At 36.6% G+C, this 72089-nt stretch overlaps 3 protein-coding genes and 1 pseudogene across 3 annotated transcripts; 1 reads left to right on the forward strand and 3 right to left on the reverse strand.

Annotated features, from left to right (window-relative positions):
• Nucleotides 1-5376: 5376 nt before the first annotated feature.
• On the reverse strand, nt 5377-6330 carry LOC131837121 (olfactory receptor 11G2-like). Its single transcript, XM_059183380.1, has one exon. It carries the CDS (start codon nt 6328-6330, stop codon nt 5377-5379), a length of 954 nt encoding a protein of 317 aa, XP_059039363.1.
• A 13712-nt stretch (nt 6331-20042) lies between these two features.
• LOC131837122 (olfactory receptor 11H6-like) lies at nt 20043-20972 on the reverse strand. Its single transcript, XM_059183381.1, has one exon. It carries the CDS (start codon nt 20808-20810, stop codon nt 20043-20045), a length of 768 nt encoding a protein of 255 aa, XP_059039364.1. The 5' UTR covers nt 20811-20972.
• Nucleotides 20973-34033: 13061 nt separating this feature from the next.
• Nucleotides 34034-41417, reverse strand: LOC131837123 (olfactory receptor 11H12-like). Its single transcript, XM_059183382.1, is given in 5 exon segments — nt 34034-34191; nt 34194-34304; nt 34307-34333; nt 34336-34577; nt 40414-41417. Coding segments are annotated over 5 exon segments (1515 nt in total). The 5' UTR covers nt 41391-41417.
• Nucleotides 41418-58954: 17537 nt separating this feature from the next.
• LOC131835249 (olfactory receptor 4Q3-like) lies at nt 58955-59877 on the forward strand (annotated as a pseudogene).
• Nucleotides 59878-72089: the final 12212 nt, after the last annotated feature.

A 72089-nucleotide genomic window follows, 5' to 3' on the forward strand; every position in this document is an offset into this window, starting at 1 on the left:
ATATACTGAAAAAGAAATTCGAACATAATTAACATAAAGTGTTATAGTAGTTTCAGGTATATAGTATAGTGATTCAAAAGTTCTATACATGATTCAGGGGTTATCATGATAAATGTACTCTTAATCCCCTTCACCTATTTTACAGATCTCCTCACTTACCTCTCCTTTGGCAACCACCAGTTCTCTATATTTAAGAATCTTTTTGCTTAGCGAAATAAGTCAAGCAGAGAAAGACAACTATCATATGATCTCCCTGATATGAGGAAGTGGTGATACAACATGGAGGCTTAAGTGGGTAGAAGAAGAATAAATGAAACAAGATGGGATTGGGAGGGAGACAAACCATAAGTGACTCTTAATCTCACAAAACAAACTGAGGGTTGCCGGGGGGAGGGGGTTTGGGAGAAGGGGGTGGGATTATGGACATTGGGGAGGGTATGTGATTTGGTGAGTGCTGTGAAGTGTGTAAACCTGGTGATTCACAGACCTGTACCCCTGGGGATAAAAATATATGTTTATCAAAAATAAAAAATTAAAAAAAAAAAACAGAAAAAAAAAAGAATCTTTTTGTTGTTGTTGTTATTTTTCTTTGTTCATTTGTTTGTTTCTTATATTTCACCCGTGAGTGAAATAATATGGTATTTGTCTTTCTCTGACTGACTTATTTTAGTTAGTATTATATTCTCTAGATCCATCCATGTTGTTGCAAACAGCAAGATTTCATTTTTTTTGTAACTGAGCAATATTTCATTGTGTATATGAATGCCACATCCTTTTATCCATTCACCTATGGATGGACACTTGGATTGCTTCCATATTTGGGCTCTTGTAAATAATGCTGCAGTGAACCTAGGGGTGCATATATCATTTCCAATGAGAGATTTCATTTTCTTTGGGTAAATACCTAGTATTGGAATTACTGGATCATATGGTAATTCTATCTTTAATTTTTTGAGAACCTCCATACCATTTTCAGCAGTGTCTGTGCCAGTTTGTATTCCCAGCAATAGTGCATGAGTGTTTCTTTTTCTCATATCCTTGCCAAAACTAGTTTCTTTTGTTTCTGATTTTAGCTATTCTGACAAGTGTGAAGCTTATCTAAATAGTTTTAAGGATCCTTATGCTATTAAATAAGTCACACAGTGCTAACATTAAAACCACAGATGGTACCAGAAGCTGTTGTTTACCTAGATTTATCCCAAGGTGAATTATGCCCTGAGTAATGTCCTAGACCTTATGTTTAGCTATTATTTACCTATATTCTAGGTAGATAAACACTTTAAATTCCTAATTCTTGTCTTGTATACTCTGAAAAATCATTACTATCCAGTTAAGGCTATTTCCTTAGTATATGTGCTGCTAAAGTGAGCAGTAGTCTGTTTCCTTAAAGACACATGTTGCACTCTGACAAGGTAGACTTCCTTCAAATTTGAATCTTCTTTATCAATTAGTATGTCTCAGTGGAGAATTACTGGCATACGGCGTTAATGCCCAAAGTGATCTATGATCTCTATTACATGTGTGCCAGTTGCTTCAATTTAGAAATGTAAACTAGACTTCTGTCTTCTTTTTAGAGATTGAATTACAAATAGAGACACTAAGGGGCTTTGGTACTAAAATTTCACTTACTTGATATTAACTCCAAAGCAAAATTGGATCCATTGCTGAAACGTATTCTTTTTTTTTTTTTTTTTTTTTTTTTTTTTTTTTTTTTTTTTTTATTTTTTATTTTTTATAAACATATATTTTTTATATACATATATTTTTATCCCCAGGTCTGTGAATCACCAGGTTTACACACTTCACAGCACTCACCAAATCACATACCCTCCCCAATGTCCATAATCCCACCCCCTTCTCCCCAACCCCCTCCCCCCGGCAACCCTCAGTTTGTTTTGTGAGATTAAGAGTCACTTATGGTTTGTCTCCCTCCCAATCCCATCTTGTTTCATTTATTCTTCTACCCACTTAAGCCTCCATGTTGCATCACCACTTCCTCATATCAGGGAGATCATATGATAGTTGTCTTTCTCTGCTTGACTTATTTCGCTAAGCATGATACGCTCTAGTTCCATCCATGTTGTTGCAAATGGCAAGATTTCATTTCTTTTGATGGCTGCATAGTATTCCATTGTGTATATATACCACATCTTCTTGATCCATTCATCTGTTGATGGACATCTAGGTTCTTTCCATAGTTTGGCTATTGTGGACATTGCTGCTATAAACATTCGGGTGCATGTGTCCCTTTGGATCACTACATTTGTATCTTTAGGGTAAATACCCAATAGTGCAATTGCTGGGTCATAGGGCAGTTCTATTTTCAACATTTTGAGGAACCTCCATGCTGTTTTCCAGAGTGGCTGCACCAGCTTGCATTCCCACCAACAGTGTAGGAGGGTTCCCCTTTCTCCGCATCCTCGCCAGCATCTGTCATTTCCTGACTTGTTGATTTTAGCCATTCTGACTGGTGTGAGGTGATATCTCATTGTGGTTTTGATTTGTATTTCCCTGATGCCAAGTGATATGGAGCACTTTTTCATGTGTCTGTTATACAAACTATTATAAGAACATACTATGAGCAACTCTACGGCAATAAATTTGACAATCTGGAAGAAATGGATGCATTCCTAGAAACATATAAACTACCACAACTGAACCATGAAGAAATAGAAAGCCTGAACAGACCCATAACCAGTAAGGAGATTGAAACAGTCATTAAAAATCTCCAAACAAACAAAAGCCCAGGGCCAGACGGCTTCCCGGGGGAATTCTACCAAACATTTAAAGAAGAACTAATTCCTATTCTCCTGAAACTGTTCCAAAAAATAGAAATGGAAGGAAAACTTCCAAACTCATTTTATGAGGCCAGCATCACCTTGATCCCAAAACCAGACAAGGATCCCACCAAAAAAGAGAGCTATAGACCGATATCCTTGATGAACACAGATGCGAAAATACTCAACAAAATACTAGCCAATCGGATTCAACAGTACATTAAAAAGATTATTCACCACGACCAAGTGGGATTTATTCCAGGGCTGCAAGGTTGGTTCAACATCCGCAAATCAGTCAATGTGATACAACACATCAATAAAAGTAAGAACAAGAACCATATGATACTCTCAATAGATGCTGAAAAAGCATTTGACAAAGTACAACATCCCTTCCTGATCAAAACTCTTCAAAGTGTAGGGATAGAGGGCACATACCTCAATATCATCAAAGCCATCTATGAAAAACCCACCGCAAATATCATTCTCAATGGAGAAAAACTGAAAGCTTTTCCGCTAAGGTCAGGAACACGGCAGGGATGTCCATTATCACCACTGCTATTCAACATCGTACTAGAGGTCCTAGCCTCAGCAATCAGACAACAAAAGGAAATTAAAGGCATCCAAATCGGCAAAGAAGAAGTCAAATTATCACTCTTCGCAGATGATATGATACTATATGTGGAAAACCCAAAAGACTCCACTCCAAAACTGCTAGAACTTATACAGGAATTCAGTAAAGTGTCAGGATATAAAATCAATGCACAGAAATCAGTTGCATTTCTCTACACCAACAGCAAGACAGAAGAAAGAGATATTAAGGAGTCAATCCCATTTACAATTGCATCCAAAACCATAAGATACCTAGGAATAAACCTAACCAAAGAGACACAGAATCTATACTCAGAAAACTATAAAGTACTCATGAAAGAAATTGAGGAAGACACAAAGAAATGGAAAAATGTTCCATGCTCCTGGATTGGAAGAATAAATATTGTGAAAATGTCTATGCTACCTAAAGCAATCTACACATTTAATGCAATTCCTATCAAAGTACCATCCATCTTTTTCAAAGAAATGGAACAAATAATTCTAAAATTTATATGGAACCAGAAAAGACCTCGAATAGCCAAAGGGATATTGAAAAAGAAAGCCAACGTTGGTGGCATCACAATTCCGGACTTCAAGCTCTATTACAAAGCTGTCATCATCAAGACAGCATGGTACTGGCACAAAAACAGACACATAGATCAATGGAACAGAATAGAGAGCCCAGAAATAGACCCTCAACTCTATGGTCAACTAATCTTCGACAAAGCAGGAAAGAATGTCCAATGGAAAAAAGACAGCCTTTTCAATAAATGGTGCTGGGAAAATTGGACAGCCACATGCAGAAAAATGAAATTGGACCATTTCCTTACACCACACACGAAAATAGACTCAAAATGGATGAAGGACCTCAATGTACGAAAGGAATCCATCAAAATCCTTGAGGAGAACACGGGCAGCAACCTCTTCGACCTCTGCCGCAGCAACATCTTCCTAGGAACAACGCAAAAGGCAAGGGAAGCAAGGGAAAAAATGAACTACTGGGATTTCATCAAGATCAAAAGCTTTTGCACAGCAAAGGAAACAGTTAACAAAATCAAAAGACAACTGACAGAATGGGAGAAGATATTTGCAAACGACATATCAGATAAAGGACTAGTGTCCAGAATCTATAAAGAACTTAGCAAACTCAACACCCAAAGAACAAATAATCCAATCAAGAAATGGGCAGAAGACATGAACAGACATTTCTGCAAAGAAGACATCCAGATGGCCAACAGACACATGAAAAAGTGCTCCATATCACTTGGCATCAGGGAAATACAAATCAAAACCACAATGAGATATCACCTCACACCAGTCAGAATGGCTAAAATCAACAAGTCAGGAAATGACAGATGCTGGCGAGGATGCGGAGAAAGGGGAACCCTCCTACACTGTTGGTGGGAATGCAAGCTGGTGCAGCCACTCTGGAAAACAGCATGGAGGTTCCTCAAAATGTTGAAAATAGAACTGCCCTATGACCCAGCAATTGCACTATTGGGTATTTACCCTAAAGATACAAATGTAGTGATCCAAAGGGACACATGCACCCGAATGTTTATAGCAGCAATGTCCACAATAGCCAAACTATGGAAAGAACCTAGATGTCCATCAACAGATGAATGGATCAAGAAGATGTGGTATATATACACAATGGAATACTATGCAGCCATCAAAAGAAATGAAATCTTGCCATTTGCAACAACATGGATGGAGCTGAAACGTATTCTTAAATAAAACTACTGCATCTTGTGGTGAGTGGTATTTGAGATAATAATGGGTCTTCATTGTGTAAACCTGGTGATTCACAGACCTGTAATCCTGGGGCTAATAATACATTATATGTTTATAAAAAATTTAAAAATTTAAAAAAATGGGTCTTTGTTATAGTAGTTTCTTAATAAAAGTTAATGAATTTAAAAGTAAAAAAAACTTAATGAATTTGTAGACAAATATATTACTCAGTTTTATTAAGGTAAGTTGCACTTGAGAGATGGAATTCAACTATTGCTTAGATTTTATGAATACCATGTTCAGTCTTAAAGATTCTTTTCAGAGCAGTCTTCATCTCCTTGTTCCTGAGGCTATATATTAGAGGATTGCAGAAGGGTGTTATCACAGAATAAAATAAGGTGATAAATTTTTGAATTTTCACTGGGTGTCGTGATCCAGGACTTACATACATTACCATGATGGAGCCATAAAACAGGGTGACAACTGCCAGATGAGAGGCACATGTGGAGAAAGCCTTATGTTTGCTTGCTGCTGAGGGCATTCGTAGCACAGCCACAATCACCAGAGCATAGGAGCAAAGAATAAAGAGAAAGGTGCCAATCATGAAAATAACATTGAAAGTAGAGTAAATGAACTGAGTGGTGGTGTCTTCAGAACAGGACAGCAACATCAATGGGACAGGATCACACACAAAATGGTTGATGGTATTTGGGCCACAGTAAGGCAACTGTGAAATGAGAACAACTGGGGTTAGGAAGAGGATGAACCCACATGACCATCCAAAGATGACAAGGCCAGTGTACAGCTGTTTAGTCATGATGCGTGGGTAATATAGAGGACGGCAGATGGCAAGGTACCTGTCAAAGGCCATGATGCAAAGGAAGAAGCCCTCATCACACCCAAATGAGAAGAAGAAGTAGAACTGTGTGAAACAGCTCACAAAGGAGATAGACTTGCTTGTGGACAGGAAATTGGCCAACATATTAGGGACAGTCGTGGTGACATAACATATTTCCAGGAGAGAGAAATTCCCCAAGAAGATGTACATGGGGGTATGAAGACGCCGGTCCCACCGCACAGCACAGACAATGGCTGCATTCCCCATCAGAGTCAGGGTGTAGACTACTGAGAAGAGTGCAAAGTAGAGGAGCTGCATTTCTGGGCTTGAAGGAAAGCCCATGAGGATGAAGTGGCTGACAGAGTTGGTGGTTTCTGTGCTGGACACATTCATTGGTCTGGAAGACATGGGAGGTGACTTGGTTATTGCACCTTAATGGGTTATGCTGGTTCTTCCTAAAAACACCAAAATTCTCTATCTTTTATTTGAAAAAGTAGTAAACAATAGTAAACAGACTTTTGTTTAAACAACAAAACTGTGGCTTTCATGACTTAGCCCCTGAGCATATATTATTTTAAAAAGTCACAATAATAGAAAAGAAGGAAAACATGAATTGGATGCTAGCAATTCACACTTTGTGATTCTGATAGATTACTTGTTTTCTACTCTTTTACCTATTTACCTGCACTATCAGTACTACATTTCTGTTCATTTGAAGTTCTTTCAACAGTCTATGAGTACTTGATTTTTTAAGATTAATAAATGACTTAATAATAAAAAACTAAATCAAGATGCTTTAAGAATCTATATAAATGTAGTACAATGATAGGATATAAACAGATATTTTTCACCTTCAGTTCCCCCAGGTTACTCATGGTGTTTTAAAGTGACAATAAAAAATACCTCTATCATTCTGGGATTTATGCTTTTTGTTAATGCCAGTTTCTGGATTCATATCATTTTGTATAAATGATAGACAACTGAATGCACTGTACACTATGAGAAAAAGTTCTATACCTTTGCCTCCAAATTGCTCTGGCTACTTTAATAGACTTCCATGTGCATATGTGAACCAGAAATGCCCATTATGGCAATTGACCTGAGGGAAAGCAGCTAGTCTGTCACTGTGACCATGTTAATTGTGCCTATACTTATACAGTACAACCCATGGTCAAGGTAGCTGCAAGAAAAATGGGAAAATAGGTTTTAAGTTTTTTTTTTTTTTAAGATTTCATTTATTTATTTGACCGAGAGAGAGAGATCACAGGTAGGCAGAGAGGCAGGCAGAGAGAGGGGGAAGCAGGCTCCCTGCTGAGCAGAGAGCCCAATGCGGGGCTCTATCCCAGGACCCTGAGATCAGACCTGAGCTGAAGGCAGAGGCTTAACCCACTGAGCCACACAAGCACCCCAGATTTTAAGTTTTTGTGAGGATTTCCATAGTCAGTATTTTTCCTCTACAGCCCTTTTCCACAAGTTTCTTTTTCTCTTTTAGATAGACCTTTGGTATCATTTTACATTTCACTAAGTGCCATCTAGGCCTTTCTTATCTGGGCAAATCTGAAACAAGGAGCTTCTTCCTTCTCTCTCTGGCTACTTCCATTTCATGTAGTTGTTATTAAATTGAAATTTAGGGGGCACCTGGGTTGCTCAGTAGGTTAGGCCTCTGCCTTTGGCTTGGGTCATGGTCCCGGGGTCCCGGGATCAAGCCCTGCATTGGGCTCTCTGCTCAGCGGGGAGCCTGCTTCTCCCTCTCTCTCTGCCTGCCTCTCTGCCTACATGTGTCTACTTGTGATTTCTCTCTAAAAAAAGAAAAAAAAATACATTGAAACTCAGGTCTGTTTCCTCTGACCTTTTATATGAAGTGAAATATTTTCATTCAGAATATTTATTAAGCTTCTTCATTGTGTTAAGTGGTCTTTTGAGTGCTAGAGAAGCACCTGTGTGAATATGACAGATCTTGCACTATGGATCTTATAATCAGAGATTAACAAACTTTTAATACATTTTTGCTGAATTTTTGTTTTCCACTCCTGGAAGTATTTTTGCATTTTATCAGGAACATTTAATAAATCAAAGAAGACTTTTCAAAGTGGAAATCCAAGACTTTAAGTCAGAGAAGCCCTGGGCCAATTTATATAAAAGTCAGACCACATAGATGGCTAACCCTTTCATTTTACCTTTGAGACAGAGTTTAGATTGGAAGGACTAGTTATAGATTCTCATTGCCCTGAGGTTGTGCAATGGTTGTAGAAGCTCAGGTCAGCCTAATCCTTGGGTCTTGGGTTTTCTGAAAACAGTTCATTAATGTTTTTAAAGAAAGAATTCGTTCATTCACACAGAGATTTTGAGAAATCATATCCCCTAATACCTTTTTAAAAGAAGTATTTTGGAGTGTAGTTGACATACAATGTTATATTAACTTCAGGTGTACAATATAGTGATTTAATGCTTTTATACATATTGCAATTCTCACCATGCTAAGTGTAGTTACCATTTGTTACCAAGTATGTTATTAAAATATTATTGATTATATTTCCTATGTTATAACTTTTTAATATTCCACTGTATTGTCCTTTTGTCTTTAGACATTTTTGTGGTCCTCTTTACTCAGGACCCAATGTCAGCCTTTTCAGTTAAATTGTTTTATTTAAAGAAAGGTCATTGACATAGGATTTGTTTCAAATCATTATTGATACTCACTCTTCTTGTTTTAGAATTGGGGATAGTAATTGTCCAATGCCAGAGTTTAGGGTACAACTTATATGTACAACAAAATAACAGTAAAATGCAACATGCTGAAAACTTTGTACTTCAAAAAGAATCCATATTAAACCAGGGATCATTAGTGTAATGGAACTGAAAAGTAATATATGGGCTTGGGAGAGAAGATATCTTTGGAAAGAGAGATTTGCCATATTTACCCACCAAGCAATAAAAGCTTCAAAATGAATCCTTCTGCAGCAAACTGTCAGTTAACATACATCTTCACTAGAAATCCTAAGCTACTTTGTATGTATTTTTCTATTAATTTTTTAGAGTAATATATATAAACTGAGAAATATTCTCCAGAATCCAGGGAAACAAGGAAATTAGTATTTTAGGACTTTATTTATATGTTAGCATTTCATTCTAGTGAAATATTTTCATTTTTTTCAAAGATAAGAAAACACTTTCTTTCTGAATTTTGCAAGAAATTCAAGCACACGTGGCTCACATGTTATACAGTTTCTACTTACTCCTTGTATGAATGCCGAGAAGAGGGTCAGAGACCAGACATAAAATATTACTTCACAGAGCAACAGGCATGTAAAGGAGTTCCAAGAAATTGGATGATCCAGTTTGTAATCTCTCATGGATTTCAAAGAGTGAACTGTACAAGGTATTTTTTCTCTAGTTTCAAAGCACATTTTTATGGTCAAAATGAAAGCTCAAATGACGGTGTTATATATGTCTACTTTTTTTTTTTTTTTTTTTTTTTTTTGCCTCATGACCTTTTGGGATTTGAGATTTATCCTCTTGAGGATTTGGTTGTATTTTTTCAAAATAGATAATTTTTGAATTTTCATTATAATCAAACACCTATTCTTAGTATTCCATAGGGAATAGTGAATCTATAGAAGTTGAGTCTATCTTTTCTTTCTTCTCTAGTAGCCATGTATTGTTGAAGGCTTTTGGGGAATAATTAAGTCATAATAGCTACAACTGGGAGCTCTATCATTGGGTTCCCTTTATCTATTTTGAAGAAGAAGGAATCATTCTTTGACCATCAAATATCTGTACTTGGGGTAGTTTTGTCACAGATATCTGAGGTACATTTTATGTATAGCAGAAAGAATTGGCAGCTTAAACTTTTGGGAACAAGGGCTAGAATGGTGATTGTCAGGGACCAGGAGAGGAAGGAAATGGGGTGATGTTGGTCAAAGGGTACAAAATTACAGCTATAAGATATCTATCTATCTATCTAATCTATATATATATTTTTTTTCTACATATAATATAGATATATAAGTTCTAATGCACAGTGTGGTGATTATAGTTAACAACTATGTGTTATATACTTGAAAGTCACTAAGGAAGTAGATTTTGAGTGTTCTCACCACCAAAAGAAAAAAAAAGGTAAGTATGTGAAGTGAAGTGATAGAAGTATTAACTAACTGTATTGTAATTATTTCACAATATACACATGTATCAAATCATCATGTTCTAATGTTATACACCTTAAACTTATATAATGTTATATGTCAATTATATCTTAGGCTGGAAATAAGTGGCAGCTCAAGAAATTTAATTAGCATTCTGTTATTTCACAAATATTTATTGAATACTTGCCATATGCTGATCACTATTTAAGATCCCAGGAATATTGTATGAAACAACCCTAGGACCCCTGTCTTCACAGTACATATTTTCTTTTGGAGGTAGCAGTAAATAAGTAACATAAATAAGATAATTATGAAGTATTATTAGGAAATATTATGGATAAATAAATAAAGTAGGGGGTGGGGAGGGAATACTAGAATAGGGAGATTTTGTGATTTTAGGGTAGTAAGGAAATCCTCATAGAGAAGGTAACATTTATTATTTTTTACCTTTTAAAAGATTTATTTATTTATTTATTTATTTATAATTTATTTATTTGAGAGAGGGATCTCAAATAAATAAGTAAATCTTTTAAAAGAGAGAGAGAGTAAGAGTATGAGGGAGGGAGGGATAGAGGGAGAAGCAGACTTGCTCAGCAAGGAACCTGACACAGGACTCAATCCCAGGAGCCTGAGATCATGACCTAGGCAGGTGTTTAACCAACTGAGCATCCAGGCATCCTGAGAAGGTAACATTTAAACAGTGTCTTGAAGTGAGAGAACAAACTGTATAGCTATCTGTGGTATTGCATTTCTGGCAAAAAGGTCAATCACAAGAACCAGAGGCAGAAGAAAGGGTAATATGTTGGGGAAAGAGGAAAGGGGCCAGCCAGAATGGCAGTGGAGAAAGGAGCAGGACAAGATGGTAGAAATATAACAAGGTAAATGTACCTATGAGCTATTGTAAAGACTTCAGCTTTCACTGTTTAGAAAGGGTTAGTGGAGGTGTTTGGCAGAGAATAAAATGATCTGGCTTGAGGCTTTTTTTTTTTTTAAATTTTAAAACTTGGTACCTAAAAATATGCATATTGTAATTGTACAGCTCTCTGAATTACTAAAAACCCACAAATCCACTTAACCACCACCTGAGTAAAAGAACATTACCTTGCATCTCAGAAGCTTCATTGTCACCTTTCCTGATAGTACTTTCTCCAGAATAACCTCTATCTCTATTTTAAATACCATCAATTTGCCTGTTTGGGGATTTGGGATTTTCTCTCTTGATGGTTTAACAGTATTTGTTCAAAAGAGGAGATAATTTTCAAAATTTTACTTAGTTATAATCAAACACCAAGTTTTTAATTTGTTTTTGAAATGTGCATAAATGAAATCATGCAGCATCTATTTTGTGTCTGGAATCCTTAACTCATAATTAAATTTGTGAGATTTATCTGTAATGTTTAATCTAACTGTCGTTCATTTAATTTTATTGCTATATATTATTCCTTTATATGATTATACCACATTTCCACCTTATTGTTGTTGGGACATTCAGTTAGAGGGTAGTATGAGTAATGCTGCAATGAATAGTATTCTACATATCTCTTGGTGTATGCTTACAGAAATTTATGATATATCTATGTGTGTGTGTGTATAATATATATATATATATATATATATATATATATATATATATATATATATGAAATTTCTGGATTCCAGGAAATGCATTTATTCAGCTATAACAGATAATGTCAAAGAGTATTCCAAAAATGGTTGCCCAAATGTATATTCTCACGAGTAATATGTGCTCATCCTCATTATTCTGTGTTTTTTGTTTTGCTTTGTTTTTGTTAGTCTTTGATTATGTCAGTTTTTTGAAAAAAATATTTAGGCAAACACATCCCATGTTATATTTGGGTATAGTCTTTTTTTAATAATAACTTTTCAAGAGTCTTGCCTACTTTAAACTATTGGGAATTTGTTTTTACTTCAAAGGCTTAAAGATACTTTCTGAAAACAAGACTTTAATCAGTTAGATGTATTCCAAATATTTTCTCCCATTTAACTGGCTTATTTTCCAGTCTCATAATTTCTTTTTAATAAACAGAAATTCGTTTTTTAAAAATTTGAATTCCAGTGTAGTTAGCAAAGTGTTTATATTCATTTTGGTTGTACAACATAGTGATTCAACAATTGCATGTATTACTCAGTTCTCATCAAGAGAAGTGTACTCTTTAATCACCATCACCTATTTGGCCCATCGTTCTATCCACCTCCTTCCTGGTAGCCATCTGTTTTTCTCTATAGTTAAGAATCTGGTTTATGATTTGTCTCTACTTCTCCCCTACTTTGTTTTGTTTCTTAAATTCCACATATGAGTGGAATCATATGGTATTGTCTTTCTCTGACTGTCTTACTAATGAATAGAAGTTCTTACTTTTAATGCATCTAATTTATTAATCAAGTTTCTTTATAGCTAATTCTTTTTGCTTATTTTAAAGTTATGAAAGTATTCTCCTTTATTTTTTAGAAGTGTTAATATCTTACTTTCAAATTTAAAATCTGCAATTATCCTAGTCATAATTTCTTTGTATGAAGTGACATATATAGCTTAGATTTCATTTTTCCACTTGAAAGTCCATTGACCTAGACATTTTTTTGTTGTTAAACCTGTATTCTACACCTGCTCTGTAGTCCTATTTTTATCATAAATTAAGTGGCCCTATATATGCATGGGTTGGTTTCTGGATTCTCTATTTAATTTCATCTGTCCTTTTATAGTTTTCTTTTAAAGGTTTTATTTATTTATTTGAGAGAGAGTGTGAATGAGAGAGAGCATGAGTTGGGGAGGAGCAGAAGTGTCACGGCCTGTGCGACAAATCAACCAGGGTCGAGAGGGTAAGAGGATGATGAAAAGAAATTAAGAGACAAAGAGATGGGGGCAGGAGGAGCACCAAGGAGGATGTCCAATAGTGCCAATTTTATTCAAGGCTGTGAGGCATTATATAACTAACAGAAACAATCATAAGGAAAGTATCTATTTTTAGCTGATTACTAAAGAGTTTGCAACATGCACAGAAAATCCTTCAAGCTTTCCCATTATCTATTTTCCAAACACCAATAGCAGACCTTCTAGCAACAGATGTACTGACTTCAAGGCCACTCAAGACATAGTTGTGCAAGCACAGCACAGCCTTATAGTGGTGTAGTCTATAGCCCGCGCAAGGACAGCAAGGACCAGCCAAGAATTTCTGACCCCGGCCAAATCGTCTCTATCTGACTAGCAAACGTGTGGGAAGTCATGTAGGCAAGCGCACAACACATAGCACAGACCCTTTCTCAGTGCTACTCGACTTTATCGACCTAAGCCTTTTGTTCGGCTATTCAGCCTTTAGAGGAGGCACAAGTCAGGGCCTGGTTTGGTCCTCGTCTCAAGCCTTACCGTGGCCTCCCACACAGAAGGAGAGGGAGAATGATGCGGGTCTGGATCCTGGGACTCCCGGATTATGACCTGAGCAGAAGGCAGATGCTTAACCAACTGATCCACCCAGGCACACTTCATCTGTCTCAATTATTTAACTAATTTTAAAATTTGAATTCAACTAGCCAACATGTAGTACATCATTAGCTTCAGAGGTAGAGTTCAGTAACTCATCAGTTGCATACAACACCCAGTGCTCATCCCATCACACACCCTCCTTAATGCCCATTACCCTATTACCCATCCCCCTCCACCAACCTCTCCAACAACCCTCAGTTTGTTTCCTATAGTTAAGAGACTCTCAAATGGTTTTTCTCCCTCTCTGATGATTCCCATTCATTTTTTGCTCACTTCCCCAAGATCCTCTGCACTGTTTCTTATATTCCATATATGAGTGAAGCCATATGATAGTTGTTTTTCTCTGATTTCGCTCAGCACAATACCCTTCAGTTCCATCTACATTGATGTAAATGGTAAGTGTTCATCCCTTCAGATGTCTGAGTAATATTCCATTGTGTGTGTATGTATATACACATTCTATATTTTGTATAAATTTTATATAACTAAATATTTTAAATTAAACCAATTATCAATGAAAAATGAAACCAATGAAAAACCCTCTGACACAAAATTTTTTGAAAATATGTTCTTTTGAAATTTCTATATTTAGTCATGGCAGTAAAATAATTCTATCAAATTACAGCACTTAAAGGGCAATGCAACTCCCATTGAAAGTGTTCTAAGATGGAGGCATAATACTCCATAGTGTATATGGACCACATCTTCCTTATCCATTTGTCTGTTGAAGGGCATCTTGGTTCTTTCCACAGTTTGGCAACTGTGGCCACTGCTGCTATAAACATTGGGGTACAGATGGCCCTTCTTTTCACTACATCTGTATCTTTGGGGTAAATACCCAGTAGTGCAATTGCAGGGTCATAGGGAAGTTCTATTTTTAATTTCTTGAGGAATCTCCACACAGTTCTCCAAAGAGGCTGCCCCAACTTGCATTCCCACCAACAGTGTAAGAGGGTTCTCCTTTCTCCACATCCTCTCCAACACACATTGTTTCCTGTCTTGTTATTTTGGCCATTCTAACTGGTGTAAGGTGATATCTCAATGTGGTTTTAATTTGAATCTCCCTGATGGCTAGTGATGATGAAAATTTTTTCATGTGTCTGATAGCCATTTGTATGTCTTCATTGGAAAAGTGTTCCTATCTTCTGCCCATTTTTTTGATATGATTATCTGTTTTGTGTGTGTTGAGTTTGAGAAGTTCTTTGTGGTCCATATACACTATGGAGTATTATGCCTCCATCAGAAAGTATGAATATCCAACTTTTGTAGCAACATGGATGGGACTGAATTGTGCTGAATTATGCTGAATGAAATCAGTCAAGCAGAGTCAATTATCATATGGTTTCACTTATTTGTGGAGCTTAACAAATAGCATGGAGGACATGGGGAGATGGAGAGGAGAAGGGAGTTAAGGGAAATTAGGGGAGGTGAACCACGAGAGACTATGGACTCTGAAAATCAATCTGAGGGTTTTGAAGGGGCAGGGGGTGGGAGGTTGGAGGAACCAGGTGGTGGGTATTAAGGAGGACACGTATTGCACAGAGCACTGGGTCGTGCAAAAACAATGAATACTGTTACGCTGAAAAGAAATTAAAAAAAAAAAGTGTTCTAAGAATAATTTAAGTTTCAAGCAGTGCATACATTTCTTATGTTTGTTAACTTAATGTCTTTATCACTTAAAACCACAAAGAAATACATTATATAATTACAGAAATGATATACCCCACAAAATGCTTTTGAAAAAAAATATATATCTCACATCACATCTTCTTTATCCATTACATTCTTTATATATTCCATTCTTTATCCATTCCACAGCTATTGTGGAAATTGCTGCTATAAACTTTGAGGTGCAGGTGTCCCTTCAGAACAATACAATTTGTATCTTTGGGGTATATACTTGGTAGTGCAATCATCTCTCTTTTTATACTTATTGTACCAGCAGTACATTTTCTTAATTTTCATAGCTTTATAATAAGTTTTGATATCTAGTGAGAAGAGTCCTCCAAATTTATTTCTCTTCAAATTCTTTTTGGTAGTCTTTGCCCATTGCCTTTTCACATAAATTTAGGATCCTCTTGTCAATTTGCACAGAAATTATTGCTGAAATTCTGAATGAAATTGCTCTGAATGAGAAGATTTACTGTCACCTACACAATTACTCTTATAATCCATGGACTTGGCATATCTTCCTATTAACTCATGTCTTCTTGAATTTCTTTGAATAAAGTTTTATAGTTTTTTATAAAGAAGGCTTGCTAAATATATATATTTTTATTTTTTTCTACTGAGCCCTTCTCCCATTGTTTCTCACTGTTATAATTTAGAGAGACAGGGTTGGCGGAAAAATTGTAACATGAAAATCTGCAGCCAATTGCAAGGATGTTTGTGAAGTTTGTGGACAGGCTTGTTGACCTCATTCCAAACTTGGCAGTTTGAATTCAATTTCTTACCACCTCCCCAATTATTGCAGCTGGGGATCCCTTTACTAGATAAAGCAGTAAAGTCAGAGCAGTCTAGGCTTCTTTAAGGCTGTCTTGAAATACAGAATCCCTAGAGCTTCTGGATGCTTTAGTTTCCTTTTTCTGGTTCCTTTCAATTTGCCCTTACTTTCCTTTTCCTCCAGTTTTATTGAGAAATAATTGACATACATAACTATAAGTTTAAGGTGTGCAGCATGGTAGTTTGATTTACATGTGTTGTGAAATGATTACCACAATAGATTTAGTTAACCTCCATCATCCCATATAGATACAATGAAAAGAAAATTTCATTTCTCTTTCATGAAAGTGAGAAAATTTCTCTTTGAGATGACAACTCTTAGAATCTATTCTCTTGGGGCGCCTGGGTGGCTCAGTGGGTTAAGCCTCTGCCTTCCGCTCAGGTCATGATCCCAGGGGCCTGGGATCGAGTCCCGCATTGGGCTCTCTGCTCAGGAGGGAGCCTGCTTCTCCTCATCTCTCTCTCTGTCTGTCTCTCTACCTATTTGTGATCTCTCTCTGTCAAATAAATAAATAAAATCTTAAAAAAAAAAAGAATCTATTTTCTTGACAACGTTAAGTCTCAAAGCTCTGTATTTTGCACTTCTTTTTTTTTTTTTTTTTTTCCCAAACCTGGGATCAATACTTAGCACATAGGAGACACTCAGTAAATATTTGGAGGATGAGTATATCAAAAAATGAATAAATGAGTGAAGGAATGTTTCAAAGCAGGGAAAGAAAAATGTGGGAAAGAGAAAACACATCATAGTACAATATCCAAATAATTGATACTGACAATTTAATTTTAGCACCACTGAGTGTGTTTGGTATGGGGAAATAATGTACATTTGTCAGTAGTAAGCCCATGGCCTGGGAGAGTTCCTGTATGAATAATGTGAACAGAATTTTGTTTCCAGGGTAGGATGTGGTTTCAGGATTGATAAAACCATTCATTTGAACCTATGATCTTAAAAACAGTCTAAAGCACATTGCATTGGGGATGAAATTCAAGGGGGAAATTCAGAAAATATCCTGGGTATATTGATAGAGAGGCCCGAAAGGATATGGGGGAAAACTAAAGACAGAACTACTGAAGAAATTAAGCTTATCAGAGTATACAGATCAGGTCATTTTCCCACACACAGGGCAGATAATTAGAACCCTGGGAAGGAAGGGTGCCTGGGTGGCTTAGTTGGTTAAGCACGTGCCTTTGGCTTAGGTCATGATCTCAGGGCCCCAGGATCAAGCTTGGGCTTCCTGCTCAGTGGCGAGTCTGCTTCTCCCTCTCCCTCTTCCTTTCCATGCCTCTCATGCTCTGTCTGTCTCTCTCTCTCTAAAATAAATAAATAAAATCTTAAAAAAAAAGAACACTGTTCTTTTGTTTTAGGGAGACAACTTTGAAGGCCTGAGACTCACTTGCCTAAATCTCTCCAAAAATATCTCTTTTCATGCACTCTTATCCTGGATGAAGCACCTTTAATAGCTTTTGCACTTATATAAAGATTTTCTTTTTATTATTTTAAGTTGCATACCACATAGGAAATTTGCTCTTGGTTTGATTATGAGGCATATACACTGTGCTAGAAAATTATATACAATTAAAATCACTATTTCAGAAAAATCTAAGAAAAAGTTGTCAAATATGATAAAATATAGAAAAATTATTAATGGCACTATGAGTCCCTCTAAATCAAATTGTTATTAATCTTTGTTGCATTTTCCCATTTTTCCCATTCCTAATTTATTTCTAATAATACTATAGCAATTTTTTGCCTATCTTTATAAAAAATTTTAAAAATTGGTTTATTTTTATTTTATTAAAGTATAGTTGACACACTGTGTTACATTAGTTTCAGGTGTGTAACATAGTGATTCAGTGACTCTATACATTATGATGTGCTTACCACAAGTGTACCTACCATCAGATACCATACAACACTATTGCAATTCTATAGGCTTTATTCTCTATGATGTAATTTTATCCCTGTGACTTATTCATTCCATAATTGGAAACCTGTATCTCCCACTTCCCTTCATCAATTTTGCATGTCCACTTACTGCTTTTTCCTTTGGCAAGTGGAATTACTGGATCTTTGGTATTTCTATTTTTAAATTTTTTGAGGAACATCCATACTCTTTTCCATAGTGGCTATATCAATTACATTTCCTATCAGTGGTGCACAAGGCTTCTTTTTTCCCCCTCATCTTTGCCAACACTTGTTATTTCTTGTCTATTTGATTTTTACATCACTGTGACAGATGTGAGGTGACATATCTCATCATAGTTTTGATTTTCGTTTCCTTGATGATGAGTGATGGTGACATCTTTTCACATATCTTTTGGCCATTTGTATGTCTTCTTTGGAAAAATATCTATTCAGGTCCTCTGCCCATTTTTAAAATCAGATTGGTTGTTTGTGTATGTTTAATTCTTTAAGTTCTTTATGTATTTTGGATATTAAACCCTTCCTGGATATATCATTCAAAAATATCTTCTCTCATTCACTAGGTTGTCTTTTCCCCTTGCTGATGGCTTCCTTTGCTGTGTGTAAGTTTTTTATGTTGGTATTGGCCCCGTACTTTCTTTTTGCCTTTGTTTCCCTTGCCTGTGGGGGACCTATCTAGAAGATATGTTGCTAAGGCTAACATCAAAGAATTACTGCCTATGTTTTCTTCTAGGAGTTTTATGGCTTCAGGTCTCTCATTTATGTCTTTAATCCATCTCGAGTATTTTTGTGTATGGTGTAAGAAAGTAGTCCAGTTTCATTCTTTTGCATGTGGCTGTCCAGTTTTCCCAACACGATTTGTTGAAGAGTAGCCACAGTATCTTCTTTCTTTCTTTTTTAAAAAATACTATCTTATTTCTATCCTCAGACTCATACACACTATCATTGCTGCATGGTTAGTATTAATTCTAATACTAAAAATGAGAAAAACCCTTTAAAATCATAAAGCACTTAAAATATGAATCATTAGAAAAATTAAAATTATGAATCATTATTTTTCATTAAGTTTTTTCCAAGTAATCTTGTTTCCTGGTCTCATCTCTTGTTTCAATACATTTATTCTTTTGTATTGAGTGATACTGGGGGTAGTACGATAAGGAATACGATAAGTTATAAGAACCTATAACAACCCAAAAAGTAAACAATTGGGGAAAAAACCCTTATTTTCACAAAATCCTATTTAAGAATTAGATTTGCTGAGGAGAAAATTTTTGGCAAGCCCACTTTGAGGAACAACTGAAAATTACAAGGGGCTTCATGTGTAAAATAATTATTCTGAATAGAAAGAGAAAGATGTTCTGGTTGTTCTGGTAGGTGGTGGGGAAGACGATGAGGAAAAGAAAAAGAGGCAGACCAGGTATAATATGAAAGATTGACTGGGTGTTCAGCAGTGGCCTTTCCTGTAACTCTCCCTAACCCCAACCTCTAGTCAGGTTAATAAACCCACACAAAACTGGATTTTCTTTGTTTTTAGATAAAATGTTGAAGGGGTGAGTCTCACATGCAGATTGATGTAATCAAAACAAGACACAAGGTAGATTCAGGAGTGGGAGAAAAGAAGCACACATGAACATGTTTGTATGATATGTAGGGAGATAGCCGTGGGTACTTTAAACAGGTGATCACTGAGAAACTGGGGATCAGAGACAAATTTACCTATATATGTAAAAGATAGAAGCTGACAAGGTGATATCTGGGTTATATATGGTTTTTCTGCAGAGGTCTGAGAATGTTTCACATTTTCCTATTTGCATATAAGACACACAGGAGTACTAATATAATAAAGTCTAGTACAAATGATTTATGCAAGTTCTTATAAGATCTTATTTGTATTTGCCTCATTGATATACATTTCTAAAAATATTCCAGGGAATATGGGAGACATATTTGCCTCTCAAATTTGCTTAAGACCATTAACCTCCTGTAATTTTATATCACTATATGTCCTATACATATATGGATTCTAGTTCTTGAGAGGCTATCTTTGACCAAATCTCATAATCTGAAACAGTTTTCTCAGGGCCTTCTTCATCTCCTTATTCCGGAGGCTATAGATCAAGGGGTTGAAAAATGGAGTCATCACAGAATAAAATAAAGTCACAATTTTCTGGATCCCTGCTGGATTTCCTGCTGTTGGGCTCACGTACATCACCATGATAGAGCCATAGAATAGGGACACCACAGCAAGATGGGAGCCACACGTGGAGAAGGCCTTATGCCGACCTTCTGCTGAGGGGACCCTCAGCACAGATCTGATCACCAGAGTATAGGAGTTGGTAATGAAGAGGAAGGTGGAGAAAATGAGGACTGAGTTAAAAATGGCACAGATGATCTCAGTAGCAGGAGCTGGCACACAGGACAGCTTCATAAGGGGCCCTGGGTCACATAAAAAATGATCAATTATATTGGGACCACAAAAAGGAAGTTGGGAGATGAGGTAAACTGGGAGGAGAAAACAGGAGAAGCCACACACCCAGCACCCAGCTCCTATTCTGATGCAGCGCTGAACAGTCATTACTGTGGGATAGTGCAGGGGCCTGCAGATAGCAAGGTACCTGTCAAAGGCCATGGCAGACAAGAAGAAGGTCTCAGTGGTACCCATGGAGAAGAAGAAGTAGAACTGGAGGAAGCAGCCATAGAAGGAGATGGTGCTGGTTTCAGAGAGCAAGTTGGCTAGCATATTGGGGACAGTAGAAGTGACATACCAGATCTCCAGGAAGGAAAAATTGGCCAGCAGGATGTACATGGGGGTGTGGAGATGGTTGTCCCACCACACTGCAGAGATAATGCATAGGTTTCCAGTTAGTGTCAGGACATAGATTGCAAAGAAGAATGAGAAGAGGAGGATCTGAATCTCCCAGGAACAAGGGAATCCAAGAAGAATGAATTCACTCACAGGGTCTGAGTGGTTATTTTCAACTGGGTTTTTCATTTTTTTTTCTCTTCAAACTGCAATAGTAAGACATCACCATGTAACAAATGACTACATCTTGAGATGTTTTTCAGTTTTCTTTACGATTCAATTGACAGCACAGTTTTAGATTACTTGAAGATATTGGGAGGAAATAAGGAACTTGGGGCTGTGGGTGCTTGTTACAGCTTTACCATCATGATTACCATACTCATCATGGGCCATTAAACCCCTGCCTTTTTATGTGTCCTCAGCACTGCATAAAATTAAGATAGATGCTTCTTGTCATTCAGAGGCTTTCAACCAAGTTCAGAAACATCAACTTAGAGTCAACCAGTGCTATCAGTGAGGCCACCTGTGACCTCTTATTTTTGAAGATCTCCTGAAATCACACAATTTAAAATGTTACTTCCTCTCAGGGTTTGGTGATAGGCACAATTCTTCAAAGTATTCTTTATTTTTAGATTTGTTCCTTTTACAGTTAAAAATTTGTTTCTGAAGAGGAGTAAGCTTCTTGTTCTGTCACCTTGAATGAACATTTTAAATAAAATTGGTATGAATAAATGAGGTTTTTAAAATATTTTTTTGCATTTATTTTTTCATGTTCTTTTTAAATTTATTTTTTATTTATTTTCAGCATAACAGTATTCATTATTTTTGCACCACACCCAGTGCTCCATGCAATCCGTGCCCTCTCTAATAACTACCACTTTGTTCCTCCAACTTCCCACTGTTGTTCCCGCCACTTCAAACCCATCAGATTGTTTTTCAGAGTCCATAGTCTCTCAGGGTTCACCTCCCCTTCCAATTTCCCCCAACTCCCTTCTCCTCTCTAACTCCCCATGTCCTCCGTGCTATTTGTTATGCTCCACAAATAAGTGAAACCATATGATAATTGACTCTCTCTGCTTGACTTATTTCACTCAGCATAATCTCTTCCAGTTCCATCCATGTTGCTACAAAAGTTGGGTATTCATCCTTTCTGATGGAGACATAATACTCCATAGTGTATACGGACCACATCTTCCTTATCCATTCGTCCGTTGAAGGGCATCTTGGTTCTTTCCACAGTTTGGCGACCATGGCCATTGCTGCTACAAACATTGGGGTACAGATGACCCTTCTTTTCACTACATCTGTATCTTTGGGGTAAATACCCAGTAGTGCAATGACAGGGTCATAGGGAAGTTCTATTTTTAATTTCTTGAGGAATCTCCACACTGTTCTCCAAAGAGGCTGCACCAACTTGCATTCCCACTAACAGTGTAAGAGGGTTCCCCTTTCTCCACATCCCCTTCAACACATGTTGTTTCCTGACTTGCTAATTTTGGCCATTCTAACTGTAAGGTGATATCTCAATGTGGTTTTAATTTGAATCTCCCTGATGGCTAGTGATGGTGAACATTTTTTCATGTGTCTGATAGCCATTTGTATGTCTTCATTGGAGAAGTGTCCATGTCTTCTGCCCATTTTTTTTTTTTTTTTGATATGATTATCTGTTTTGTGTGTTGAGTTTGAGGAGTTCTTTATAGATCCTGGATATCAACCTTTTGTCTGTACTGTCATTTGCAAATATCTTCTCCTATTTTCTTTTTTATTTTTTTAAAGACTTTATTTGAAAGAGAGCAAGTAAGAGAGATCACAGAGGGAGAGGGAGAAGCAGACTCGCCACTGAGCAGAGAGTCTGATGCAATGCTTGATCTCAGGAGCCTGGGATCATGACCTCAGCCAAAGGCAGACACTTAACTAACTGAGCCATCCAGGTGTCCCTAATCGAATGAGGTTTAGACTAAACACTAACGATCTCTTTTAACTGAGATTTACCCTAACTAGAGTACACAGGCTTCAGTCTTCAGTTGAAATTTATCACATGCAGGGAAAGTACCTCATGATAGTATTCTATATATATTTTGTCATGTAAAGTAAAAATAACTATGGTATTATATCACTGAAAGCATGTGAGACTTGAATTATATTAATTGGAGATCTGTGCATAGACTAGTCATTCTCATTTCTCTCTATATATTATCTCAAGCTTCTATGTCAGAGTTTCTCCTGACTGACTTGATCTGTACATGTTTTCCCAGGACCTAATGCCTGATATTTTTCCTTCTTCACTGATCCTCACCTAATCCCTGATATTTTTCCTTCTTCACTGATCCTCTCTCTGCATGTGACCTGCCAGTTAGCCCCTTGATATAAAAGCCAACCATCTATGCAAGATAAAGCCATATTTTTCTCTCCCTAGCTGTGAAGTTTCTTTCATAACCTGGATTTATCTGCTCAATTTCTTTCTCAGCATCTCCATTTGATATCTAATGAAACATGCTTATGATTAAACTTTTTTTTGATTTCTCTCTCCTCAAACTGGCCAATCCTTCCTTTACTGCCATACCACTAAATTGCACCACCAATCACTCAGCTGTTCAGGCTATACACTTTGGCCACATCTTTACCACTCCTCTCAATACGCTACATCAACAAGTGTTCTAGGCCTCAAAACATTCAGAATCTGAACAATTTTTAGCGTTCCTATCAGCTTTCACCCGGTGGATGTTATTCCCATTTTGACCACTACAAAAGCCTTTTAAATTGCCTGTTTCCATTTTTAAATGCCTAGAGACTTACCCATATAGTAGCTAGATGACAGTTTTTAGAAAATCTGACCATGTCAACTACTAGCTTTCAATCTTTTATATATACTTTAAACCCTCCAGTTCCTGGGGCGCCTGGGTGGCTCAGTGGGTTAAGTTGCTCCCTTTGGCTCAGGTCATGATCTCAGGGTCCTGGGATGAATTTCCACATCGGGCTCTCTGCTCGGCAGGGAGCCCAGTTCCCTCTCTCTCTCTCTCTGCCTGCCTCTCTGCCTACTTGTGGTCTCTGTCAAATAAATAAATAAAATATAAAAAAAAAAACCATCAAAAACCAAAAAGCAAAAAAAAAAGTTTCTTACCATAGCTAGGAAGGCCAATGAGGCCTTCTTCCATGTCCTCATTTCCTACCACTCTTCTCCCGACTGGGCTCACTCCAGCTGTGCTGATTCTTGACTATGCCAGGGGTGGCCCATATACAGGCCTGGATTACCCTCACTCTATCCCTCTCTCCACCTGGCCAGTATTCACATGTCTTAATCTATTACTTTATTCAGATTTCTAGTAAAAATCAGAAACTCACAGAGGCCTTTCCCTACTTTACCCATCTTTGCTACTCTGTTTCCCAATCCCACTTTAGTTTTCTTCAAAGTGCCTATAGCTACCTGGCATTGAATTATATACTTAGTGTGTATTTTCTGTCTCAACAGTCTGAATGTAAGAGAAAGACAGACATTATTTTGCTCACCAATGTATTTGTAGAATCTAGGACACTATCTGGTATATTATAAGTGCTTACTAAATATTTGTTATCTCAATTAATGAACATGCAATAATAGTAACCAGTTAGTGAAATAATTGCTTGTAGCCAGAGGAAAAAAGAGTGGAAAAAATGCAAAGAGTGGAAACTCCACTTTGCTAAAAACAAAAGCAAGGCAATAAAGATTTTGTTTTTTATAGGGATACACCATTAGTCCCGGAAAACAGGAGAATATCCATGGCAGGAACATGCTCAATACAATACTGTTTATTTTTTATTTTTTATAAACATATATTTTTTATATACATATATTTTTATCCCCAGGTCTGTGAATCCATCATTTCATCTTTCTTTTTGTCTCTTTCATCCATGATGCTTTGTGCTGTGATCTTTCTTACCGTCACTAAGTTATAATCTGCTCTAAAGTTGTGTGTGTGTGTGTGTACACTGTTTCTTGCTGTCTTCTGTTTCTAATTGTCCATATCTTTATTAAATGGCTTTTATAATTGTTCTCTCTTATTTTTTTTTTTTTTAATTTTTTTTTTTAATTTTTTATTTTTTATAAACATATATTTTTTATATACATATATTTTTATCCCCAGGTCTGTGAATCACCGGGTTTACACACTTCACAGCACTCACCAAATCACATACCCTCCCCAATGTCCATAATCCCACCCCCTTCTCCCCAACCCCTTCCCCCCCGGCAACCCTCAGTTTGTTTTGTGAGATTAAGAGTCACTTATGGTTTGTCTCCCTCCCAATCCCATCTTGTTTCATTTATTCTTCTACCCACTTAAGCCTCCGAAATAAGTCTCTCTTATTTTAAATAGATAAGTGAACTGTTTTAGGTTATTCCCTCTTGAAGAAAATATGTTTATAGTCAATAGCGGATATATTTTCTCTATGTAGTTAGTCAATATCCTTTAACAGAAAAATGTCCTCCTCTTACTACCGAATGTTTTTTTCTACCCCATATTCAGGGTCAGAAAATCTGGTATATGGGATTTGAATAAGTAATAAGGTATAGAATGATGAAGTTGTCATTCCACAATTTATTCTTGGTGCATATGTTTGGGAGTTCAGCTAACATTTCAATTTAAGTAAAATACTATTATTTTTATTAAATATATTTATTAATATATTTATAAATAAAATACATATGACAATGTTTATTTAGAACAGTTCTCATGTTGTAGGCTATGTTATATATTTGAGAATAAAACCAATTTCCATTAGGAGGAAACTATTTTAACTTACATTTTCATATGGAAAAAATACAATAAAGGGTTAGAGGAAAGTAAAAAAGACATTACCAAGAAAATCTGAGCTGTACCTTACCTAATGCTATTATGTGAGGATTGTAGAATCCAATAGAGGCCAGACATCCAAGTATAGGTTTCTCTCTCCTGGAGTCAGCCTTGATCTCCTTGTCCTCTCATTTCAGCAGGAAAAAATGTGTAGCCATGTCAAACAAGTTGTGCTCCAATTCACGCTTCTGTAAGGGGTTGCGTGTTGGAAGAGTAATATTATCAAGAATAGAAATTATTTGAAGCCCACACAATGAGTATATTGGCCTTTCATGCTGGTTACATGAAGTTATACAGGGCACCATAGTTTCTCCTGATTTGGGAACAACTGATTACAGCCCTGCCTCTAAAAGAGGGTATGTACCAAACACACTCTGAATCATGATTTTTCTGTTCTTGACAGTCCATTTTGGAAGTGTGGTGATCCAGAGCACTCTATGACTACACAGGTCTTACTGCTGAGCTCCAGTCCCTTGTATGCTTTTAAATAAATGTGTCAAGTTTTGCTTCTGACCCTCCTGGATTATCTGACTTTTCCCAATGGCCTCATCTAGGAATAACAATGAGAAAGTTTTGGCTAGATCTCAGAAAGTATTTCTTTAACTGAGGCTTAAATTGGTCCAGCCTCTAGGGGAAAAGGGAAAGATGGTGAGTCCTGGATCTAAGCTGAAGAATAAGTTGGTTTTAAGCCTTGGATCAGAATGTTACATATAACCAAAAGCATCTGCATATATTTTTTATAGTAATGCAGCTGTGTTTTCCCATAAAAGAGACGACCTGGATTTAGGATGAAAATGTAAGAGCAAAGGGTTCTATAAAGCCAAAGGATATAAAGACAGAGTTTAATTATAGTAAAGAATTTACAAAACCCTTCAAAGTCTTATTTGATCTATTCCTTTCTCTCTATAATTGAGTACATATACAAGCTGGGAATGCTGGGATTTTTAGATCAGTAACAACTGTTCCACTATTACTTGACTGTTAAGTATTGTCCTACTGGTCTAAAGTCTCACTTTAGCCTGGGTAAAGTAAATTAAAAATTTACATCAACATTACATCAACATTATAATTGCTACAACTAATATTGTGACTTTGGAATGTATAATGGAGGTAATACTCTAATCCTGTTTGACTCTGCAGAGGTCAGATAAAGAGTCCTTCATAAATTCTTGTCCCATAATTTAAGAAGCACATGGGCAAATGGCGGTGATTTTGAAGGAAGCAATCAGAAGGGCTTGGAATTATGAAAAATGAGTAACAGTGGAAGGAGATTGCATATTTAAATTGGAAGACAAAGACTGTATCAGAAAAAAAGAGAAGGTGATCATTTAACACAGCAATTCAGTTTGTCCCATTTGTCTCCAAAATACAGAATTAAAAATAATAGTTAAAAGTTATAGGGAGATACATTACAATTGAATATGGAGAATAGCTTTCTAACAGAGAAACCTGTCAAGTAGGGGTGCCTGGGTGGCTCAGTGGGTTAAGCCTCTGCCTTCGGCTCAGGTCATGATCCCATGGTCCTGGGATCGAGTCCCGCATCAGGCTCTCTGCTCAGCGGGGAGCCTGCTTCCCCCTCTCTCTCTGCCTGCCTCTCTGCCTACTTGTGATCTCTGTCTGTCAAATAAATAAATAAAATCTTAAAAAAAAAAAAAAGAAACCTGTCCAGTGATGGACCAAGCTACTTCAGAAGAATACTTTCTATCATGGATTTTGTGAGATGTAGGCTGAGAAAGATGTAGGGATTTAAGTAAGCATCAAAAGCGATTTTTTTTTTTTCAATTCTGAAGCTCTGTGATAAGCATTTAAGATATGTCAAGGAAAAAAAGAACTTGCCCAGGTAACCTCAATGACATAAAAAAAGGTATAATGGGAAGTACTAAGGTTAGTGAGAACTTGAAGTTTTCATTAACACTGGTAAATATGAATAGTATTTTCTAAAGGTCATAAGTCAACAATAGACAAAGGGGGCAAAAAAGGGAATTCTGGACTGTATTGTAGTCAGTAAGACCCCAGAGTTATGTTGTGAAACTACAAATAATCCAATTCTATTAATTGAAGAAATTGTTATTTTTTTTCCTGGAAAAAAAAAATGTGTGTAGGACACTTACTCTCTGAGCAAAAATTTGAATTGTTCTTTAGTTTGGCCAAAGGCTATTCTGCCAGAATTGTGTAGGGGGAGGTGGTTCTGGTGGTTCTGAAGTAAAAGATATGACCATGAGGTGGCAGTAGCTTCAACAACTTTTATCTGGGGACACTGCTTAGAATATCTTGCTGGGGAAATCCCTCACCTTTCAGGAGACATTTCAGAGGTTATAGGCTTACAGGCCAGTACTCAGAAGGGAAGGAGGACTAAGGGCTAACACCCAGGAAAAAGAAGGGGATCAGAGAGTAAGCTTACTTGACAAGGTGCTATGAGTTAGCTTGGAGAGGGGGGAGGACTCTATGTCAGAAAGTTCCAAAGGGCAGCAATAACTTGGGGGTTTTTATCTACCTATAGCAGGCAGAAGTTATCTTATTGATGGCTAGCAGATATTGGGCACAGTTTCCTGGGATATGCAAGGTGGGCGGGCTCTGGATAGCTAAAAATCTATATCTTTGGGCTATATGTAAAATAATTAGGTATGTAAAAATTTTAGTACCTGTGGGCTTTGAGCTACCAGGTAACGAAGTAAACAATGTAGGGGCCAAGGTACGGAAGCCAACATTGGCTCATTTATATAACAGATGGGCTTTGAAATAGATTGTGATGGCTTTTTACTCTATTTTCTGTGTTTATTCAGACTTCAGAATTCATGCTTTCTCTACATGCTTTCATGTATACATGTACACACATATATGTATATACACACATGCATACCACTTCTTCTTTATCCATTCATCTATGGGTAGACACTTGGGTTCCTTCTGTATCTTGGCTAGTATACATAATGCTGCAATTAACATAGGTGTGTGTATATCTTTTTGAAATAGTGTTTTTGTTTTCTTTATTGGTAGAATTACTGGGTCATATGGTAGTTCTATCTTTATTTTTTTGAGGGACCTCTACAGTGTTTTTCACAATGACTCTACCGATTTACATTCCCACCAGTTTACATTCCCACAAAGAACAAGAATGTGTTCTTTCCCCCCCGACATCCTCACTAATGCTTATTTCTTATTTTTTGATGCTAGTCATTCTAACAGGTGACATTTCATTGTGCTTTTCATTTGCATTATCTTGATGATTAGTGATGTTGAGCATCTTTTCATGTCTCTGTTGGTCATCTATGTGTCTTCTTTAGAAAAATGTATATTCAGGTCTTCTACCCATTTTTAAATCTGATTGTATGGGGGGTTTTTTGGTGTTGAATTATGTAAGTTCTCTATATATTTTGGACATTAACCTCTTATCAGATATATCATTTGCAAATGTCTTCTCCCATTCAGTAGTTTGCTTTTTTGATTTGTGGATGATTTTCTGTGCATAAGCTTTTTATTTTGATGTAGTCCCAATAATTTATTTTTGCCTCTGTTTCACTTGCCTGAGGAGACCTATCTAGAAAAATTTGGCTAAAGCTGATGTCAAAGAAACTACTGCCTATACTTTCTTCTAGAAGTCTTATGATTTTAGGTCTCACATTTAGGTTTTTAAACCATTTTGACTTTATTTTTATGTATGGTATAAGAAAGTGTTCCAATGTCATTCTTTCCCATGTAACTGTCAAGTTTTCTCAGCATCATCTTTTTGAGGAAACTGTCTTTTCCTTATTGTATATTCTTACCTCATGGGTGAATTGACCATATTATCATGAGTTTATTTCTAGGCTCTCTATTCTGTTCTGTTGATTTATGTGCCTATTTTTGTGGCAGTACCATATTATTTTGATTACTAATACATTTTAGTTTATCTTGAAATCTGGACTTATAATGCCTTTAGCTTTGTTCTTCTTTTTTAAGATTGCTTTGGCTGGGGAACTTAAAATTTAATGCAAATTTTCTGAGAATTTATTTTCTTTAGAAAAAATATTGGAACTAGATCATATGTATGTGTATTCTTAAGAGGTTTGGCACACACTTGTCTATTTTAACTTTGTAGCAAGGTAAATTGTCATGGGTTGGAGATAACTGGAAGACAGCACTGGTCTGTGATTCAGAAGACCTTGGGCCAAACTTTATGATATACTAGCTGTGCCAGGGTGATAAACCATTTAACATTTATGTGCTTAGATTCCCCATGTAATCTTGTCAGAGCCTCATGAGTTAGGGAAACTCTTTGAATGTTTTGACCTCAGATGAATTGCAAACATGGTTTCAGTGTAGTTTCAGAGAACTAACAAAGATCTCATAGATTCTTGCCCCATTCTGCTAAAATAAAGTAGATTTTTTTAAAAAAAGCAAACAAGTAAAAACATCACTTTCAGCAGGCAGGATAAATTCATTATGAAAAATGCAGTTGTAATTCTAGAAAACATTTTTGTGTATTCTTTTTTAAAGGATGTCTTGTGGGTACCTGGGTGGCTCAGTGGGTTAAGCATCTGCCTATAGCTCAGGTCATAACCCCAGAGTCCTGGGAGCGAGTCCAATATCAGGCTTCCTGCTCAGTGGAGAGTCTGCTTCTCTGCCTCTCCCCTGGGCCATGCTCTCTCATTCACTTTCTCAAATAAATAAAATTTTAAAAATGAAAGGATGCCTAGTGTTGAGAGGACCAGTAGGAATCAGAATTGTTTTCTGAATGAATACCTTGTTTCCAAGTCTTTTTTAAATTTTTTAAAATTCAATAGCCAACATATAGTACATCATGAGTTTTTGATGAGTTTCAGTGATTCATTAGTTGCATATGAAACCCGGTGCTCATCACATTACGTGCCCTCCTTAATGCCCATCACCCAGTTACCCCATCCCTCCACCCACCTCCCTTTCTGCAAGTGTCAGTTTGTTTTCCAGAGTCTAGAATCTTATGTGGTTTGTCTCTCTCTCTGATTTCTTCAGTTTTTGTCCTCTGAACTATTTCTTATACATTCCACATGAGTGAAACCATCTAATTGTCTTTCTCTTATTGACTTCTTTCATTTAGCATAATACCGTCCAGTTCCATCCATGTCAGTGTAAATGGTAAAAATCCATCCTCTCTGATGGCTGAATAATATTCCATTGTATATACGAACTGCATCTTCTTTATCCATTCATCTATTGAAGGACATCTTTGTTCCTTCCACAGTTTGACTATTGTGAACATTGCTGCTACAAACATTGGGGTGCACATGCTGCTTCTTTTTACTACATCTGTATATTTGGTGTAAATACCCAGTAGTGCAATTGCTGGTTCATAGAGTAGCTCTATTTTTAACTTTTTGAGGAACCTCCATACTGTTTTCCAGAGTGGCTGTACCAGTTGCATTCCCAACAGTGGAAGAGGATTCCCCTTTCTCCACATCCTCACCAACACTTGTTCCTTGTTTTATTAATTTTAGCCATTATAACTGGTGTAAGGTGGTATCTCATTTTGGTTTTGCTTGTGTTTCCCTGATGACAAGTGATGTGGAACATTTTCTCACGTGTCTGTTGGCCATTTGTATGACTTCTTTAGAGAAGTACCCCTTTATGTCTTCTGCCCATTCTTGACTGGATAGTTTGTTTTTTGGGTGTTGAGTTTGAGAAGTTATACATCTTGGATGCCAGCCCTTTACTGTTATGTCACTTGCAAGTATCTTCTCCATCTTGTGGGTTGCCTTTGTTTTGTTGAGTGTTTTCTTTGCTGTACAGAATGTTATTGTCTTGATGAAGACCCAAAAGTTCATTTTTGTTTTTGCTTCCCTTGTCTTTAGAGACATGTCTTGCAACAAGTTCTGTGACTGAGGTCAAAGAGGTTACTGCCCGTGTTCTCCTTTATGATTTTTTTTAAAAATTTACTTTTAGCATAACAGTATTAATTGTTTTTGTACCACACCCAGTGCTCCATGCAATCTGTGCCCTCTATAATACCCACCACCTGGTACCCTGACCTCCCACCCCCCGCCCCTTCAAAATCCTCAGATTGTTTTTCAGAGTCTATAGTTTCTCATGGTTCACCTCCCCTTCCAATTTCCCCCAACTCCATTCTCTTTTCTATCTCCCCATGTTCTCCATGCTATTTGTTATACTCCACAAATAAGTGAAACCATATGATAATTGACTCTCTCTGCTTGACTTATTTCACTCAGCATAATCTCTTCCAGTCCTGTCCATGTTGCTACAAAAGTTGGGTATTCGTCCTTTCTGATGGAGACATAATACTCCATAGTGTATATGGACCACATCTTCCTTATCCATTCATCCGTTGAAGGGCATCTTGGTTCTTTCCACAGTTTGGCGACCATGGCCATTGCTGCTATAAACATTGGGGTACAGATGGTCCTTCTTTTCACTACATCTGTATCTTTGGGGTAAATCCCCAGTAGTGCAATTGCAGGGTCATAGGGAAGTTCTATTTTTAATTTCTTGAGGAATCTCCACACTGTTTTCCAAAGAGGCTGCACCAACTTGCATTCCCACCAACAGTGGAAGAGGGTTCCCCTTTCTCCACATCCTCTCCAACACATGTTGTTTCCTGTCTTGCTAATTTTAGCCATTTTAATTGGTATAATGTGGTATCTCAAAGTGGTTTTAATTTGAATCTCCCTGATGGCTAGTGATGATGAATATTTTTTCATGTGTCTGATAGCCATTTGCATGTCTTCATTGGAGAAGTGTCTGTTGATATCTTCTGCCCATTTTTTGATATGATTATCTGTTTTGTGTGTGTTGAGTTTGAGAAGTTCTTTATAGATCCTGGATATCAACCTTTTGTCTGTACTGTCATTTGCAAATATCTTCTCCCATTCCGTGGGTTGCCTCTTTGTTTTCTTGACTGTTTCCTTTGCTGTGCAGAAGCTTTTGATTTTGATGAAGTCCCAGAAGTTCATTTTCACTTTTGTTTCCTTTGCCTTTGGAGACATATCTTGAAAGAAGTTGCTGTGGCTGATATCAAAGAGGTTAATGCTATGTTCTCCTCTAGCATTCTTATGGATTCCTGTCTCACGTTGAGGTCTTTTATCTATTTTGTGTTTATCTTTGTGTATGGTGTAAGAAAATGGTTGAGTTTCATTCTTCTACATATAGCTTTCCAGTTTTCCCAGCATTTCCCAGCATTCCCACCATTTATTGAAGAGACTTTTTTTCCACTGTATATTTTTTCCTGCTTCGTTGAAGATTATTGGACCATTGAGTAGAGGGTCCATATCTGGGCTCTCTTCTCTGTTCCACTGGTCTATTGTCTGTTTATATGCCAGTACCATGTTGTCTTGGTGATCACAGCTTTGTAGTAAAGCTTGAAATCAGGTACCATGATGATCCCAGTTTTATTTTTTGTTTTTCAACATTTCCTTAGCGATTTGGGGTCTCTTCTGATTTCATACAAATTTTTGGATTATTTGCTCCAGCTCTTTGAAAACTACAGGTGGAATTTTGATCAGAATGGCGTTAAAAGTATAGATTGCTCTAGGCAGTAGAGACATTTTAACAATGTTTATTCTTCTGATCCAAGAGCATGGAATGGTCTTCCATCATTTTGTGTCTTCCTTAATTTCTTTCATGAGTGTTCTGTAGTTTCTCAAGTACAGATCCTTTACCTCTTTGATTAGGTTTATTCCCAGGTATCTTATGGTTCTTAGTGCTATTGTAAATGGAATCGATTCTCTAATTTCCCTTTCTGTATTTTCATTGTTAGTGCATAAGAAAGCCACTGACTTGTCTCCCTCCCAATCCCATCTTGTACCATAAGTGACTCTTAATCTCACAAAACAAACTGAGGGTTGCCGGGGGGAGGGGGTTTGGGAGAAGGGGTTGGGATTATGGCATTGGGGAGGGCATGTGATTTGGTGAGTGCTGTGAAGTGTGTAAACCTGGTGATTCACAGACCTGTACCCCTGGGGATAAAAATATATGTTTATAAAAAATTAAAAAAAAATAAAAAAAAAAATTCGACATAAATATAAAAAAAAAAAAAGAAAGCCACTGACTTCTGTATATTGACTTTGCATTTTATGTTTTATTTGTTTATTTTTATAAATGAAAGGTAACTGTTTATTACCAAAGAGAAAAATGTATACAAGAAGATCTAGATTCTTTTTCCTCATGCACTATGTTTTTGTAGTGAAGTTCCAAATATCAACTCTGAGGGTATTTGCAAGAGTACATTTTTCTTAGCACATGACCATTTACTGTATGGTGGAATTTTTTTCATAGAAATAAAATAAGTGTCATATATTCTCATAGTTTATAAGAAGCTTAGAACATTGTATTAACAGAAAGCAATATTATGTTTTGCTGTAAAATATCATAAAAGTGACATGATCTTGTGGTTCATAAATGCCTAATTACTTGATTTGAACAGGGGAATTAAAAAACCCAGCAGGACAGGCCTGCCTTTAAGATGTTTTTGTATTCAATTCCTTTTACTTTTACATCATCTCCAATTAGCTGATACATGTAAAGGACAACTGTAGAAGCCTGAATATCCATTGATACAAATTAAGGAGTAATGTTTTTGCTAAGAAATTATATGCTTCAGTGGCAAAACCTGGGTTAATGTAAAATTTTTTTTCATGCTCAAATGCTTCAAATTTGTTTGTGTATCTTGAGTTACGAATGTCCTCATCAAACTGCCTTACAATAGGGCTAAGCTGGTCATGTCTCTTATGCATGTTGCGTATGGATCAAACCAAATTTGAACTGCCCAGCAGTCACAACTTTTTGTTCTGTATAATTCAGATTCTCATGAAAGACTCCTGTTACTATATGAACATCACTGGTCAGAGTCTTGAGACAGTCATACCTCTCTTTGGTGCAAAGTTTTCCAGTACAGAGAATGTGCTGAATCTTTCCGGGTACCAGTGCTTTTTTTTTTTTTGTCTGTGGATGACTTGAGATGTCTTTTTCTTTTCTTTTTTTTTTTTTAATTTTTTAAAGTTTTTCAGCGTAACAGTATTCATTATTTTTTTTTAATTTTTTATTTTTTATAAACATATATTTTTATCCCCAGGGGTACAGGTCTGTGAATCACCAGCAATTGCACTATTGGGTATTTACCCTAAAGATACAAACGTAGTGATCCAAAGGGGCACGTGCACCCGAATGTATTCATTATTTTTACACCACACCCAGTGCTCCATGCAATCCATGCCCTCTCCAATACCCACTACCTACCTGGTTCCCCCAACCTCCCACCCCCCCACCCCTTCAAAACCCTCTGATTGCTTTTCAGAGTCCATGAGTCCACTGGTACCAGTGGTTTTTAAAATTCAGTCAGCAAACTGTTTCACCAGGGTGGGCTGAACAGGTCTCCATACCAACACCAGCTGGAGAGAGAACAATCTTTGTCTTTAGAGAGGGATTTCTTCAGATATGGATCGAAGTACATAGTTGATGTGTTGATGTAGGAAGCATCCTGTCACTGTGCTCTGCTCAGTCACTACAACCACTGCTACCTTCTTCCTTGGGCTCCTCAGTAACCCCCTTGCATTTTAGAAATGCTGTTTCTTGTGCTTACACTATAGTCTCTCACTGTGTCAAATAGAATGCCCTGTGGGGCACCTGGGTGGCTCAGTGAGTTAAAGCCTCTGCCTTTGGCTCAGGTCATGATCTCAGGGTCCTGGGATCGAGTTCCGCATCAGGCTATCTGCTCAGCAGGAAACCTGCTTCCCCCTCTCTCTGCCTGCTTCTCTGCCTAAAATTGTGGTCTCTCTCTCTGTCAAATAAATAAATAAAATCTTTAAAAAAAATAGAATGCCCTGTTATTCTTGATATTCCTTTTCTATTCTAGTATCTAGGAGATTTCAAAGTCTGAAATAGATCTCAGACCAAGGAGACATAACATCACTTGGGCAGAGATCCTAGGAATACAGAACTATTCTGGACTGTAGAGTGAGTATCCTTTGTCCTTAGGAAATTTGTATTTGATGGAATACCTGAGCCATCACTCAGATTGTCCACAAATGACATTTCCTCATTTGGCCAGTTAAATTAAAGTTTTAGCCAAATATTTCCCTTAATCTGTGCTACTGCCTAACTAGCACGAGGCCTCTGGCTTCCCCTACAGGGGGCCATCATTTCTATGTAGGGGGGATTCTCTGTTTTTGCTTTCTTCCTTATCAGTTTCTGCTACTTGTTCTATCTTGTCCACAAAGCTTACCTGGTATTGGGGTAGCAGTTAGTTTACTTTTGAGCAGAGGAAATAAGACAGAGTTGAAGTTTCTCAGGAAGAGTTCTTTCTCATCTCCTGCAACAAGGATATAAATGCCTTTCTTCTGTGATTCTTTCCTCCACAATGGCCTATGCCCTCTCTCAAACATAGATGTGACACCCTCTTAAATTAAAGTTGGGAAGAGCTAGGGCAAAGAGGAGAGTGCTTTGTTAACTTTGTAACTTCTCCAAAATCTGCATGATTTTTTCTCTCTTTTCCCCCTTATCAACTTTTTCTACTTCATGATTTCTTATTTCCTAGTCTGGTTTGGGGATTTGTTTCTCAGTACTTCTTTACCATATTCTTCTGATACTTGAAAGAATAAGACTCTTCTCCATTTTCCAGCAGAGTTTCTTTCTTCTTTACAATAAGAGAAACCCACTAGCTCCATCATTTCCATGACTTCCCTCTCCATCTTCCTGGTTGTCTTAATATTAAGGTTCTCTCTAGCAGGAAGACTTAAAAAGAGCCCATAATCTTACCAGAGGGAATCTGACCTTCAAACAAAGGTTGGGGGCATAGAGAGAAAGAAGAAGAAAGAGAATGGTAGATATCTATCTGAATGGTAAGATCTTCTTTTTCAGAGAATATGAGCCATTACTTCATGGAAGGAAATCATGAAATCAGAGGCAGGACTGAGTTTGGATAATTTAGCATTCCAAAGATGGAACGGTTCCCCACACTCTGATTTATATCATGCTTGACATGATTGAAACTCTATTTGAAAAACTTTTGCTGGTTTTTTGGAGTAGCAATTACACAAATTTGATTATAAAGACATTAAAATATTTTTTCATCATCCAAATCATTAATTTTTCTTAAGCATGGACAAGTTATCCTTTCTTGCTTGCATTTTTTTCTTTTTTTCTTTTTAAATTTCTTTTCAGCGTAACAGTATATGAAGACATACAAATGGCTATCAGACACTTGAAAAAATGTTCATCATCACTAGCCATCAGGGAGATTTAAATTAAAACCACTTTGAGATACCACCTTATACCAATTAAAATGGCTAAAATTAGCAAGACAGGAAACAACATGTGTTGGAGAGGATGTGGAGAAAGGGGAACCCTCTTGCTTACCTTTTAAATCTTTAAACTAGAGCTAATGATAATACCTTCCTCACAGAATGGTTGTGATCATCAGAATAGAATCATACATAGTATGTACACAATTGATTTCAGTTAATATTTTTCACTTGGAAAGCTCTTTATCACTTACAAAACACTTTGGCATACTCTCTCAATTCATCCACACAATTATTCTTATATAAGGGACACTCCATTTGATTTTTCAAACTGGATATGTTGCCACCAGAATAGAATTGAGATTGTATTAAAAAGGAAGATAAGGAAGATGTGGTCCATATACACTATAGCGTATTATGCCTCCATCAGAAAGGATGGATACCCAACTTTTGTAGCAACATGGATGGGACTGGAAGAGATTATGCTGAGTGAAATAAGTCAAGCAGAGAGAGTCAATTATCATGTGGTTTCACTTATTTGTGGAGCATAACAAATATCATGGAGGACAAGGGGTGTTAGAGAGGAGAAGGGGGTTGGGGTAAATTGGAAGGGGAGGTGAATCACGAGAGACTATGGACTCTGAAAAACAATCTGAGGGGTTTGAAGTGGCGGGGGTGGAGTGGGAGGTTGGGGTACCAGGTGGTGGGTAATATAGGGGGCAGGGATTGCATGGAGCACTGGGTGTGGTGAAAAATAATGAATAATGTTTTTCTGAAAATAAATAAATCAATTTAATTAAAAAAAATGAAAATGGCCTTTTGAGCAACTGCCAGGAAGATCTCTGTAGACTCTAAGACGTTTTGATATCCTGTGAATAAGTATTCTCTGCTTATTCTGACTGACACTCTATGGCTATATTCTATTTTACTTTCTGAGAATTGACTCAATTACCTAAAACAAACAAAAACAAACAACAACAAAAAACCCATTCTAGATTGAAATTTAACATGGTTTTCATAAAGTTACACATGGATGTCATTCAGATTATTCCCAGTTGTATCCCCAATTATATCCACAAGTTAGTTTATCCAACAATGATGATGATTCCTTAAACTGACTTTATGGTGAACTGTGATTTCTTTTTGATGCATACATACCTGATAAAATCTAAGTCAGAAATTCAAGTTGAAAAAATGTTACATTCCTTCCATAATTAAATAATGATTTTTTGAAATCTTATTTCAATGAGAAAAAAAAAAGAAGGAAAATAAGAAAAGTGGATAGTAAGTATACAGGTAACACACTCTGCCATGCATGTGTTGAGAGTAAAATAAGAAAATAAATACAGTAATGGAAATTAAGAACTAGACCCTTTTCCCAGTAACACCACTTTAGGAGATTGATATTCATGCAAATATTTATATCCAAATAAACAGCAAGAGAGACTGTCAGTGGCTAGAAAATCCTTGAAAGACAAAAACAAAGGTCAAGAAAACAAAAAAAAATGAAGCAGTACAAAGCCAAAGATTTTAGTCAAAACTTGTAAACATGTATGGAAAAATTAAATATAGATTTGTTTCCCAAACTTCAACAAAGCACCTCATGTGGTACTTAAGAAAAATGAATGAATGTGATGATGAAAAATGTTTTAATATCTTCATAATCAAATTTATATAATTGTTGCTCCAAAAGGAGGCAAAAAATATTCAAAAAGAGTTTTAGTCAAGTCAAGCATGATATTAATCGGAGTGTGTCCATTTCAAAAATCACAAGTGCAGCCTTATATTTTAAACTAAGCAATCCGTTTATTTCTCAAGAAACTGTTCTAAGATAGAAACCCCAGTGAGAAAATTAATACATGCGTATAGTAGTCTTACATCCTGGATTTTCCAGAGGCAGTTTTAGATTAGATGATGAGTCCTAATCTAGTTAGCAAAGCATCATCATGATAGAACTTTATGAAGATTTAATTGGGATATTAATTTTTGCAATAAAAATGGAAGTTACTGTATAACAAAATGATGGCTGTTGGGTGGAAGAGTTTCTGAATCCTTGGATAATAATTCTAAGCAATCATTATTATGTAGTTGGTGGCATGCATTTTTCTCCTAATCCACCTTCTGGAAAGTCCCTTTCTTTCATCCTGCAAAAGTAAGTTTCAAGGTACTTGGAAGAACAGTCCTCCTCCTAGAAAAATATTGATCTCACCACATAAAAATTTACAATCCATACCATACTGGTTGAATGGAATATTAAAGTTCTAAAAGTTCCTGAAAAGCAATAGTCATAAAAACTTGGTATAATATAGGAATAAATTTGATGTCATATCAAATAAATATACATATAAATGAAAATGTAAAGTGTATTGTATCACTGTAACAATTTCTTAACAATTTTCCTTACTGTTCTTTTAATACTGTTGCAGCAACAAATAACAATGAACTGTCAACTTATTTTTGAACTTAAGTAATTTATTATAAAGTAGATTATTTCCCTCTCCACTTTTTAGGAAGAGACATTCTATTATCTAAATCACAATTAAATGACCAATTAAGCTTTTAGTGAACCTTTGTTCACTAAAACATGTATGCTCTAATGAACCTTTGTTTAGGTAAAAATATTGACACTCAGAATCCTGTATATCTGAATATTTTGATGATGTTAGAATTAGAATTAGCCCCTTAAACTGGAAGAGATTATGCTGAGTGAAATAAGTCAAGCAGAGAGATTCAATTATCATATGGTTTCACTTATTTGTGGAGCATAACAAATAACATGGAGGACAAGGGGAGTTAGAGAGGAGAAAGGAGTTGAGGGAGATTGGAAGGGGAGGTGAACCATGAGAGACTATGGACTCTGAAAAACAATCTGAGGGTTTTGAAGGGGTGGGGGGTGGGAGGTTGGAGGAACCAGGTGGTGGGTATTGGAGAGAGCATGGATTGCATGAAGCACTGGGTGTGGTGCAAAAACAATGAATACTGTTATGCTGAAAATAAATTAAAAAATTAAAAAAAAAGAGAGAGGAAAAAAAAGAATTAGCCCCTTAAGGAGCTTAGAAAGGGATAATGTATAAGGAAACAAACAACATATATCTGAATGTCATTAGGCTAGCATAACATTATGGTCCCATAGAAATTTTGGATAATTGCTTTAAGGGTTTATTTATCAGGGGTAACCTAATAGAATCAAATAAGAAAAGAACCACAAACAGAAATAAATACATTTTCCTTTTATTTATAAATAACTAAAACAAAATGAGATAATTATAATTGATCCCAGAACTATTAATCTAAATCATCAAATAGGACACAGAAATTTTTGTCACAGAAGAACCATATTAACTACCCAGAAAATGCCCAGATGTGTACATTGCCTAGTTCATGTACACTCTAAGTGCCAAAGAAGAACCTAGTACTTCCATTTATCTGTATAATCTGGCCACTTTATGATTATAAGTGACCACATAGATGTTTTATTTAATAAGCTGATAGAGTTAACATAACTAGACTTATATTTGAAGATTTGAATAACTATACAATCCTGATTGCTTTTTGTAATACTATACTGACCTGATAATGGGGGGATTATCCAGTATAGTTTGGATGATACTGAGATGCCCCAGAACTTTCCTCAGGGCTGCTTTTATCTCCTTATTCCGAAGGCTATAGATGAGGGGGTTGAAGAATGGAGTTACCATAGCATAGAACAAAGTTGCAACTTTCTGTATACCAGCAGAATGCCCAAGTCCTGGGCTCACATACATGATCATCAGAGAGCCATAGAATAGTGATACCACAGCCAAATGAGACCCACAGGTTGAGAAGGCCTTGTGTCTCCCAGTGGCTGAAGGCATACGCAACACAGCTAATAGGACAAGTGTATAGGACCCAAGGATAAAAAGGAAGTTACCAAAGATAATTAATGAGCTTAAAGTATAGCAAAGCTGTTGGATTGTTGGAGCAGAGGTACATGCCAATGCAAACAGTGGCCCTGGGTCACATACAACATGGTCAATAATGTTTGGACCACAGAAGGGCATCTGAGAGATGAATACAATGGGGATCAGGAACCACAGAAATCCACAAACCCAACAGATAATGACAAGTTTGGTACAGAAGTGTCCAGTCATGACGTTAGGGTAGTGCAAGGGATGGCAGATAGCAAGGTACCGATCAAGGGCCATGACAGCCAAGAGGAAACATTCAGATGTTCCCAAAGAGAAAAAGAAATAAAATTGGAGGAAACATCCAGTAAAGGAGATGGTCTTTTTATATGAGATGAAATTGACCAGCATCTTGGGAACTGTAGAAGAGACATACCAAATCTCTAGAAAGGAGAAATTTCCCAGGAAAATGTACATGGGGACATGGAGTCGGCATTCACACCACAAAGCACAAACAATGGCCCCATTCCCTGTTACAGTCAAAACATATGTTGTGGTGAAGAGTGAGAAGAGAAGGATCTGAATCTTCCACTCACAAGAAAAACCTAGGAGTATAAATTCTCTTACAGAAGAAAAGCTGGAGTATGGCGCAGAAACATTCATTGGGTCAGTAACCTGCAAGGTCAAGAGACATATTGCTATCAGTCAGGACTAGTTTTAAATGTGCTCCTTTTTAGAATGAAGAAAAGACAATGAACATGGGGTCATTTTTCAGAAGAATCATCAGTTAGGAAGAGAATGTAGTCTACTTGTTCTTGGTTACGTACTCTGAGTTTTGGGTATAGTAGGCAGCTGACTGCACAGAAAAAAAACTGCCTGCTTCTGAATCTCTTCCTCATTATGGTACCATGATAGAACTAAGTAAAGTTAAATTCTTTTTTTTCTTTTAGAAAGAAATAGAGAGAGAGATAGAGAGAGAGAGAAAGAGAGAGATATGGAGGAGGGAGCTGAGGGAAAGGGAGAGAATCTTAAGCAGGTTCCACACTGAGCATGGAGTGCGATGCAGGGCTAGATCTCACGACCCTGAGATCATGACCTAAGCTGAAATCAAGAGTTGGACATTTAATCAACTGAGCCACCCAGGCACCCCAAGTTAAACTCATTTTGTAAAGCTTATTATTTTAGATCAGGGACTATGTATGATAGTTTCTGGATAGCATAAAACATAAAGTTAACACTTAATACATTACTAGTTTTTATCCTAAACCCATCATATAGGACAATAGACTCAGTAAAGAAGGTTTTGATTTTACTATTTACATCTCAGTTAATAGTATTTTTAAATATATCATTTACTTATATTTAAACACTATTTATATCTTTACCTTTTGAGCACTGCAGAAGGTTATAACACCTCTGTGTCAATCCCTTTAATTCCGAAATTTCTCAATGTTGGTTCATTAATGCTCCTGGTTTGGAATATTTAAAAAATATATACATACTACAAAAAGAAGCTAGATATATATATATAGTATATATAGTATTATATATTATATTATATATATATACCTCTCTCCTTTTTTCCTTCCCCCTTCCCATATATATATATATATATATATATATATATATATATATAGTATTTAAATATATCATTTAAATATGAAAAATAAATAGACATGTTGTATAGAAGGTAGTTTTAAGGCCAACATGCCTCATTTCTATTGCTATTGCTGTTAGCTTAAGCATCATAAAATGTCATACCACAATGTTACTTACCAGCACGGACTTTTAATATTGCTGTGTTGCAGTGTCTTCTGTTGGAAGTGGTGGCTTTAAGTTTTCACTTAATCTTTTACCTGCAACTGTTGCAAAATAACAGCTAGGTGTGGGAGTTTATTTTTTGAGGACTTCCCCTCCCATAAAATTTGGCATTTTTAAAAATATATCATTGTTTAAGTTAAAAATTTTAACCAGATCCCACCCCCTTCTCCCAAACCCCCTCCCCCCGGCAACCCTATTCATATATTAATATAAAAATAAAGTTGCAATCTGTGTTCAAAAAAAAAAAATTTTAACCAGAAAACAGAAGCCAAATACTTTTTTTTTTTTTTTTTTTTGCTTGTGACTTTTCAAAAGCAATTTTTCTTCCAACCTATTGTCCACACCAGCACTTGGAAAAGTCTTTTAGAATGATTTGGTGGAAGCTGTCTTTGTGCTTCTTTTTGTAGTATGTATATATTTTTTAAATATTCTAAACCAGGAGCATTAATAAACCAACATTGAAAAATTTCAGAATTAAAGGGATTGACACAGAGGTGTTATGACCTTCTGAGTGCTCAAAAGGTAAAGATATCATTATTTTGATACCTACCAAATCTCTAAAGAACACGTTTGATGAACCATATACTTCTTTGTCCAGCTGGATAAAGAGTTTTATTGCCTTATAAAATTAAGAATGTACTTTATCACATGTTCTTGTGGGAATTGGCCTCTATAGCATTAGGAAAGTTCTTCTCCTCCAAGGCAATGAATCTTTAAAAAGTTAATGATTGCATGTTCTCTGAGGAACTAGTAAAGAGTAATAACTTTAGAGGCACCATTATTACAGAGTTTCCTTGTCTGGAATATGGATTCCAGAAAGTTTCCAGAAGACACGATTTGAAGAAAAATAAAGTACAAATCACCCAAAGTTTTGAAGTTCATAAACACTTCTTTTTTTAATATTTTAATTTAATTTTTAGGTAGTAAACATATGGTGAAATATTGAATTCTGGAGTAGATCTCAGTGGTTCATCACTTACATGCAACACCCAGTGCTCATCATAAGTGCCCTCCTTAATGCCTATCACCCATCTAGCCCATTCCCTACCCAGCTCCCTCCATCACCCCTCAGTTTGTTCTTTATCATTAAGAGTCCTCTATAGCTTTTTTCACCTATCTCCTTTTGTACTTTCCCCCCTTCCCATATGTTAATCTGTTTTCTTTCTTAAGTGTTACACATGAGTGAAATCATATGGTATTTGTCCTTTCTGACTGGCTTATTTAGAATAACACATATAATATACACTTAGTTCCATCCATGCTATTGTAAATGGAAAGATTTAATTCTTTTTTATGGCTGAATAACATACCATTGTATATTATACTCCACGTCTTCTCTATCTATTCATCAGTTGATGGGTATTCGGGCTTTCTTTGTAGTTTGGTTCTTGTTGATAAGGCTGCTATAAACAAAAGAGCATGTATATCCCTTCAAATCTATATTTTTGTATTCTTTGGGTAAATACCTTGTATTAAAATTTCTGGATCATTGGGTAGTCCTATTTTTTCCCTTTTATTTATTGTCAGCATAAAAGTGTTCATTATTTTTGCACCACACCCAGTGTTCCATGCAATATGTGCCCTCTCTAATACCCACCATCTGCTTCCCCCAACTTCTCACCCCCCACCACTTCAAACCCCTCAGATTGTTTTTCAGAGTCCATAGTCTCTCATGGTTCACTTCCCCTTTCAATTTACCCCAACTCCCTTCTCTCTAACACCCCTTGTCCTCCATGATATTTGTTATGCTCCACAAATAAGTGAAACCATATGATAATTTACTCTCTCTGCTTGACTTATTTCACTCAGCATAATCTCTTCCAGTCCCGTCCATGTTGCTACAAAAGCTGGGTATTCATTCTTTCTGATGAAGGCATAACCTCCATAGTGTATATGGACCACATCTTCCTTATCCATGCATCTGTTGAAGGGCATCTTGGTTCTTTCTACAGTTTGGCAATCGTGGCCATTGCTGCTATAAACATTGGGGTACAGATGGCCCTTCTTTTCACTACATCTGTGTCTTTGGGGTAAATACCCAGGAGTGCAATGGCAGGGTCATAGGGAAGCTCTATTTTTAATTTCTTGAGGAATCTCCACACTCTTCTCCAAAGAGGCTGCACCAACTTGCATTCCCACCAACAGTGGAAGAGGGTTCCCCTTTCTCCACATCCCCTCCAACACACGTTGTTTCCTGTCTTGCTAATTTTGGCCATTCTAACTGGTATAAGGTGATATCTCAATGTGGTTTTAATTTGAATCTCCCTGATGACTAGTGATGATGAACATTTTTTCACGTGTCTGATAGCCATTTGTGTGTCTTCATTGGAGAAGTATCCATTCATATCTTCTGCCCATTTTTTGATATGGTTGCCTGTTTCATGTGTGTTGAGTTTGAGGAGTTCATTATAGATCCTGGATGTCAACCTTTTGCCTGCACTGTCATTTGCAAATATCTTCTCCCGTTCCGTGGGTTGCCTCTTTGTTTTCTTGACTGTTTCCTTTGCTGTGCAGAAGCTTTTGATTTTGATGAAGTCCCAAAAGTTATTTCTGCTTTTGTTTCCTTTGCCTTTGGAGACATCTCTTGAAAGAAGTTGCTGTGGCTGATATCGAAGAGATTACTGCCTATGTTCTCCTCTAGGATTCTGATGGATTCCTGTCTCACGTTGAGGTCTTTCATCCATTTTGAGTTTATCTTTGTGTACAGTGTAAGAGAATGGTCGAGTTTTATTTTTCTACATATAGCTGTCCAGTTTTCCCAGCACCATTTATTGAATAGACTGTCTTTTTTCCACTGTATATTTTTTCCCATTTTGTCAAAGATTAATTGACCATAGAGTTGAGGGTCCATATCTGGGCTCTCTACTCTGTTCCACTGGTCTATGTGTCTGTTTTTTATGCCAGTACCATGCTGTCTTGGAATACACCAGCTGTCTCTACACCTTAAAGAACTGGAGAATCAACACAAATCAAACCAACTCTACACATAAGAAGGGAAATCATCAAGATTAGAGCTAAGATCAAAGAGGTAGAAACCAAAGATCTAGTAGAACATATCAATTAAACTAGAAGCTGGTTTTTTGGAAGAAACAATAAGATCGATAAACCATTGGCCACACTAATCCAAAAGAAGAGAGAGAAAGCCCAAATTCATAAATTTATGAATGAAAAGGGATAGATTGCAACTAACACTATGGAAGTAGAAACAATCATCAGAAGTTATTATCAACAGTTATATGCCAATAAGTTTAGCAACCTAGATGAAATGGATGCATTCCTGGAAAACTATAAACTACCAAAATTGAACCAGGAAGAAATCGACAACCTGTATAGACCGATATCTAATAACGAGATTGAAGCAGTGATCAAAAACCACCCAAAAAACAAGAGCCCAGGACCTGATGGATTCCCTGGGGAATTCCACCAAACATTCAAAGAAAAAATAACACCTATTTTCCTGAAGCTGTTTCAAAAAATTGAAGCAGAAGGAAAACCTCTAGACTTTTTCTATGAAGCCAGCATTACCCTGATCCCCAAATCAGGCAAAGACCCTATCAAAAAGGCGAATTTTAGACCAATATCACTGATGAATATGGATGCTAAGATTCTCAACAAGATCATAGCCAACAGGATCCAACAGCACATTAAAAAGTTTATCAACCATGACCAGGTGGGATTCATCTCTGGGCTACAGGATGGTTCAACATTTGCAAATCAATCAATGTGATACAACAAATTAATAGGAGAAGAGAGAAGAACCACATGGTCCTCTCAATTGATGCAGAAAAAGCATTTGACAACATCCAGCATCCGTTCCTGATTAAAACACTTCAAAATATAGGGATAGAGGGAACATTCCTGAACCTCATCAAATCTATCTATGAATGACCCACAGCAAATATCATCCTAAATGAGAAAAAGCTTGCGTCCTTCCATTGAGATCAGGAACAGGACAAGGATGCCCACTCTCACCACTCTTGTTCAACATAGTATTATAAGTCCTGGCAACAGCAATCAGACAACAAAGAGAAATAAAAGGTATCCAAATTGGCAATGAAGAAGTCAAACTCTCTGTCTTTGCAGATGACATGATTCTTTATATGGGAACCCCAAAAGACTCCACCCCCAAACTACTAGAACTCATACAGCAATTCAGCAACGTGGCAGGATACAAAGTCAATGTGCAGAAATCAGTGGCTTTCTTATACACTAACAATGAAAATACAGAAATGGAAATTAGAGAATCGATTTCATTTACTATAGCACCAAGAACCATAAGATACCTGGGAATAAACCTAACCAAAGAGGTAAAGGATTTGTACTTGAGGAACTACAGAACACTTGTGAAAGAAATTGAAGAAGACACAAAAAGATGGAAGACCATTCCATGCTCTTGGATTGGAAGAATAAACATTGTTAAAATGTCAATACTGCCTAGAGCAATCTATACTTTTAATGCCATTCCGATCAAAATTCAACCGGTATTCTTCAAAGAGCTGGAGCAAATAATCCATGTGGTTTTAATTTGAATCTCCCTGATGGCTAGTGATGATGAATATTTTTTCATGTGTCTGATAGCCATTTGTATGTCTTCATTGGAGAAGTGTCTGTTCATATCTTCTGCCCATTCTTTGATATGATTGTCTGTTTTGTGTGTGTTGAGGTTGAGGAGTACTTTATAGATCCTGGATATCAACCTTTTGTCTGTACTATCATTTGCAAATATCTTCTCCCATTCCGTGGGTGGCCTCTTTGTTTTCTGGTTTCCTTTGCTGTGCAGAAGCTTTTGGTTTTGATGAAGTCCCAAAAGTTTATTATTGCTTTTATATCCTTTGCCTTTGGCGACATCTCTTGAAAGAAGTTGCTGTGGCTGATATTGAAGAGATTACTGCCTATGTTCTCCTCAAGGATTCTGATGAATTCCTGTATCACATTGAGGTCTTCTATCCATTTTGAGTTTATCTTTGTGTACAGTGTAAGAGAATGGTCGAGTTTAATTTTTCTGCATATAGCTGTCCAGTTTTTCCAACACCATTTATTGAAAAGACTGTCTTTTTTCCAGTGTATATTTTTTCCTGTTTTGTCAAAGATTATTTGATCATATAGTTGAGGGTCCATATTTGGGCTCTCTACTCTGTTCCACTGGTCTATGTGTCCGTTTTTATGCCAGTACCATGCTGTCTTGGTGATCACAGCTTTGTAGTAAAGCTTGAAATCAGGTAACATGATGCCCCCCGCTTTATTTTTGTTTTTCAACATTTACTTAGCGATCAGGGTCTCTTTTGATTCCATACAAATTTTTGGATTATTTGCTCCAACTTTTTGAAGAATACCAGTGGAATTTGGATCGGAATGGCATTAAAAGTATAGATTTCTCTAGGCAGTATAGACATTTTAACAATGTTTATTCTTCCGATCCAAGAGCATGGAATGGTCTTCCATCTTTTTGTGTCTTCTTCAATTTCTATCATGAGCATTTTGTAGTTTACCTGTTTACAGTCCTTTACCTGTTTGGTTTTGTAGTTTACCTGTTTACAGTCCTTTACCTGTTTGGTTAATTTTATTCCCAGGTATCTTATGGTACTTGGTGCTATAGTAAATGGAATCGATTCTCTAATTTCCCTTTCTGTATTTTCATTGTTAGTGTATAAGAAAGCCACCGATTTCTGCACATTGACTTTTTATCTTGCCACATTATTGAATTGCTCTATGAGTTCTAGTAGTTTGGGGGTGGAGTCTTTTGGGTTTCCCATATAAAGAATCATATCATCTGTGAAGAGAGAGAGTTTGATTTCTTCATTGCCAGTTTAGTTACCTTTTATTTGTCTTTGTTGTCTGATTGCTGTTGCTAGGACTTCTAATATTATGTTGAGCAAGAGTCGTGAGAGTGGGCATCCTTGTTGTGTTACTGATTCAAATGGGAGGCTGCAAGCTTTTTCCCATTGAAGATTATATTTGCTGTGGGTCTTTCATTCTGTTTTTAACTTCTTGAGGAAACTCCATACCATTCTTCAGAGGGGCTGCACCAGTTTGTATTCCCACCATCAGTGCAAGAGGGTTTCCTCTTTCCTTGAAGGATAGCATGGCAGAAATCTTTAGATATGAGAGAAGAGCAACAAGTGCCTGCATTTAAGTTAATTGAGTTAAATACTGCAGAGGAACATGTGGCATCCCAATTAATATGACACAAGCATCTAATTTCATTGATTAGTGTCCCATTTTTACCTTAATTTGTGTAGCATGGCTAAAATCCCTAAGTGAGAACGAATGCTCATACCACATAGTGTAAAAGTGATTGAGAACATCAAGAATCTATGACATAAATAATCTTTGACAAAACAGGAAAAATATACTGTCAAAAAAATACAGTCTCTTCAATAAATGGTGCTAGGAAAATTGGGAAGCCATATGTAGAAGAGTGAAACTCGACCATTCTGTTACACCATACACAAAGATAAACTCGAAATGGATAAAAGACCTCAACATGAGGCAGGAACCCATCAGAGTCCTAGAGGAGAACACAGGCAGTAACCTCTTCGATATCAGCTACAGAAACTTCTTTCAAGATATGTCTTCAAAGGCAAAGGAAACAAAAGCAAAAATAAACTTTTGGGACTTCATCAAAACCAAAAGCTTCTGCACGGCAAAGGAAACAATCAAGAAAACAAAGAGGATCCCATGGAATCCACAAGCAACCCACGGAATGGGAGAAGATATTATCAAATGACAGTACAGACAAAAGTTGATATCCAGGATCTGTAAAGAACTCCTAAACCTCAACACACAAAAAACAGATAATCATATCAAAGAATGGGCAGAATATATGAACAGACACTTCTACAATGAAGACATACAAATGGCTATCAGACACATGAAAAAATATTCATCATCACTAGCCATCAGGGAGATTCAAATTAAAACCACATGGAGATACCACCTTACACCGGTTAGAATGGCCAAAATTAGCAAGACAGGAAACAACATGTGTTAGAGGGGATGTGGAGAAAGGGGAACCCTCTTACACTATTGGTGGGAATGCAAGTTGGTGCAGCCTCTTTGGAGAACTGTGTGGATATTCCTTAAGAAATTAAAAATAGAGCTTCCTGATGACCCTGCAATTGCACTCCTGGGTATTTACCCCAAAGACACAGATGTAGTGAAAAGAAGGGCCATCTATACCCCAATGTTTGTAGCAGCAATGGCCATGGTCACCAAACTGTGGAAAGAAACAAGATGCCCTTCAACGGACGACTGGATAAGAAGATGTGGTCCATATACACTATGGAGTATTATGCCTCCATCAGAAAGGATGAATACCCAGCTTTTGTAGCAACATGGACGGGACTGGAAGAGATTATGTGAGTGAAATAAGTCAAGCAGAGTCAATTATCCTATGGTTTCACTTATTTGTGGAGCCTAACAAATAGCATGGAGGACATGGGGAGTTAGGAGAAGGGAGTTGGGGGAAATTGGAAGGGGAGGTGAACCATGAGAGACTATGGACTCTGAAAAACAATCTGAGGGTTGAAGGGGTGGGGGGTGAGAAGTTGGGGGAAGCAGATGGTGGGTATTAGAGAGGGCACATATTGCATGGAACACTGGGTGTGGTGCAAAAATAATGAACACTTTTATGCTGAAAATAAATAAAAAATAATTTGGAAAAAAAAGTCTATGACATAGGAACAGAGGTCTGTGGACCACAGACCACTTGAGGAATTTCCTAAAGCAAAGTCCTCACATTGAAAGACTAAAGGGGAAAGTAGTATTTAGACTTTTTTTTTACCTCTTAGTTACACTACTTCAGGACTTAGGAACTCATAAAACATCGCCTTGATCTTATTACTTCCTTGCTCAAAAAACATCAATGGTTTTATTATTTGGAAATTTCCATGTTTTTCATAAATTCGTTTCAGATTACTTTTCTTGTTTAACTTTTCTTACTCCCTTTTATAGGTAAATTGGACAGCATTTCATTCTCTGGATAGCTTTCAGCTTCTAATATTAATTTCTTTGTGGTCTCTTTGTCTATTTAGAATGTTTATTACCTCCATCTATACCTGCAAAAGCTCATCTATCCTTCAAGATCTATTTCAAATGACATTTTTCTGTAACATGTTCTCTTATTCTCCTAACCAAAGCAACTTTTCCATCTATGAATTTTTATTTAACCATCTGTGTATGATTCTTATGACACTTGTCCTCAGCTGCTTTATGTTATACTTATTTGTATACTAAGCTGTTCTCTCCTCCCAGATTGTAGTTTTGAAAACAAAGAATAGGTATTAATCAACTTCAAATTAATCAACATGATAAAAATACATTGTATTTACTGGTCCTCATTAAATATTTGTTTAATAAATGACATCTTAAGAATTATATGAACTTCCCTTTCTCCTCATTTCATCCTCTCCTTCCTTCTCTCCCCCACCCTGCCTTTTGTTCTTTCATCTGATTGTTGTGGCTAGGCCTTCAGGTACTTTTTTGAAAAAAAAGGGTTAAGAGTGGACATTCTTGTCTTGTTCCTGACCTTAGAGGGAAAGCTCTCAGTTTTTCACCATTGAATATGATGTTAGCTGTGGGTTTTTCAAATATGGTCTTTATATATACACACACATACTGTATATGTATATATATATATATACATATACATATATATGTATATGTATATATATATATGTGTATATATATATACACATACTTTCTTCCTTCAAAATATTTATATTCTATTCTTTAAAATTATTTAATTATTTAAATAATTAAATAATTTAATTATTTAAATTATTCTATTATTTATTTAAAATTAAAATTACATATATATGGGTAAACACAATGGAGGAATGGAATATGGTTGTAAAGAGAAAATTAAGAATGATTTTAAAAAAGGAATTGATAATATAAGAAACTGGTTGGAAGAGTAAAAAAAAAGAGGAAAGTGATCAGGCTGGGACTAGAACAAAGCCATGCACTAGATTAAGGGTATATTTTGTTCTGTTAGAAGAAACTGTACTCCAAAATTTTAATGAAAGAAAAACTCATTTATATACAGAAAATAAGGTTAACTACAATGATGAGATAGAAAATGACTATAAAATGAAAATTTAAAAAGTTTTAAAAAAAGATATTGATGAGATGAAATAGTTAAAATAGGTTAAAATAGGTAAGAGGAATAAATTTTAAAAAATAGGAAAAGAAAAAAACACTAAAATTAAAAAACATTAACTTTGAAAGAATGAAGAATTGTGGGGAAAAAGCCATGAATTCTATGTGTTGTATTCTCCTAGCACTGGTGTTTTGCAGTTCTCTTTGATCAGTAGACTTGGTCTTGGCTAGATGTTCTAGCTGATCTTCTGGGGGAGGGACCTGTTGTAATGATTCTCAAATGTCTTTCCTGAGGCAGAATTGCACCACTCTTACCAGGTGCCAGGCTACGTAATCTGCTCAGGTTTGCTCTAGGTAGCTGTTGTTCTCTGAAAGCTTTCCATACAGCTTTGGAGGAGGAGAATGAAGATGGCAACCTCCCAATCTCTAGCTCCAGAGAAGCTGAGAGTTTGGGGTCCCCCCTCTTCAATGAGCCCTCAGAGAAAAGCAGTCAATCACACCTGTCTCCCTGGTGTCTGGCTTCTCTCTGAGTTCACCCAGCCTGTGATCAACTGTTTCTATCTCTGGCGCATGGCTCTGTTTGGAGTTTCCAAACCCAGCAGTTTCCTGCAGCACACTTCTGACTGCTTCTCCCAGTGGAAGAAGGGGGATGTCTCCTTGGATCTGCCACTTGTGAGGTCCTTGCTTGAAGAGTAGTGGCCCAACTGTGCCTTGGATCCTGGATTATAGTAACTCTGAGCTGAGACTCCCCTCCTCAGCTCTGTGTTTAAACCAGCTTCCCCACTCTGATACCTGGGAGCTCTGCTGCATTCCAGCACCCCTGGTTTTTCTGTGACCCTGCAGATCCTGAGACCACAGTGTCCAGGGAGGCCTCCCCCTGCCCCCTGCTTAGTCTCTGCAGTGACATCCCTCAGTGGACCAGACTTCTAAAAGCTCATTTTGTGCACTGCTGCACTATTGCTTGCCAGGAGCCTGCCTCTCTTCCTGTGGTCTATCTTCCTGTATATCGCCTTGGATTTACTTCTCCCTATGTCCTACCTTCTGGGGAGTGGTTGCTTCTCTGTTCATAGAGTTTATGCTACTCTTCTCTTCGATCTCCTTTGAGTTTGTAGGGATTCATAATGGTTTGGTAACTGTCTAGCTGAATTCCTGGGACCAGACAAAATTTAGGTCTTCTACTCTTCTGCTATCTTTCCTTTTGTTGTTTTAATGATTTTGGACCATTGAGTTTTTATTTTCATTTGTCTCCATGTATTTTTTGATTTCATCTTTGATTACTTCATTGATCCATTGGTTGTTTAGTATCATTTAGTTTCCATATGTTTATGTTTTCCCCAGCTGTGTGTGTGTGTGTGTGTGTGTGTGTGTGTGTGTGTGTGTGTGTGTTTATTTCTAGTTTCAAACCACTGTGTACATAAAAGATGCATGGCATGATTTCAGTCTTTTAAGGCTTGTTTTATGTCATAAGGTGATCTATTCTGGAGAATGTTCATGTGTACTTGAAAAGAATATATATTCTATTGTTTTTGGTTGGAATATTCTCTATGTATCTGGTCCATGTGTCATTCAAAGACATTGTTTCCTTATTTACTTTGTGTCTGGCTGATCTCTCATTAATGTAAGTGGAGTGTTAAAAATCTCCTAACATTATTGTATTACCATCAGTTTTTCTTTTATTCTCTGTCTATTAATATTTATTTTATATATTTAGGTATCACACTGTTGTGTTCAGGAATATTTACAATATCAACAGATGAACAGATAAAAATGATGTGAAGTATATATTTTACATATATGTGTATGTATATATATATATTATATACATACACACACAATGGAATATTACTTGACCATTAGAAAGGATGAATACTTACCATTTACATTGACATGGATGGAACTGGAGGGTATTATGCTGAGTGAAATAAGTCAGTCAGAGAAAAACAACTATCATATGGTTTCACTCATATGTGGCCTATAAGAATCATCACAGAGGATCATGAAGGAATGGAGGGAAAACTGAATGGGAAGTCATCAGAGAGGGAGACTAACCATGAGAAATCCTTAACTGTAGGATACAAACTGATGGTTGCTGGAGGAGAGAGTGGTGAGGAGATAGGATAATTGGGTGATGAGCATTAGGAAGGTCATGTGATGTGATGAGCACTGGGTGTTATATACAACTGGTAAATTATTGAATACTACATGTGACATTAATAATGTACTATATGTTTGCTAATTGAATTTAAATTTTAAAAAAGGAAAAAACAGTGTATTCTTTTGTTGGATTGATTCTTTCATCAATATGTAATATCTTTCTTTGTCTCTTGTTACAGTCTTTGTTTTAAAGTCTATTTTATCTGATGTAATATTGCTACTGAAGCTTTTTTTCCCCCTACTTTCATTTACATGGCGAATATTTTATCATCACTTCACTTTCAGCCTATTTGTGTCATTGTATCTGAGGTGAGTCTCTTATAGGCATCATATAAATGGGTCTTTTTTGTTTGTTTGTTTGTTTTAATCCATTCCACCACTCTATTCCATCAGAGAATGAAAGAGAAATAGGCAGGCTAGAGACCCATCAAATTAACAAGCAATGTCACTCTATAAAATATATATTTTTTCAAGATCCATTCCTGCAGTGCTGGTATTCTGCATTTCTTCTGAGTTCCTGAAACACTAGAAGACTAGCTTAAATATTAATAAACTCTCTACCTACACCTACTGTAATTAGTTCATTTTCTTCATCCTCTAATATGCTTTGCCTTAATTAAGTCTGCCCAGACTTACAGGATTTTCTTCTCATATTATTGTCTGGGTATTTATTCTACAATATTGTTGATAAGAAGACAACATGAAAGCAAGGAAAACAAATAATTGTCATTTAATTTGATTTTAATTGTCCATCATTAATAAATGAAGAGATTATGTTCAGTTGAGGTTTTTTTAATTGTTTAAAATCAATTTAATTAACATATACTTTATTATTAGTCTCAGAGGTAAAATTAAGTAATTCATAATTGCATACAACATCCAGTTCTTATTACTTGAAGTGCCCTTTTAATGCCCATCACCCAGTTATTCCATCCTCCCACCCACTTTCCCACCAGCAATCCCGTTTATTTCCCATAGTTAAGAGTATCATATGGCTTACCTTCCTCTCTGTTTCATTTTATTTTATTTTCCCTTATCTTCCCATTATGTCCATGTGTTTCTTTCCTCAAATTCCATATATATATGAATGAAATCATATGTTATTTGTCTTTCTCTGACTGGATTATTTTGCTTAGCATACTACCCTCTAGTTCCATCCTCATAATTGCAAATTAAAATATTTCATTCTTTTTGATGGCCTAGTAATATTCAGGTGAGTGTGCAAATATGACTCATCTATAGAGATTTTGTTACAGAATTGACATGCTTAAGACCCATCATTCATCTTCTGAGAACCTAGAATTGATAGGATTCAAGCAAGTGCAATTTGTAAAAAGGGCCTGTTGATTTTGATATATACTCTGAGTTGAGAATCAATGATATGTAGAAATACTTTAAGTGGAGAGATTAATCAGAAATTTGAAGAAGACAAAGAACACATTATCTGTGAAAGACCAATCTATACATTAAAACAAGAAATGTATATAATCTTTTCATGTGTCTGTTAGTCATTTGTATGTCTTCTTTGGAGAAGTGTCTGTTCATGTCTTCTGCCCATTTTTTGACATGATTATCTGTTTTTTTTGGTGTTCAGTTTGAGGAGTTCTTTATAGATCTTGGATATCAATTCTTTGTCTGTAGTGTCATTTGCAAATATCTTCTCCTATTCCGTGTATTGCCTCTTGGTTTTGTTGACTGTTTCCTTTGCTGTGAAGAATCTTTTTATCTTGATGAAATCTTGAAAGTTCATTTTTGCTTTTGTTTCCTTTGCCTTTGGAGATGTGTCTTGAGAGAAGTTGCCGTGTCCAATGTCAAAGAGGTTATTGCCTATGTTCTCCTCTAGGATTTTGATAGATTCCTGCCTCATGTTGAGATCTTTCATCCATTCCTTTCATCATTATTAGCTATAAGGGAAATTCAAATCAAAACCACATTGAGATACCATCTTAAACCAGTTAGAATGACCAAAATTAACAGGACAGGAAACACAAGTGTTGAAGAGGATGTATAGAAAGAGGAACCCTCTTACACTGTTGGTGGGAATGCAGCTTGGTGCAGACAGTTGGAAAACGATGTGAAGATTCCTCCATAAATTAAAAATAGAGCTATCCGATGACCCTGTAATTGCACTACTTGGTATTTACCCCAAAGATACAGATGTAGTGAAAAGAAGGGCCATATGTACCCCAGTGTTCATAGCAGCAATGTCTACAGTTGCCAAACTGTGGAAAGAGCCAAGATGCCCTTCAACAGATTAATTGATACAGAAAATATGGTACATATATACAATGGAATATTAAACAGCCATCAGAAAGGATGAATATCCAACTTTTGTATCAACATGGATGGGACTGGAGGAGATTATGCTGAATGAAATAAGTCAAGCAGAGAGAGTCAATTATCATATGGTTTCACTCATTTGTGGAGCATAAGGAATAACATGAAGGACATTAGGAGAAGGAAAAAAAAGTGAATTGGGATAAGTCAGAGGAGGAGATGAAACATGAAAACTGTGGACTCTGAGAAACAAACTGAGGGTTTTGCAGGGGAGGGGGATGGGGGCATGGCTGAGCCTGTTGGTGGGTATTAAGGAAGGCACCTATTGCATGGAGCACTGGATGTAGTACATAAACAAGGAGTCCTGGAACATGGAAAAAAATAAAATTAAATTGTTAAAAAATGTATATGATCTTAGATTGTATTCAGCAAACTATAGGTATTATGCAATAAACTATTAAAAGTAGAAATCTGATTATCAAGTTCTAGATCCTTCCCATGGAATAAGTGCCCATGATAATAATGTAATAATTTCATTCTGGGATGCATTTGCTCATAAAATATTTTTACAGTGTGTTGACTGTATGAATGTAATCTCCATATGAAAATTCACAATCCTTGATATATCCAAAGGAGATTAGAAAATTTCCATTGTTTCAGAGCTCAAGTAGGGCTGTACATATGACAGCAAATGGTTTCCTGTCTTTTTTGCTTTTCTTTTCTTTTCAAAATGATTTAGACAGTGAGGTGGTTTCTTCCATATTTATCAGATTGTAGCTTTAGATGTACCTGGGCACCTGAGTCTTTAGGTAGGTGAAGAGGATGGTTGCATATGTGGTGTAATTAAGACATCCAAAAGTTCCTTGGGCCCCCGATCTCTCTCTCACATGTTCTTCTTGAAATACCGTGTAATGTGAAATTTCTTGGTATTAAGAATTTTTCTTTTTGGAATATCTGAATAACTATCATATAACTTTCCCTGACTGACTTGAGAAAAATGCAGATTTTGTCTCACTCAATATTTTACCAAGAGCTAGTTGTAGATTGAAAATATACTGAGCTAGACAGAGAAACATCTATTTCTTCACTGCTTCAAGGGAAGGAATGTGCCAATGTTCTCTAATATTTTATTTGTAATCTGAGATATACCCACCCAATATCAGGAATGAATATAAATATAGAGCAGGAGGAAATTGACAAACAATATCTTAGTATAAACTTTACTTCTTTTAAGTGTACCTATGGTTGTTGAAAAGTCCAAAAACAGCATAATTTTGATTTCCCATACTGTCTTCTCTTATGAAATGGACATGGTGGGACACCTGGTTGGCTCAGCTGGTTAAGCATCTGACTTTTGATTTTGGCTCAGGTCCGGATCTGCAGGTCCTGAGGTCAGACTCTGCACTCAGGAGGGAGTCTGCTGGAGATTCTCTCTTTCTCCCTCCCTCTTCCTCTGCCTGTTCCCACAACCCTACACTCTTTCTCTCCCTAAAATAAATATATCTTAAAAACAAAAGAAGCAGGGGTGCCTGGGGGGCTCAGTCAGTTAAGTGTTTGCCTTCAGTGCAGGTCATGATACTAAGTCCTGCTTTGGGCTTTCTCCTCAGTGAGGAGTCTTCTTCTCCCTCTCCCTCTCCCACTCCCACTACTCTCTCTCTTAAATAAATAAATAATCAATCTTTTAAAAAATAAAATAAAAAAATATTGTCTCACTTTGAGGGCCTTAAGTCATTAAAGATTTTTTATTTAAATTCAGTGTAGTTTATTTAAAATTATAGCAATAATTACAATGTAAAACAATAATAACTATATGTTATTAAATTCAAAGCCAACTATACATTAAAAAAATTCAATGTAGCTAACATATACTGTGTTATTAGTTTCATGGGTAGAATTTAGTGATTCATCAGTTGTATATAACACCCAGTGCTCATTACAGCAAGTGCGTTCCTTAATGCCCATCACCCAGTTACCCCATCCCCTACCCCTCCCCTCCAGCAATCCTGTTTATTCCCTAGAGTTCAGTATCTCTTATGGTTTGCCTCACTCTCTTTTTCATCTCACTTTATTTTTCCTTCCTTCCTCTATGTTCATCTGTTTTGTTTCTTAAATCCCACCTATGAGTGATTTTTTAATGTAAGTGTATTTTGTTCATAATCAGATTATATTTGATTTTGAAGCAATGTTGGAAGATATTATTATCTTCATATTAGATTGAATAAACAAAGAATAAAACTCAGGTCTGATAGCTTGCCTGAGGTCAATGCATTGGTGTAATGATTTTCATGTTCTGATCACCTCATATCCGGTTCATTGTCTCCTTCCCTCCCTCCCTAGTTTGTTGTAAATTCATCTTGAAAACATTATAGGAATGAGGAGTTGAAAGTTATGCAAAGTATTCCTCATTCTATTTATACAAGATTGTATATTTCCCACCTCACAGAACTTAGGTTTTTCATCTTATAATATGATATAAACATATAAACTCAGTATCTTTTAATTCATATACATATATATATGTATAAATATATAATAAGTAAATATATTTTATTTTTATTTTATTCATTCATTCATTCATTTATTTATTACATTTTTTCTTAGTTGAATTTTACTTGTTCCAATTTCATTCTTTTTTCTCTAGGTCACTTGATACTCTTTTTTTTTTTTTAAAGATTTTATTTATTTATTTGACAGACAGAGATCTCAGGTAGGCAGAGAGGCAGGCAGAGAGAGGAAGGGAAGCAGGATCCCTGCTGAGCAGAGAGCCAGATGCAGGGCTCGATCCCAGGACCCTGGGATCATGACCAGAGCCGAAGGCAGAGGCTTTAACCCACTGAGCCACCCAGGCACCCCGGTCAATTGATATTCTTGACTTGATGAAAAAAAATGATTCCAAGGTGACAGAATTTGTTCTTCTGGACTTTTCATCTTCCTGGGAGCTACAACTCTTTCTTTTCTTAATATTTTCTTTATTTTACATGACTTTTTCTAGGAATTCTCTTGATAATGGTAACAGTGTGAGCTGATGCCTGTCTGCTCCAATTTCTTATGTAATATTTTTGGGGCCGTCTGTCCCTTATTGACCAATGCCTGAGCTGTGTTACCATGCCCAAGATATTAGGAGATTTTCTAAATCAAGGCAAGATAATCTCTTTTTAGGGATGCTTGGCTCTTTCTGGAAGCCAGAGAGATGTTTCTGCTGACAGTCATGGCCTATGATAGGTATGTTGCCATATGTAATCCTTTGTACTACCTGACAGTCATGAAACATCAGCTGTGCTTTCATTTGGTTTTTCCCTGTTGGTGTGGGGGATTCATCCACTCTATCACACAGGTCGCACTGGTGATCCAGCTGTCCTATGACCCTAATGAACTGGACAACTTCTACTGTGATGTCCCACAGGTCATCAGCTATCGTACATGGATACATATGTAGTAGAGGTGCTTATGGTCTCAAACAGTGGTCTGTTATCTCTTGTATGTTTTTTGGTCTTACTGCTCTCTTATGCCATCATCCTGATCACCCTCAGAACTCACTTTGGCCAGGGCCAGTGCAAGGCATTCTCTACCTGTGCCTCCCACTTAACAGTGGTCAGCCGGATATTTGTGCCATGTGTATTCATCTACCTGAGGCCTTTCTGCAGCTTCTCTGTGGATAAAGTGTTTTCTGTCTTTTACACAGTAATCATTCCCATGTTGAACCCTCTCATCTACACACTCAGAAATGCTGAAATGAAGACAGCCATGAGGAAGCTGAGAAAAAAAGCATGTGGCATCCTTCTGCCATATTAAAGGATGAACAGAAGGAGGTGATTTAGAAAGCATAACTTTTTGGGGAACTCATCCTATATATGGATATATGCATGAAACCAATTCCATGACTTTGGCATAAAAACCAGCATCAAAAGTTTAATGCATTGGTGTTGATTGTTATTGAGGCATGGTGACTTTATTGGGTGTTAAATATTAGGAAGGGGAGTTTATTGGCCCAGAAATTGAATAGTAGGTTCAAAAGGACACCTTGAAAGATCAACCCTTCTACCCTTTGTCTATGACTAGTCTTCCTTGATTTATGTCATTTCACTTTTAAATTCTCTTCAAATGAAAGAAGTTATCTCCTTTTTTGTCTTCCTCATCTGGGTGTAACAATTTCTAGGTCAGGAGGTTCCTTCTCATGTCCATTAGAGTCTCTTCTGATGAAAGCCTGAAAACAGCACTAACCACCCTACCTATTAATGTTTACCTAGGGACTGTGTTATATATTGTGCCAAATTTTAGAAATGCACCTGAGTTCAGTTCAGGTAAGTGAGCATGCTCTTTGTGAAGTTTACATGTGAAGGCAAGGAAACCTGAGAGTTCTGAGTGTTGGAAACTCCCAATTTTCTCTCCTGGGGGTTTCTCTAGAAGAGGCATCCTATTTCTTTAAGTGGAGTTACAGCAAAGGGTAAATGTATAAGCTGGCTCTTTAACTGGCCATAATATTTAAGAGCTCTGACATGTAAAGGAAAAAAGGGGGAGGGGAAAGACATGATATATGGTTTAAAGTAGTTATTCCAAGTCTTGGAGGCATTTTTAGAAAGAGGTAATAATATTCTTCACTTTTTTTTCTTATTTTTAAAATTTTATTTTTTATAAACATATAATGTATTTTTATCCCCAGGGGTCCAGGTCTGTGAATTGCCAGGTTTTCACACTTCACAGCACTCACCATAGCACATACCCTCCCCAATGTCCATAACCCCATCACCCTCTCCCAAACCCCCTCTCCCCAGCAACCCTCAGTTTGTTTTGTGAGATTAAGAGTCACTTATGGTTTGTCTGCCTCCCAATCCCATCTTGTTTCATTTATTCTTCTCCTACCCCCTTAACCCCCCATGTTGCATCTCCACTTCCTTATATCAGGGAGATCATATGATAGTTGTCTTTCTCCGATTGACTTATTTCGCTAAGCATGATACCCTCTAGTTCAATCCACGTTGTTGCAAATGGCAAGATTTCATTTCTTTTGATGGCTGCATAGTATTCCATTGTGTATATATACTACATCCTTATCCATTCATCTGTTGATGGACATCTTGGTTTTTTCCATAGTTTGGCTATTGTAGACATTGCTCTATAAATATCCTGGGTCCTAAATCAGGAATATTCTTCACTTTTACAAGTGAACTGGGATTTTTTTTAAAAAAAAATTTATTTATTTTAGAAGGAGAAGAATGCAAGTGGAGGGAGGGGCATAGGGAAACAAGAGAGAGAAACTAAGGCAAACTCCCATCCTAGATTAGAGGCCAATGCAGAGTTCAACCTTAGGACCCTGAGATCATAACCTCGGCTAAAATCGAGTCTGACCGCCAACCAGCTGAGCTATCCAGGTGCCCCAATCTCAGATTTCTTCAGTGACTTTTATTAGTTTACTCAGAAAATAATATGATCACAGAGGAAGGCTAAAAATTTTGGATAATTAAGATTAAGCTAATATTTTTCTTTCTAGAAAATCTTTGCCTCAATTAGATGGACTAATTGCATCTTTCCTATTTTATCTACAGAAGATCTCCAGTTTTAAGAGATCACTAAGAACATGCACAAAAGCATTTATATTTAAGGTTATCTATTTCTGATGTTTGGATCTTCACAACTTCTTTTATCTAAAGAAAGATTAATTCTGTTCACTAAATAATAATATATTGATGGACTTTATTTTTTCTATATTTTTATATTTGCTCACTTATTTCCTAATCAGTTGTGATGGAGAGGCATTCAAAATTACTTAGCTGAAACACATAACTCAGGAAATGAATATTTGAAACTCCACCAAATAATAAGATTTACTAGGTATATTGCAATACCTGTGATCTTGTAAGAGCTTGGATGATTTCTTACTAAGATGAGTGAGGAGGGGTTGGCATCCCTGTGTGGATCACACTTTCCTTACCATCCCTGGTATGGATCACATTCTCCTCTTTGACTCTACAACATTTCCACAGAGGTCCTTTGCCTATAGTCAATATCCAGAGAGATTATCTGATAATTGTCTTTCTCTGATTGACTTACTTCACCTAGCGTAATACCCTCTAGTTCCATCCACATCATTGCAAATGGCAGAATTTCATCTTTTTTATGGCTGCATAGTATTCAATATTTATCTATATCTATATATAGATATAAGTATATATCTATATCATATCTATATATAGATATAAATATCTATCTATATCTATATCTCACATCTTCTTTATCCATTCATCTGTTGATGGACATCTAGGTTCTTTCCATGGTCTGGCTATTGCGGACATTGCTGCTATAAACATTTGGGTGCATCTGCCCCTTTGGATCACTACATTTGTGTCTTTGGGGTTAATACCCAATGGTGAGATTGCTGGGTTGTAGAATTGCTCTACTTTAAGCTTTTCAAGGAACCTCCATACTGTTTTCCAGAGTGGCTGCACCAGCTTGCATTCCCACCAAAGTGTAGGAGGGTTCCCCTTTCTTTGCATCCTCACCAGCATCTGTAATTTCCTGACTCGTTAATTTAACCATTCTGACTGGTGTGAGGTGGTATCTCATTGTGCTTTGATTTGCATTTCCCTGACGCTGAGTGATGCTGAGTACTTTTTCATGTGTCTGTTGGCCATTTGTATGTCTTCTATGCAGAAATGTCTGTTCATGTCTTCTGCCCATTTCTTGATTGGAGTATTTGTTCTTTAAGGGTTGAGTTTGATAAATTCTTTATGAATTTTGGATACTAGCCCTTTATCTGATAGGTCATTTGCAAATATCTTCTCCCATTCTGTGAGTTGTCTTTTGGTTTTGTTGACTGTTTCCTTTGCTGTGCAGAAGCTTTTCATCTTGATGAAGTCCCAATCGTCCATTTTTGCCTTTGCTTCCCTTGCCTTTGGCAGTGTTCCTAGGAAGAAGTTGCTGTGGCTGAGATTGAAGAGGTTCCTGCCTGTGTTCTCATCCAGGATTTTGATGGATTTCTTTCTCACATTGAGGTCTTTCATCCATTTTGAGTCCATTATTGTGTGTGGTATAAGGAAATGGTCCAGTTTCATTCTTCTGCATCTGGCTGTCCAATTTTCACAACACCATTTGTTTCCCAACACCACTGTCTTTTTTCCATTGAACATTCTTTCCTGTTTTGTCAAAGATCAGTTGGCTATAGATTTGAGGGTCCATTTCTGGGCTCTCTATTCTGTTCCATTGATCTATGTATCTGTTTTTGTGCCAACACCATATTGTCTTGATGATTACGACTTTGTAATAGAGCCTGAAGTCTGGAATTGTGATGCTGCCAAGATTGGTTTTCTTTTTAAACATTCCTCTGGCTGTCTGGGGTCTTTTTTTTTTAAATATTTTATTTATTTATTTGACAGAGAGAAATCACAAGTAGATGGAGAGGCAGGCAGAGAGAGAGAGAGGGAAGCAGGCTCTCTGCTGAGCAGAGAGCCCGATGCGGGACCCGATCCCAGGACCCTGAGATCATGACCTGAGCTGAAAGCAGCGGCTTAAACCACTGAGCCACCCAGGCGCCCCGTCTGGGGTCTTTTCTGATTCCATATAAATTTTTTAAATTTAAAAAAAATTTTTATTTATTTTTTAAATTTCTTTTCAGTGTTCCAGAATTCATTGTTTATGTACCAAACCCAGTGCTCCATGCAATACATGCCCTCCATGATACCTACCACCAGGCTCACCCAACCTCCCACCCTCACCCCTCCAAAACCCTTATATTGTTTTTCAGAGTTCACAGTCTCTTATGGCTCATCTCCCCCACCAATTTACCCCAATTCCCTTCTCCTTTGCATCTCCCTATGTCCTCCATGTTATTCCTTATGCTCCACAAATAAGCGAAACCATATGATAATTGACTGTCTGTGCTTGACTTATTTCACTCAGCATAATCTCTTCCAGTTCTGTCCATGTTGATACAAAAGTTAGGTATTCATCTTTTCTGATGGAGGCCTAATACTCCATAGTATATATGGACCACATTTTCCTTATGCATTCATCCATTGAAGGATCTGTACTCAAAGAACTACAGAACACTCGTGAAAGAAATTGAGGAAGACACAAAAAGATGGAAAACCATTCCATGTTCATGGATCAGAAGAATAAACATTGTTAAAATGTCTATACTGACTAGAGAAATCTATACTTTCAATGCCATTCTGATCAAAATTCCACTGGCATTTTTCAAAGAGCTGAAGCAAACAATCCTAAAATTTGTATGGAATCAGAAGAGACCCTGAATTGGTAAGGAAATGTTGAAAAAGAAAAACAAAACTGGGGGCATCACATGGTCTTATTTCAAGCTTTACTACAAAGCTGATTCCACGTAAATGTTAGGATTATTTGTTCCATTTCTTTGAAGAAAATTGATGATATTTTTATAGAATTTATGTTAAATGTATAGATTGCTTTAGGTAGCATAAACGTTTTCAAAATATTTGTTCTTCTAATCCATGAGGGTGGAATATTTTTTCAATTTCTTTGTGTCTTCCTCAATTTCTTTCATGAGTACTTAATAGTTGTCTGAGTAGAGGTTCTTTGCCTTTTTGGTTAGGTTTATTCCTAGGTATCTTATGGTTTTGGGTGCAATTGTAAGGGGGGTTGATTCCTTAATTTCTCTTTCATCTGTATTCTTGGTGTAAAGAAATGTGACTGATTTCTGTGCATTGATTTTATACCCTGACACTTTATTGAAATACTGTATGAGTTCTAGCAGTTTTGGAATGGACAGACAGTAGGGTGCCACATCCCTTTTTCTAATGTTCTTCTTTTATAAAAAAATTTAGAGTCTTGGGATATCATTTGAATTGTCCTGTTGTTATCTGGGATTGGTAACATTATATTCAGAAAAAAACAAGAATTATGTATATTGCCTTTGGCAATTTCAATTCTCCAATCTTGCTTTATCAATGGCCTATATTAAAATTTTCTTTATCAATAAGCTATTAGAATTTCTGTTTGTCAGACTGTACATGATTGCTATCATCTCCAGATTTCTCTTCTCAAATACCTTGAATGCACTTCCAGGGCCTGCCTGAGCCTCTCCTTTATTTCTGTCCTCTGAGAGCAATGCCTACACTTGTATGGGAACTTTTAGGCTGAAGGCACTGTGTGTAAACTGAGGGTACAGAGTCTGGAAATCTGGGTGGCAGAGTTCATATTCACACATGAGAGACCACCTGTGTTGGGATTTAGACCCAAGAGAAGAGGTGGGCTGGGGACTGAGGGGCAGGGCTTTCTCTTTTCACACTGTCATGTCTGGTGTAGAAATGTAAAGAGTTTGAGGATTTTATTTAATTACTTAATTAAATTTTAATTAAATTCTAGTTCTTTAACATACAGTGCAATATTGTTTTCGGGAGTAGAGTTCAGTGACTCATCACTTATATCCTACACCTAGTGAAGGAGCCTAAAATTGTAAATTTGAAATTGGTCTTGTAGTAATTATGAGAACATGAGAACATTGTTCTTTGAGTATGAAAATTTAAACTTATTCAAATTTTGTTACATTGATTTAAAGCTTTTAGACATATGTTACATGGGGTCCATTTGTATTCTTGCTCTGGGTAGCACAGATATTTGAGGTAGATCTGCTCCTTCTTTCCAGCTCATGCGTCCTTTCAGGGGTATTGAAATAACTGAAAGGAGACAAAGACAAGTCCTATTCCTGAAACCATTTGAGGATAACTGACTTAATATTTCCAGAATATTAAGTAACGTGTTTGTCATCACCTAGCTCCAAAGTACACATTATGTGAGTGGGTAAAGGTGGTAAAAAAATCAAAGTTCCCATTATCAAATTTCTCCCTTTAAGAACCTTAGAAATGAGCAGTTATTATTGGAGAGATATCAGCATGCCACCAAAACACTTGCTTTTAATTTATAAATTATAGAAAACATTTCCTGGGAGATGTTTCTCTAATAAATAACTCCTAGGGATGTTTTTATCTTTTAATATTCATTCACCCATTAATTTATTAATTAATTTACTATTTATTACTATTTATTATTATTAATTTACTATCCATTTCTTAATTCAACAACTGTTTGCTGAGTGCCTATTATGTACCAGGAAATGTGGTAGACAACTTGCCATTTGGATTTTCCACCAGGCATCAACAGATTACCTAAGTATCTAATTTTATATAAAGTCTTTCAGGAAACACCAGGAAAATGTGAAATCATTCTCAGATAACATCTGAGTCAGATAATTGGGAAAAGTAGGGCAGAGAGGAGAGAATAGAGCAATGGACTGTGGAGTCAGACAGCTTCATCATGCCCAGCTCGTCACTCACCAGGGTGCAAGCAACATAACTTCTTGACGCTTGTTTGAGTATGCAGTGAGGACAATAACAACATACACCTCATAGTGTTCTCAAGAAAACTATGTAAAATAATACTTGTAAAGCTCTCATAAGCACTTAAGTATTGACTGCTTATGTTACCATTATTATTAAATGTTATGTTAAAAGAGAAACAAAGATTGATAAAAGGCTATATAATTCTTTGAACCTAGTGAAATGCAGTGCAGAAAGATGAATTAGAGCATTTGACTCTGGACCCATGCCATATGACAGTAAAATCCTTAGGAACTCCTCCCTTCATATTGAAACCAACCTTGACACAAGAACTGCATGTTAAGTGATACATGAATCTTCAAAACACATTTTTAGTGTTTTTAAAAAATGTCTGCTTTAACATCATACTTTTGAGGCCATCATTTTTAATTTAAATAATTTAAAAATATTTAGAACAATTTTAAATTTAGAGAAAAGTTGCAAGGATAGTACTGAGTTTCTGTATGGCTCATGCCATTTGCCATATTGTTAGCATCTTACACCATGTGGTGTATTTCTCAGACAAGTGAGCCAGTGCTGATACATTACGATTAGCTATCTCCACATTTTATTTAGATTTTTTTTATTAGATTAAATTTCAACAATTTTTCCTTAATGAATAGGCTTATCCAGGTTATCTGTTCTTTATTTATAGTCTTGCCAATTATTGATTTATTGTCCTTATGCTCTTTATTTTTCCAGGAAGCTTTCTGTAATTATACCATAAAGAAGTCAACTTGTAAAATTCTTTTACTTAGAAAAAATGGTGAAATCTATAATGGAAACATAGTGCAATCTTTTTCTTCTCAAGTAAATAACTTTTTCCTGTTTCTATCAGTCTCTTCCAATTTTTTTTTTCAGGTATATGGTTTCTCATCTGCAAATTCCATCTTGTCCTGCAGTCTGAGACAAATGTTATCATGGGTATCTATAGGGATAAGAGTGTGTGTGGGGATAGGGAAATCTAGGTTAATAACAAGGAGTCCCCACATTATTCACTGTGATATAGTTATCACTCTCAATCTTGGGTCCAGTTCTAAAGACTAAGGTTGTTCTGAGACCAAGTCTTGTTCCCGGTGCCCACTTACTGCCCTAGTACTGTCCCCTTGTATGAGCCTTTGAACAGTTTGCAGTTTCCTCATATCTCTATGTTGCTAAAGATGTTGCTTTCTTTACTAGAGTTGTTTACCCACTTCTTGCCTTTAGTACTCAGATTAAGAGTCTTGTCTTCGTGGAAGTCTTCTCTGATCTTATTCTTGTACAGTGTTATTAATTGGTCCTCATATGAATTCTTGTAGCATGGTGTGCTTATCTTTAATGAGCACAACACTCAGCATATCTATTGCAATTTTCTTCTCGCTAATTGGGATACCCCATCATTCAATGGTCTTTGAATCTGGAGGATCTGGCACAGTGCCCAGCCAAGAATAAATGCTTGATAAATCTTTATTTTTTTTTTTATTTTTTTTTTAAATTTTTTTATTTTTTATAAACATATATTTTTATCCGCAGCCACTCTGGAAAACAGCATGGAGGTTCCTCAAAATGTTGATAAATCTTTATTTTTTATTTCCAAATTGAGGTATAGTTGACAATATAACAATGTGTAATGTTAAGTTGTAAAACTTGTTAATTTGGTATTTATATATTGCACCATGATACAACCATAACTTTGGTTTACACTTCTATCACATGAAATTATCATTTCTTTTCTGTGGTGAGAACATTTAAGATCTAGTCTCTTAGCAGGTTTAAAGTAATTATTGACTATAAGCACCATTCTATGCATTATATCCCTAGAGTTTATTTGTCTTTTTTTTTTTTTTTTTGTTTGTTTATTTGTCTTCTAATTGCAAGTGTGTACTCCTTCACAACATCTCTAAATCCCCACCCCACCCTCCTTGGTAACTACCATTCTACTCTCTGTTTCTATAAGTTTGGCATTTCAGATTCCACATATAAACAAAATCACCCATTTGACGTTCTCTGACTGATGAGATGTGTTTTTATTTTTTTTTATTTTTATTTTTTTTTTAAATTTTATTTATTTATTTGACAGAGAGAGATCACAAGTAGGCAGAGAGGCAGGCAGAGAAAGAGGAGGAAGCAGGCTCCCTGCCAAGCAGAGAGCCTGATGCGGGACTCGATCCCAGGACCCTGAGATCATGACCTGAGCCGAAGGCAGCGGCTTAACCCACTGAGCCACCCAGGCACCCGAGATGTGTTTTTAAAGAAAGGAAAATAGGAAGTGAAGGAAAAAAGGAACCTAGGGAAGAGGAAAGGGAAGGAGGAAGGAAGGAAACAGCACAAAGATAAGAGACAGAAAGAGAGAAGCACTGACAGATTTTCATCTCAGAAAGAATTTGAGTGGGAGTTTATTAAAACAGTACTTCCACATTTGGCCATTCCTTTTCTAAACAGCCCCTTTATTTGTAACTTAGAGAGGTATAGTACAATAAACTGTTGCCAACAACAACAAAAGTGTACATCTGTGCTGCAACATGATAATTCTTTCTGCCTTACTGAGATGAATGCTATTAGAGTTACTGTATTTCTCTTTGTTGAGGTTGTGCCACTCAAACTCACTGAACTTCAGGTATGACCTGGAATTTCATGCTGTAATTCAGTAACAGTTTTCTACTAGATCACAGAAGTGTAATCCTCAAATCTTGTCAAGATCCCTTGACCCAAGTCCCTTAGAAATTCATTCATGTCAATATAAGACCGAGACAGGGCGCCTGGGTGGCTCAGTGGGTTAAGCTGCTGCCTTCGGCTCGGGTCATGATCTCAGGGTCCTGGGATCGAGTCCTGCATTGGGATCTCTGCTCGGCGGGGAGCCTGCTTCCTCCTCTCTCTCTCTCTGTCTCCTCTCTGCCTACTTGTGATCGCTCTCTGTCAAATAAATAAATAAAATCTTTAAAAAAATTCTCTTTCCCCCTGTTTAAAATATATATATATATATATATATATATATATATATATATATATGACTGAGACAATATCTTTACTGTGTCACCAGTTTAAAACATTTTGCTTCTGCCCATTTTTTTTTATAATGATTATCTGTTTTGTGTGTGTGTTGAGTTTGAGGAGTTCTTTATAGGTCCTGGATAGCAACCTTTTGTCTGTTCTGTCATTTGCAAATATTTTCTCCCATTGTGTGGTTTGCCTCTGTTTTGTTGACTGTTTCCTTTGCGGTGCAGAATCTTTTGATCTTGATGAAGTCCCAAAAGAAGATTATTTGACCATAGAGTTGAGGGTCCATATATGGGCTCTCTACTCTGTTCCACTGGTATATGTGTCTGTTTTTATGCCAGTACCATGCTGTCTTGGTGATCACAGCTTTGTAGTAAAGCTTGAAATCAGGTAACGTGATGCCTCCAGTTTTATTTTTGTTCTTGATGAACAGACACTTCTCCAATGAAGACATACAAATGGCTATCAGACACATGAAAAAATGTTCATCATCACTAGCCATTAAAGATTCAAATTAAAGATTCAAATTAAAACCACATTGAGATACCACCTTACACCAGTTAGAATGGCCAAAATTAGCAAGACAGGAAATGACATGTGTTGGAGAGGATGTGGAGAAAGGGAACCCTCTTACACTGTTGGTGGGAATGCAAGTTGTTGTAGCCACTTTGGAGAACAGTGTGGAGATTCCTCAAGAAATTAAAAATAGAGCTTCCTTATGACCCTGTAATTGCACTCCTGGGTATTTACCCCAAAGATACAGATGTAGTGAAAAGAAGGGCTATCTGTACCCCCAATGTTTATAGTAGCAATGACCATGGTTGCCAAACTGTGGAAAGAACCAAGATGCCCTTCAACGGACAAATGAATAAGGAAGATGTGGTCCATATACACTATGGAGTATTATGCCTCCATCAGAAAGGATGAATACCCAACTTTTGTAGCAACATGGACAGGACTGGAAGAGATTATGCTGAGTGAAATAAGTCAAGCAGAGAGAGTCAATTATCCTATGGTTTCACTTATTTGTGGAGCATAACAAATAACATGGAGGACATGGGGAGATGGAGAGAAGGGAGTTGGGGTAAATTGAAAGGGGAGGTGAACCATGAGAGACTATGGACTCTGAAAAACAACCTAAGGGTTTTGAAGGGGCGGGGTGTGGGAGGTTGGGGGAACCAGTTGGTGGGTATTAGGGAGGGCAAGTATTGCATGGAGCACTGGGTGTGGTGTAAAAACAATGAATACTGTTAAGCTGAAAAGAAACAAAAAAAAAATAAATCTGTTTAGTAATTAAAAAAAAAAGATTTTGCTTGTGTACTTGAGCTTCAGGAAATTTTAAAATGAAATTTTAAATGAAAACAGTTTAATGGTTTTAGAAACTACTGTACTTGGGCTTTTGGTGCAATATAGTGATACAGAGCATCAATTACCTTCCCTTGCACCAACTTTGAGTAAATGGTGCAACACTGTAAAAATGGCCTGCATATTTTTAATAAGTAATTTACCAAGTAGACTCCAATACAGTCTTACAAGGGGTCTCTTAGTGGGAATTATACTTGCAGTTTCTCTAACAGTACTCTCCAGATGCTACCTAATCACCTGTCTAGCCATTCCCTCAGGGCTGTGATGATGCATAAAGATTGCTGGCAGAATCTCTTTCTTGGAAGTCAGGAATAAAGAAATAAAGTATTACAGACCAAGGTAAGAAGGCCAAGGCACAGCTAGAAGCCATAAAATACTCTGAGAGAGGAGAAAGAGAGAGAGAACAAATAATGTAGAACACCTTCTCAGTAGAACACCTTCTCAGTCTATAGGTATAATTCTTCAGTGAAATGGGACAAACACATAAGAGGAATATCACTATATAGTTTTCAATCTTTTAGCATCAATATCTAGATGGAGAGCCCATTTTCATCTCAGAAAGGTTTATTGATCCAAGAAGATCTGAGATTGTCCAAATCCATGTCGTGGGACCAGACTCAAGATGGCCAGAGTAAGTTTCACATCTTTAATGACAAGTTAACAACCAGAGAGAAAGGCAAGGGCAATTTTAATATAGTCAAATCATATTCAGGAATAAAAAGGAATCTTCAAATTTTTCAACCAATTATAACATCTGTTCTAATAATTCTTTTTTTTTTAATTTAAAGATTTTATTTATTTATTTGACAGAGAGAGAGCACAAGTATGCAGAGCATCAGTCAGAGGGAGAGGGAGAAGCTGGCTGTTCTCTGAGCAGAGAGCCTGATGTGGGGCTCTATCCCAGAACCCTGGGATCATGACCTGAGCTGAAGGCAGATGCTTAACCAACTGAGCCACCCAAGTTCCCCTGTTCTAATAATTCTATTAAGTAATTTAGGAAATAGTCTACTGTAATTTAAAGTGTATCAATATTATTTAAGTTAGAATTTAGTTCCAGGTTTACACTAAACAGTGCAGCCTAGATAATTCAGTTTCCTCCCTGAACTTTACTTTCACCAATGGTTTGATGAGTGAAATAAAGTCAAGTGATCACTAAGGTTTTTTTTTTTTTTGTTTGTTTGTTTTTGTTTTTCATTTGCATTAGTATAGGATTTACATAAGTTATGGTCCAGTCTAAGAGGATTTGAGAAGGTCTTTTAAAGGCACTACTTTAAAATGAAAGGCTTTATGCCAGGTATTGGGTTTTATTTATCTTTTCATGTTCATA

This window comes from Mustela lutreola, chromosome 7 (assembly GCF_030435805.1).
Source record: "Mustela lutreola isolate mMusLut2 chromosome 7, mMusLut2.pri, whole genome shotgun sequence".
In the NCBI taxonomy this organism is placed as follows: Eukaryota; Metazoa; Chordata; class Mammalia; order Carnivora; family Mustelidae; genus Mustela; species Mustela lutreola.

Bases quoted from the DNA above. Each gene is read 5' to 3' on its own strand.
- LOC131837121 (XM_059183380.1), bottom strand. From the start codon at position 6,330: ATGAATGTGTCCAGCACAGAAACCACCAACTCTGTCAGCCACTTCATC.
- LOC131837122 (XM_059183381.1), bottom strand. From the start codon at position 20,810: ATGTACATCCTGCTGGCCAATTTTTCCTTCCTGGAGATCTGGTATGTC.